This window comes from Tetrao urogallus (assembly GCF_951394365.1).
Source record: "Tetrao urogallus genome assembly, chromosome: 4".
NCBI lineage: Eukaryota > Metazoa > Chordata > Aves > Galliformes > Phasianidae > Tetrao > Tetrao urogallus.
Window position 1 is genome coordinate 47,162,896 of NC_136817.1, and position 72,089 is coordinate 47,234,984.

At 35.5% G+C, this 72,089-nt stretch overlaps 1 protein-coding gene across 1 annotated transcript; it reads left to right on the forward strand.

Moving 5' to 3' along the window:
- Window positions 1-7,384: 7,384 nt before the first annotated feature.
- On the forward strand, window positions 7,385-57,742 carry GABRA2 (gamma-aminobutyric acid type A receptor subunit alpha2; the record flags this gene model as incomplete). Its single annotated transcript, XM_079534856.1, has 9 exons — window positions 7,385-7,455; window positions 9,953-10,068; window positions 31,969-32,036; window positions 38,941-39,161; window positions 41,972-42,054; window positions 45,095-45,238; window positions 46,045-46,197; window positions 53,570-53,772; window positions 57,434-57,742. 9 exons carry the CDS (start codon window positions 7,385-7,387, stop codon window positions 57,740-57,742), a joined length of 1,368 nt encoding a protein of 455 aa, XP_079390982.1.
- Window positions 57,743-72,089: the final 14,347 nt, after the last annotated feature.

A 72,089-nucleotide genomic window follows, 5' to 3' on the forward strand; every position in this document is an offset into this window, starting at 1 on the left:
CCAGAACTTGCCAGCAGCCACTCAGCTGTTCTCTCCTGTCTGCTACCCAGATGCTCACAAGTGACAATGCTGTGTTAACACAACCTAATTATCTGCCATGTGCAACTATTTATACGTTCTTGCTGCATTAGAAAGATATGATGGCAGCTTCCCTTTCCTAAAAAAATCCCTTTGCACTTGCTGGCATTTTTGACTCAATGTTGAGGAAAATAATATTAAAATGTAGCCTTTGTTTCTCTCCATTTAGGGCATGAACTTGCATGTATTAAAGAAAACATGCTTTGGATTCCCTTAGTGAGTCATCTCTATTTCACTGGTGATTCACTTCTTGAAAAGAGAGGAACAAAAATCTGGCTGGCTGACACCAAGTGCCATCTATTTATCTTTCTGTTTGTTTATTTTAGCCCAGGGCACTTTCAAAGCATGCAACTGCAGGAAAGCTGCTGGGCTGAGGGCTGGTGAAGCTGCTTTTTTCTAGAGTTGTACCTGTGCAGTATGGAACTGAGATAAAATGGTGAATCCTTATTCACACGAAGCTCTCTTCCACTGAAGCATAAAAGGAGTGTGTGTGTGAGGGGGGGAAGGGAAGATCCATTCTGCCAGCTTGGGTGCATGCTAAAAGCATTTTGGATTTGTGCATTACTGGGTACTTGAACCTCGTCCCACAGGGATTACTGAGAACCCAACCAATCACCCCTCAAACGTTGGGGTGAGTCTCAGTCACCTAGGGAGATTCCTCATCTCTTCATCTGTTGGAGCAATGAGTGGCACTCTAGGAAACTACAGTACATTAACAGGTATTGAAATCAAGCAGTTTGTTCATGCAGCTGCCTTTATTAACATTTAATTTTCATCCTAAGTAATGTTATCTGCAGCATACAAAAAAGCTAAATTTTTATTTTATTTGCATAAAAATACTATAATGGCAATTAGTTAACCCAGATATTTTATAAATAGCTCAATGTTTTTGCAGGTTTTGAGCAAGCTGTCACAAGCTACAGCAACATCCACAAGAAATTGTGGTTTATGGCTTTTTTTTTTTCTTTAACAAACATGGGGCACAGCATTTTTTCTTCTTCCTGAATCCTCTCTAAATCTTACCACCTAAACTCCACAAACTGAGAAACTACATTTGTATAGTATGGAGCAATATTTTCTGTTGTTGAATCTGGGCAATACATTTCATGTTAGAGTTGTCTTAGGATTATTTATTGTTAGTGATAGAAAAACACCTTCATCAGTGTTTTAGCTAACATTAGTCACAGACAGGAGGAAATTCTTTGAAGTTCTTGGAGGCAGAATCACTTTTTAAATGCAGGGTTCTTTTTTACCACCCAAGATAAGGTAACCTCGGATCACTGACAAATGAAAATAGGACCAATTATTGGGCTGCTAAATGAATTCTGGCCATTTTTTTATGTGCCAGAGAAATTAGGGCAAGGGCTGTATTCTTTATCGGGATTCCAAAAAAGCATCTTTTTATTTTTTCTTATTAAAAACTTCAATTCCATCTCAGTAGTTATAAGAAGAATATGACTGGGGTTTCATTTATTTATTACTTTTAGTTTTTCTGCTTAAGATCTTGTATTATTGTGGGGGAGAAAAAGGCGTGCAGATGCATGTCCTCTTGCAGTTTGTCAGAGAACTTGAGATTTAGTCAAATCCATTGGTCACTGATAAAGTCATGCTTGTATGTATTGAGCAGCACTTAGGATGCTCAGTTTTAGTCAGTGAAGAGGGGTTATGATGATACCTTTGCAAAACACAAACAGCCACTGAAGAATGATTCCTGATATTTCCAGACTGAGAAGTCACCACATGGAGATTATGTGCCAACAAAATGTGGTAGAGATCTAGTGTCTCCCCTTTCTTTCTATGTCTAGAAAAAATATCAATCACAGCTGTTCCTGTGTCTGTAAAATTCTCTGTAGATCAATTTAATTGTAGCAATAGAAGAGTATTTCCTTTGAGCTTCAAAATATTTTTAAGAAAGATGAAGTGCTAAATAGTCCTGTATGGTCATGCTGGTTTTTAAAAACATTAAGTATTTCTGTGTCATTAGTAAACAAGTTTACTTCCCCAAGATGGACACGAGGAACATGAAACATCATGAATTTGCTTTATTTTATATGAAAAACACCTTTGGAGTCCAGTGAACATTTGAGTGAAGAAGTGAAAAATAAAATAGCACAACTAAAGTAGTATAGTACAAATAATGCAAATGTAAAGACATTTAGGAAATAATTTGAAATATATTTGCATTTTCTGCATTCTATGTTGGCTACCCAGAGTTAAGCTTGCATTTTGCTGTTAAGTCACTTCTTTCAGCCAGCTGTGATATGTGAGGTCCCCAAAGATGTAAAAAAATCAGGAATTTGTAGTTGAAGAAAACTATAATACCTTATAGAAACAGACCTCACCATCCACTCACTCAGACTAAGAGTTATGAGACAATTTATACATCAGAATGTTTCAGTCCCAGTGGGTGCATGTGTTGCCTTGCACTCTGCTGCTTGCTTTATGTCTGTCCTGTCAAGGAAGATCTACTCTAAATAGATGAATTGGGTCTTACTTCTGATAGATGGCAAAGACTCTCTGCGCATTTCTGTGTATTTGAAGACTGAAAATTCTGATGTGGATTTTAAGGTACATATTTAGGGGATATATAGTCCTGGAAAGGAAAAAACAAAACATGTATTGATATGCAAGATGAGAGTTAGGGAAAGCTCAGCAAAATTTCCTGGTCTTATAAACTCCTCAGTACACTTTTCCAAGTAATTTAAGGCAGTTGAACTACAGCTGACACTGACCATTTCCTTTGGCTCTTCCAACAGTACACTAGCTGAAGTCTGTATGATAGTTAAGGCTTCAGAATGAGCTCAATAGCTTTTCCCAGTCTTGTACTGGCACATGTAAGAAGAATACCTTAAACATTAAAAGTTGTTCAGGTACGAAAGGGGGTACCATACAGAGCTGTAAGAGCTTGCTTTCTTCCTTGCTTGTTATATCAACATATATTTCTGAATGATTTCATCTTCTCTGAGGGTTTGTGGCTCTATCTTGCAGAAAGGCAGTGACTGAAGAGGTTTCAGATACCTGGATCATCTTTTCCTGCAGAAATCTTACCAACATCAATTCAATGAGGCATAATGTGGAGCTGCTCCTGGAAGGAAGGGAAAGAAGGGAAAGAAGGGAAGCCTTTTTTTGCTTTGATTGGCATCCATGTAGCTGTGTGGTGGACAAATGTATATGGACTGAGTTGTTCAAAAACTAATTCCCCATTTTGATTTTATATTTTGTCATTATTCACATAAAATTAAATAACATGTCTAAATTGCTAAGACGTATATTGGTTACATATGTCAAGCACTTGAAATTATACAGGATTGCTTTGCTACTTAAATTTATATAAATACATATTTAAGAAGGCTATAGAAAACAATCTTTCCAGTTATGGATATCTAATTGATGGATGTGTATTATTGCTTCTTGGGGATTAAAGCATTTGCATAAAGCATACTTCATACGAAAAAATTGGTTGCTATATCGCACAAAAATTTTTGATGTGTCACTTCAGGTTTCAGATATGTGTCTCACTTTTATTGTATCTCAAGGGTTGTTATTTTATCCTTACAGGTAAGACTGTTGCTGGCCTAGATCTAAGGGTGAAGATTATCCTTGTTCAACCAACACAAAAACACTTATGTGATGATTACCTCAATCTACCATAAATTTTATCTGGAGCTGGTTATACTGCTTAACAGACTCCTGTTAAGCTCTGCTTGGCATTACTTGATTTTGTCCGTACTAGAAGATGTTTACTGCCACCTTCCTAACAGCTACAAAAGTGAGGTACTATTTTTGTGAAATTCATTCTGCCCAAAGGATAGAGTAACTGTGTCATCTAAATGATTCTTTCAAGCAAAACATGTGAGGAAATATTCAAGTTAGCACTTTGCAATCCAGAAAATGACTAGCCTGGGCTTCACCTCCCTTCTGTTTCTACTAGCTCCGAGCTGGAAGAAGTGGTTATGAAATGTCACATACCTGCCTGCTATTCAATTTGTCCTCACAGGGGAAGTCTTTCCAACCTCATGGAGGTATTGTGGAACACAGTTTATCAGCATATGCAGTTTTGAAATCCTTGGTGAGAGAGAATAATGGGATTATAAGATGCTATTTTAAGATATTTTTGAACATCAAGATAGGGATTAAATTCTAGTTTTATGTTTCAGCAAATAAAGTAGAAAGAATATTTTAGGTAAAAATAATTAACAGTATACAAATAATTAAAAATTTAAAGTGAACTCTGACAATGAATTTGTAGGCTACTGGAAGACAGTAGGTCTGATTCAGGTCTATTTAGGCCAGTGGTACTACTCTGAGCCTCCCTGGGTATTTGTATCTTGGCTCAGAGGCATCTCACCAATGCTGGGGATGTGCTGGTTGCTGCATATGAATCAGAAAAACTGAAATCCAGTATTGAGGTGATAGCTTTTAATACCACTCAAGAAGCAATAAAGAAAATTCCCCTGTTGACTGTGGACCTGAGGGGGCTCAAGTGTACCATTTCTGACCTGTAAGTTCTAACATACCTGGTGGTTGTGAAACCCAAGCTGGGCATGCATGTAATCCAACAAAGTGCTAAAACCCAGCAGTACTGCTATTTTTCTTCTCAAATACTTCCTAGTTCATAAGCATTGTGGGTTATAAGCATGTGGGGTTATCATGAAGGTCTTTCTCTCTGGCAGTGATTGTGTTGCCTCTGATATTTGCTGCCTCAACTATCTGCACCTGTGCTCAACTTCACTGCTATTGGGGAAGCCCCATTGGTCTGCCCAAATTGTCTGAGAACAGGAATGAGCAGTTGTTTCCAATTTGCTGATACTTTTAAGGTATGCAGTTTACCTGGAGTGCAACTTCAATGCATGAAGCTATGTTTAAATCTCAAGTAGTATCACTGTAAATAACTGTGGTTAGTGTCTAAACAATAGTACATGATTCTGAAGAAGGTTTTGAGCACAGCCTCTCTATAAATACATATCTTAACCCATGTGGCTTTTGAAGAGTAATAATATGCTATTGCAGCTACAAGAAGACACTGCTTTCCTCAATAAAGGTGTTTTGTTGTTGTTGTTGTTGTTGTTGTGCATAACACATACAAAAACTAGAATCTAATTTCTGTATTATTGTTAATTAAAGTGACTTTTGAAAAGGAATGCCATGAATACCTATGGAAAAATAAATCTGCCGTTATTATATATTTCAAATTGGAATAGATCAGAAAGTCCCTTCACTTCTAATAATGTTTTTTTATGCATATTGACATTTGTGAAGTCACTCTATCTGAGGGAAAGTAATTAATGATATAGCAAGGGCTGACATTGCCTCTTGCATCAGCTTCTAATTCTGCAGAAGGATTGCAGTCAGGTTTTGCTGTTCTTTTTCCCAATATGTGGGGACTTGCAGGCAGACCCAAGGAAATCTTGGGGTTGATTTGATGTTCAGCTGACCAGCTGATGAACATTTGTGAGTAGGAAAGTATTCCTCTATCAGGAAAGTTGAGGCCGTGGTATCTCAGGCACACACAGGGTGATGACTGCTGAATGAGCATTCTTCAGACTGCAACTTTTGCATTTGTGTCCTTATCATTGTCATTCTCCACAGTCTGGGCTGTCACTTTACTCATTATTTAGTAACAAGTAACCTGGCTTGTTCCCTCTCTTGTTCCAGTGAGGTTATGAAAAAGCTCAGAACTGGAAGAAGCAGATCAGTCTGACAGCCCAAGCATTCTCCTTCCCTCTTTTGCCTCACACTCTGTTGTGGAGTCCTTAAGCCACCAGAGGAGAAGGAAAGCAGGGGGATCTTCAGCTGCAATCTGTGCAACAATTAGGAAGCAAGAAATCCAGGGAGAGTAGCAGAGAGCAAGAAAAGGACTCTCCCGATTGTTGTAGCTGATCAGGTCAGATTCTGAATTAAAATACCCTCAAAGCGCAACAGACGGGCTGGGATGCTGACGGAAGAGCTGAGGGCTGCGTGTTCTGCGATTAACAGTTTGAAGGGAGATAGAGATTGGTTTAAAACAAACAAAAAAGGTACAGTGTTACTACTACTGGTGCTGCTTGCTTTCAAGTTAATGCAAAATAAGGGTAGCCTGCACAAAACCCTTTTCTGTGTCAGCACTGCTCTGATCCATTTGCACTGGAAAACCCGCAGTAATGGGGACGGATGCTCGCAGTGCGCCCATAGTGCTCAGACGAGGTCGGCGTCATGTGGACGAGAATCCAACAGAAGTGCTGCTGTCTGAGCTAGAAAGCAGCCGGGATTGTTTCCTTGGCCGCCCGCACCCCCGGCTCGCTGGAACCGACAGACTTTTCTTCTCTCTGCATTTCAATGACTGTGCCAATGGGCAAGCGGGAAAAGGAATATTAATGGTACGGCCTGGGAGAGGCTCCGTACCTACCGCGTAGCAAGAGGAGTGCGGCCCCGTCCTCCTCCGGGGGTGCTTTCCGCCCGCAAGCCCCCCCCACCCCTCCCCCTCAGAGCACTGCCCGTCGGTTTTGGGGAGGGGTTCTGCGTGAAGCCCCCAGCGCGGTGACTTGCATCTTCCCCGGCCCCGGGGGCAGCGCCCACAGCTCCGCATCTCCACTCAACCCCTCCGCACCCGCGCAGCCACCGCGCGCGCTCACGGGCACGCGCCCCGCCCGCCGCCCCTCCCGCCCCGCGCAGCGGCACGCGCGCTGCCCGCCGCCCCCCGCACGCGCGCGCTCCCGCCGCTCCCGCAGCCGCCGCTCCGTCCCGGCCGCCCGGCGCTCGCCGCCGCCCTCCTTCCGCCTGCCCCCTCCCCTCCCCGCCTGCTCCCAGGTAGGGTCCCCAGGGGTCGCCGCCCGCGGCGGGGAGCGAGGGGCCCAGTGGCTCTCTAGCGGACGCGCCGTGGCCCCCAGCGGCCTGCGGTCCCCCCGGCGTGTCCCCCGCTGAGGCTAGCGATGGTGAAACCCCGCGCTCTGAGACACGCATCTCTCTCTCTCTCTCTCTCTTTTTTTTTTTTTTTTTTTTTGGGGGGGGGGGGGGGGAAGGGGTCTTTTTTTTTTTTTTCATTTTTTCCCCCCCTCATCTTGGGGCTTTCAGCTTACGGAAGAGGAAAGCATCTGATGCGTCTGCTCACATGCCACTTCTGATCATCCGTTGCCTCTTTGCACAGAGCACGATCGCCGGGGAAGATGGAGACGCACTAAGTTGCCCGTAGCGCGAAGTGCTGCAGGACCCGCCGCTCCGCTCCGCTCCCCGCGAAGTGACACCGCTCCCGGGTGAAGTTGGAGCGCGGCGGCGGCTGAGCGCAGCTCTGTGTTTCTCTCCGCGGCTGTAGGTGGTGCGGAGCGCGGCGATGAAGAGGCAGCCGGCACCCCGCGGGACGCGCCTGGTGCTTCTCGCCCTGCTGGCGTGGCTGCCCACAAGGTGAGGATGCTCGGCGTGTCTTTCTGTGCAGCTATATACACTGTGGACTCCTAAGGATAGGCTTGCATAAAAGTAGAGTGCGGAGTAACGTAATAAAAGCCCTCTCTTAGCTGTTTGCATGCAATGTTACATAGTTTCCAGAGCTAATGGTGTGGGAAAAGGTGGGCTCTAACGTCTTGTCCTGAAGCAGATTGTGAACCTGTGTTTGATTTCACTGTGCCAAGGAAGAACCGAGTTTTAAGTGCCTCGTTGTAAATTAAGAGCTTAAAGCTTTATTGGAGTTACCCTATCACAGCAATACTGTGCCATGCAGAGCAGTTAAGATGGAGAACAGATGATTCTGAAATCAAATAGCAACTTGTAGTCTCTACAGTAATGGCGATTTTTCTTTCCCTTTTTAATTACTATTATTTTTAGTTCGGGCACGTCTATTTTTTGGTGTCTTTTTTTGGTCAAAATAACAGAATTTCAGATGACACTTAAGCTTTACACCTCTAGGTGGAGGTAGCATACAACTTCACAATCGCTTACAATAAAACAATGCCTTCATTTAATAATCAACTTTTAAATTTTGTTTTAAGTTCCCATTTCTAGAGTGACAACACAACAGAAGATAATTTTAATCAAATAATTAGTTTTGTGTTTCCCACGGTCCCTAAACATACAGCTGATTGTAGTTTATAACTTTGGTTTACTTACTCTGGTTCTCACTGCAGCAGGTCTTGCCCTAGAATGGTACATGTCATAAATAATGCAGTTTCCCTCTGCATTCGGTTTTTTTTCCCTACTTCCTAGAGAACAAAATGAATTCCTAAAACTGTATTTCCTATTTCACTTTGTGCCTAACTATGGTGCAATATTAGTTGAGTCACAGTGGGCCAGATCCTGCAAACCCTACTCAAGTGAGTAATCGCACTGACGTCAGAGAGGCTGCATGCGTAATGAAGGAGTTTATGCCAGAGTAAAGTTTGCAGGATCTGACCCTAATTGGATATAATTGAATGAACCAGTTTTATCATAGCATCCTGACTTCAAAAAACAGTTACCTCTCAAAAATAAGCTTAAAAATGGCAGATGCACAGAACACAGAAATGCAATTTAGAAATGTAACTATCCAGTAATTAGGAATCAACTCACAGAACACTCGTTTTACTGATATTTTGGTATTTGTTTTTTAAGTTATCTGACTGTGGTTACCTGTGTGGTCTGTGTAATGGAAAAACAGACTGCGATGATTTACATTTAAATACTTCCTTCATGCTGTTGAATCAGGGACCAGAATAATGCCATGTTTTTAATCATTTTATACTTTACTTGAAAGAAAGCATCACGTATACCCACTTCTTGTTTAGAGTAGGAAAACGTGCTTGTCTTTATGACATAATTATTCATCCAGAATGCCCTATTCAGTAGCTTATTTAGAGATAACGAATACTCAAAATTTCAGCACAAACAAGTAGATGGCTGCAAAGAGTACAAATGTGGCACTATGCATGTAGCGTATGATCCCCTGCTTCCTTGATTTTAATACTCTGGTTTTAAGTAGGTGAGACAGATGAGCTCAGCTCACGCATTTCACATCCAAGGTACTTAAAATTTGCATGTCTAAGGGTTTCTGCGTGGAGAGTTTCCCTAGTACTTGAACCCTCTTATTTGCGTGCCCAGGTCTGGGAGGACTGCTTTGGGCTGAGCAGCAGGTTCCTGCTGGAACGCCTAGTGTTTTCAATAAATACATGGTCCAGAAAGGCTAGAATATCTATTTGCTGGGAAATTTTGATCCAATTGGTGATTTGTCGATTCTTCATAATGCTTTATTTCTGATTTTTTTTCTATCAAAGTTCTATAAGATTTGCCTGCACCCAGTGGAATATCAGGTAGAGCTTTCTGTATCAAGACAGTATTTTAAAAACAGGAAGGCTATCTGCAGCTATCCTGCAGCTTGCTAGTCAGCATCGTTGTTCCCACCCACCAAACACTGACATCAGAGGACTCCCTGAGCATGATTGCTGGAGTTTTCCCTCGTTAGTTCCTCTGGTCATGTACTTAACATGACCATTGGGTGGAGGCATATCCACAGGATTTATCCGAAGATAGGGTACGCTTAAGTGAAGACAGGATCGAGCTGGAAGGAGACAGTTTTATGTGTGAGAAATGGGGTTATCACTTAGTAGTGTGGAAGCGACATGTTGGGGGGACCTGGGGATCTCAGGCCTTTGTACCTGGCCAGCCAAACGTGTCAGTGGAGCTTGTAGTGGTCCTCCTTGCATTACAGCATTGACTGAAATTAGAGACTACTGAAAAATGACTAGCTGGAAATTTTAAGTGGTATGCTATAGATCGTTATGTTTCTGAATGTGTTATACCTATATCATGCATTTATAGATTTTAATTACACCCTTCAAAAAGGTAAATATTTAAGGCCAGCCTTTAAAAACTGTATGTTGAATGTACATTAAAAGTTACCTAGCATCTTCTAAATTGTAAAATGTCCGTTTAGATCAGTGCTGGCTGACTCCCTGGAAGATGAAGCTAAGAATAACATCACCATCTTTACAAGAATTCTAGACAGACTTCTGGATGGTTATGATAATCGTCTTAGACCTGGATTAGGAGGTAATAAAAACAATTAAAGATTGATTTTGAAAAGCCAGTTTTAATGTTCAGATTTTATGCAGTGATTTTCTTCCTTTAGGATTTCTTTTTCCCCTAACCACTGCTATGTATTTCAATAAATTATTTATAACTCTATATTCACCCATGAATCATTTGAAGTTTGAGGAAGATAACATCTATGAATGGAAAGGAGGCACTTTCATCCATACGTGTTAAGTAAAGAGGAAAAAAATCTGGAGATTTAACATAGTGAAATGGAATGAGAACAGAAATAACATCTGAATCTGTTATTCCAGTCAGGGAATTTTGACTGAGGAAGAAATGCAGGCATGATTCCTGCAGTGTGATGAGTGTATGTTTTAGAAATCTGAATAAGTGTTTGTTGTTTGTTGTTTTTTGGTTTGTTTGTTTTTTTTTTTTTTTTTAACTGTGTGTAAAATTTGCATTTTAGATTTACTCCTTGTCCCAGTAAATCCAGTGGGAATGATGTGTTTTTCACTTCCTTGAAATTAGGGTATGATGGATAATTTGCTTTTTTTCCCAGATACCTTGCACGCATTTGGTCATTTGAAGAAAAAAAGAGGATGTGTTTGGGTGGGGGGGAAGGAATGCTGGAGGACAAAGTTCGCTGTATTGTGCCATGGCTGTCAGTTTGGGTTGGGTTTTTCCTTCCTTCTCCTAAATCTCAGTTAAGCTGTATACCAGCTTGTGTAAGTATGCAAACAAGGAATTTAAATAATTTGTTTGGTCTGGGAAGTGCTGCTGTGCAGAATGATCTACATGGTATGGGGAGGGGTATAATGTTCTGATTTTGATACTATGTTGTCTACTTTTATTATTTATATGTCAATTGTACCCAGTAACAGAAATATTTATGTATCAATAGCAACACTACTGTTATTATTCATAACAGCTTTGATAATGGAAAATTTCATCCTGGAGGCTGTTTCAGCTTGCTAAAACTAATTCTGGTACAAAATTCCTGGGAGCCATTTCTGCTCCCGCTGATTTCAGTAAGATCAGGATCAAAACTAGAGATCTGCTCTGACTTCCGTGGAAATTACACAAACAACTCAACTTGGCCAAATTAGGGGTTAGTTAAAGCTCACAGTTTTTAACACACTTCCATCCTGATCTGTGGCTCTGCTGCTGTTCTGGAGAACCTTGGCTTGCATCTGGCACTGCAACTGGCTGGCAACAGCTTCCTCGTTATATATCTATACCAGAAGTATCTTCTCATTTTCACTTCTGGCCTCTGGTACAGTGGAAGCTTGTGAAATAGTCTACATTCAGGACTTCATAACTTACATAATCTATAAAGTGAGACATACAACTGTAAAGGTATGGGAGTCTGTATAATGATATTTACATGGAGATTCAATTTCTTTGCAGAATACTTGATTTTAAGAACTAGATATGGTATGAACATACAGTGCCTTGCAGCTAATTTATAGAAATATTTAATATAACAAAGTTTGAGTTTCATTTGTGGGGCTTTTAAAATTATAATTTTATTAAGAAAATATTGAAAAATTATTTTACTGTTTACAGAAAATGATATGCCATTTTATGAGAGCAGTTGACAGTTCCTTTGCATCTCATGTATTCATTTGAATATTAAAAATTAGATTGTTGATAGCATGAAATCTAAAAACTACTTTTCTCACATTTTTATTTTATATTTTTTCATCACATCAACTTCAAAATACCTCCCTCTTTTTCTCTGTCAGGCCTCCTAGTTAATTAAAATATGCTTTGGGAGCATAAAAATTAAAGAATTAACATCTGTTTGGTAGTGGCATACACAGCAATCAACCCATGCAGAACATGTGTGAAATGAAACAGCGTAATGCATATTAAACCGTGATGATTCATGATGCATTAATGTTAATCTACAGAAATACTTCAGTTGTGGATTGGTGGACTCTGATAGTTTAAAAGAACACTTGTAAAAATCAGCTCAGATAATCCATGATACTAAATATGCCAAACAATGTTATTGGTAATGCTTAGTAATTATGGAGTAACCTATTTCAGGAATTTTGTAACATTTAATTCCCTTTTCTATATTAATTTGTATTCCAAAAAGAAAAATGAATATTATTATTCCTTTTTTTTTTTTTTTTTTAAAGACTCTGTGTGCTTAGTGAGTACTAATAGTTTCTGAAAGTGCTTTTGCATAGACAACAATATTTTGATCATGCCGTATGTCATTAATTTAATACAACTTAGGTTCAGTTCTGTTCCAGTTGCATTCATATGAGTCTGGAATAATTTAGTTGAAACAGTAGGACATTTACATTGCCATAGCAGCTTCACTGCTAACACTGAGAACACAATGTAGTAAAACAAAACTGTCCATGGCCTGAGATGGATTCTTTTAAAGTCTTTTGTGAAAGTAAGTGTTGTTCACCAGCCCACTTTTACTTGTTGTGAAGGACATTTTCAGACCCGTCTTACAACAAAATTTAGCTCACGATAAAGAATTATTCAGCTCACAAATATTTTTAGTAACAAGTGCTAGCTAGTTATTTTAGCTAATTGCTGACATTAAAATAGAAATGTACAGGCTCTTTGAAAGGCTGTATAAAAACTCAGTAGTTGTTCAAAAATTTGTTCTTGATTATGTTTATAGATGTTTACAGAGGTAGGTTTATAAATGTTTTTAGTGAGGGACTTTGTGTGGGTGTTTACAATAGTATCCTGATGCTTTACTGATACACAGATACACCTCAGAACTGAATTATTTGGTATGCGCAATTAGGGCAGCTTTAACTTTCACTGTTGTTGCAGCACTCTTGTAAAACCAAGTTATGTCTGTTGGAAACTTCCTAACAGCTGGGATTCTTGAGTGATGTATGATCACTGTAGCGATGCAGTAACCTGCAAAATGGGTGTGGGCTGGGAAAAGTAGACACTGCATTATCTCTTGAAGTCAGAGGCATCTCATATTACTGAAGTAATATCCAGATGTACTGCATGGATGTATATATGTGGGGATATTCAAGGGGAGATAAGATTTTCTCTGTACTCATATTATGCTAAGCACTGGATTACATCTGGAGCAGCCTTGACAACCTTGATATTTTTTATATGATCTATTTTACCTGAATATTCCATGTAATTTCTGTAATTTCTCAGATAGAGCTACATTCAAATCATCTGTATGCTCTCTCTTCTTTCCTTTGTCATTTGATCAGCCATGATTAAAGTAAACAGGGCCATAGAATAAGACAGTCCCCTCTTTGAATATTTTAATATGTGCATTAAGTATAGTAGCAATAACACACCTTTTTGTTTAAACTATATCTTTTTGTAAGTATGAAAAGAGGAAGTAAAGGAGAGAGGATGGAAATGTTGATGGGATTTTATACTGTATTGGATACTTCAGTAATCTTACCACACCTAGTCAGATTGGTTTCCTTTCTGACATTTGAATTTGCTCTATTGCAACAGCCATAGAGTTTTTGTTGATTCCCCTCTCCCAAATTATAAAATATGATTGAATACATGAATTAATTAAAAAATAAAATGTTTTAAAGTAATAAAATAGCATTTGGATGATGAAAGAACAGAGAATTGAGCTTTGTAGCTTGGATACATGATTTTCAGTAGCTATCCGATCTCATGCATGCCAAACCTGCCCACGACAAGGACCAAGTGAGGTTTAAGGTCCCTTTCAACCCAAGATGTACTATGATAATACTGACATAGAAAGGAGATACACAAATTTGTACCACTGGAGAATCTTTCCATGAACAAATCAGTTCCATCAACTTCAGGAACAACATTGTTGTAACTAAAATTAATGTTGGTTATAAAAAAATTGAAGAAAATAAGACATTAGGTAGGTGAAGACTAAATGACACTGTGATTCCATTTTGGAGGATCCATCTTAGCTATAAGATGACTTTCAGATGTTAGGATTGCTTTATCAAGAATCTCCATTACATTTCACTTATAAACATACTGAGATCTTTTTCCACATTTTATAAATAAATTGAACAGGAAAAACAAAGAGAACAGAGAAGAACAAAGTGAACACAAAGGTATGATCATCCATTTTTGCAATACTAGATATCTATTATTGCACTGAAGTGTTGTAGCAGTGTAAGAAATGAAACTCACTGATTAAAAGTTGTGTAGTGTGCTCCCTAAATGAACTAAAAGGGGATATTGCTTTTCCCCAAAGCAAGAAAGCTGTGTATATACGTGTGTATAAAAGAGTTGTATGTCTTCAGTTGCCAGGAAACAAGGCCATCATCACACGCTGATAATATGGAACATGCTAAGTTTAGGGCAGTATATTTATATGTTGCTGTGATTCAGAGTGTTTTGAATCGGTTTCAGAAACTTTTGTAACTGCTTTAGCAGTTCTCCAGCTGAAGATTAAAATTTTAGATGTATTTGACAATCTCATTGTGCTTCATGCACATTCAGAGCAGCTTAAAAGAAGCTCTTGGACTCCTGGACTATTTTTACTGCAGAACACTACAGGGAAGCTTTCACTACTGGTTTTAAAGGAAAGCTTTTGCTACTGTTTGTAAAAGAAAACGAGTACTGTTCACTTGCACAGTCTAACTGCTACCTTAGACCTTCTGTGTATGCTTTTCTTTAAGGATTATATGGAATCTGACCATAATGCTTTCAGAGGAGTCCAAGAGAGACTCAAATTTATTTATGTTAGAGTTGCAGGTAACGTATATCAACAAAAAAGATTCCTTTGTAAACAGATGGAAAAACAATAAGGAGGAAGATAAGAAAATTGCGTTTAACTGGTTATCTAGAACATGCAAGCAGTGCTAAAATCCAGGAACAGAACTAACTCAGTAGATGTAAGCATTCTAGGGAATGAATCATTATGGAAGTGGAATGACTGAAAAAAAAAAACTACCAACCCTCAGCCTTACTAAAAAACAAATCAGTGAAAATATTATAGAATGGAGTACTGACTGAGGAACTTTTCTTTAAGGTGAAAGTTGGTGGATAAATCAGCAGTGAAGATGTGAAAAATAAATTTATTACGACTGTGAAAAATATTGTGACTGTAGAAAGTGCTACACAGTGCAACATAGCAAAATGTTATGCTTCACAACGCTTAATAAAAATCTACATACTTTACTGTGATGTCTATATACCTATAAGCGATCTTGTTTAGAGGATCTCCCAGTTAACTAACCATGTGTATTCTGTAATTTTTGTTCCTGGCAGAGTATCAGCACTTGCTTCTAATACTAGGAATTATGCTGATGACACCAAGACTGTATAAATGGTATTAAGAAGGCATGAAAGAATGTGCTATGGTATTTGCAAACTCCTGCGGAGATCATTGTAACTCATTATAAATCAGATAGACAGGATTGTTTAGCTGTTCAGCCAGATTTTATAGGCTAAGACAAACAATACTTTTCTTCAGTGATAGATTCATTTTAGGTTACCAAGGAATTTGTGCAGTCGAGTGGCCTTGCAGATCTCCAAGGTGTTTACTGCTTGCCACTAAGACTTCCTACCATATTGTAGAAATCTTACTGACAGTTTGCTATCCATAATAAGGATTTGTTTTTCACTCAGGTTGACTTGTGTTGGTAGACAAGGAGAAAATAACTGCAATACTAGAGTTCCAAAATTTTTATAACACTTCTGAAATGATACCATGTTTGAAAGGCACCTGAATTGGAATCATCAGTATTGTCTCGATAATTGAACTCTGACACGTTTTCAGGAATGTTTAAGTATATTAGAAATTCATCCAGGAGATGCTTGGTTGATATTAGTGGATTTTCTGTATTTTTTAGTAGTGGATTTGATCTAAATGTAAAGTGAATTTAAAATGTGTAAGTATGTCGCTTACAGTGGAAAAAAAGTTGCTCTATAGCAACAAATAATAAATTTCATAATGAAAAAGTAGTACTATGGTTTGCACTAAAAATGTACTTATAAACAATATCAGGAAATACTTTAATGCTTGTTAAATGAGCAGTCTTGGAGTATTCTGTTTTGTTTATTCTTCATATAGGACACATACAGAAGGTTTTATTTCAAATCTTATATTTTACACCAAAATAGAGTGCTATCTGAAGAAGAAGGATGTCCTTCCTGTCCTTCAGGAAGCTGGTAAGATGGATCTTACAGCTATGTTAAATTTCAGGAAAAATGATAATTAAATTTCACTTTATATCAGTCAACATCATTGTTTTAGTTGTGTTAATTTATGCTCGTGCAACAGTGACCAATCTTTAAGCAAGCCATAACTATTTCTTTCAAGACGAGTTTTTGTCAAAAGTATTGACATTTTATTTTCAATCAAAACAAAGTACATGGGATTAAATAGATATCAGAAGATCTTCAGCTTCCTTGCATAGAATGAATTTAGGTGTTTTTTGTTGGTTTTTTTTTTTTTTTTTTTTTTTTTTTTTAAAACCTAGTTCTTACAGCCTTTAATGGCAAATATCTATTTAATTCTATTTTAGCACCTCAGGAGTAAAAGAAGCCATGAGATGTACTGCTTACTATGTGTTTATAGTCTGCATGATATAACAATCTTCTGCTCCATACTAAGCCTGATTGTGACTTAAAATAATGTAAAAATACTATACTTATGAGTCATAATATAAAATGTTATAAAAAAGAGAAGAAATCTGACTTCTTTTCACCTTAGCTTTAATAAGTAAGCTCATTACTACTAGGCCAAAGGTGGTGATTTTCATCACAGTCCCAGAAATGATGTTTGATCATAGAAGTCTTAAAATCTCCCATCTTTTGAAACACAGAAAAAAAAAAATAGATAAAATATGATCTGGTCAACCTGACCTATCCCCAGAGTTGGCTCTGCTTTGGATCTTCATTTGTCCTTTTCAAACTGAGTTGTTCTAAGATTCTGTGACTTATAGCCATCAAGACATTGAAAGAATGGCTGAAGTTTGCCATCTTAATTGGCAAGTGTGAAAAAACGAATTTTAGAACATGAGTTCTGGAAGACGTAGCTGAATGAAAGTATATGCGTTGATGAGAGACTGAAAATTCGCATGGACAGATGAACACACACTGTTGTACAGCAGTTTATAATTCATAAACCATCTACTGTGGTGAGCAGTTTTGGAGCAAAAATGAAGGCTCAGGAGAAATGCAGAGTACATATGTTTTGATTTCCTCAAATTCAGCAGAAACTGGGGCTTGGCTAACAGTCTTAAAATGGCTGTCCACCTGTTTTCCCACCATCACCATAATCTGGAGTCCTGAGGAGGTTTCAGTATGGGAAAGCATATCTCAAAGGAGAAGCGCTGCATTTCATTGGATCATTTAATATCTAATAAAACCTGACTGGAAAGGTTGATAATGGTGCAAAGGTAACCTTCTGGCTAAATAAAAAAAAAGAAAGGTCCTTCTCTACCCACAAATTGTATGGCCTTCTTTTTGTGTCAGTCCAATTTTGTTAACCTTGTCTAGTGGTCTGTTATAGGTCTATCGCTTTTGGTAGTATTCCTGATTACATATTACTACTTCTGTTTTCCTGAAGAGCCATCATTTCACGACAACTTATAACAACAATCTTCTCAATGCACAAACTAGTTCATCCAATTTCTAGAATTAGTAGCATGTAGAGAGAGAGGTATTTCATCAACATGCAGTAGAATACTCAGATTGCCTATACATTAAGGCTGCAGCTACTTTGTTTTTTGCAGTATCTCTGCATTAATTGTTGGTATCTCATGGTAGCTCATGTTAATGGCTACTGTTAGGTTTTAATAGTAGCTTCAAAGTCTCTAGGAACAAACAGATATGAGAAAGAACATAACACTACTTTTTAACAAGTTAGTATTATTTTAGCACATGACAAGATGAAAAAACGCTGTGAGCAAGGAACAGGGAAAAGGGCAGGATGTCGGGCTAAAAGAGATGGAGAGTGGGGGAGAGAGAGAAAGTAGTGACATTAAATATTGGCCACTTCTAAACAACTGGCAGATTAAGATAGTGGAACGATATTTTTTTCAAATACCCACTGGAAAATTGGAAGTGGAATAAAACAATCAGTTTCACCATTAAACTGTACTCATGTATTTAAATTTCTGACATAAATATTTTTCAGTTATGAGTCATTCGTCTCAAAAACAACTGTACAAGGTATTTCAGATACAGTTTTGGGCTGCTGTACAGTTCAACAGCCTACTAAATTAAAGCATCAACAGAAGATTTTGAATTAATATTATCAAAAGTCTAATATATTTTAATGATAAGAATCAAAACACTTTAATATGTCAAGATTAATCTTTAAATACATTTTTATGTCTGTTCTTTCAGGTTAATGCATGAATTAAATTAATTACAGGCTGAAGCAAGTTTTGTTTATCACTATTATCCTAGTAATAATTTGCTTTATAGTGCAAGATATGTTAGCACTAGTTTTCTGAAATTGTCTGTACATTAGGAAAGCATGATTCCGCTAATCTTCTGAAAGTGGTTTTGCTATTTTAGAAACATTTGTATGATTACTTTGTAGCATATAACTCTTGATTTAAATTCCATAATTCCTTGCCATATGTTGAGAGCTATTTAATAATTAGAGCACTAAACTCAGTGCAAGTAGCATAAATCAATTTCCCTCTTAGCTGAGATTATTATACACATCAAAGGACATGAAACATTTCAGTAAAGTTGAGGAGCTACAGATAGAATGTATTTTCATCTGACATTGTACGTACATTGTACGTACATTCATCTGCCTGTACGTACATGTGTTGTTGTCCTGTGCATGCATTTCTTATTGAATTAGTAGGGATCCTGCATCGAAAGTCCTAATCTGCAATTCACTCAGGAAAAGCATGAATATGCTGTCTGCTTACTCTGTTTTTTTTTTTTTTTTTTTTTTTTTTTTTGTAGAAACTTTGCCTCACAGTCTTATAATGTTATGATAATAGAATTGATTACAATCCAAATTCAGTGCTATCATTTTGTTCAAATATACAGTTCAGTAAGAATCAGTCAAAAACTGATGTATGCTATAAAATGTACATGTTCTTTATACATCTGTAGCAGCTTTTCCCACAGCGATGACACTGCAAATGCATCGGAAAACTCAGATTATTTTGCAGAATGTACAACCGTTATAGGATGAAGTAACTGGGAAGTATAATCTACCACTTAGTGATGGAAAAAATACATGTCTTTATCCCATATATCATGCTGGGTACTTCAATGGGCCACGTAATTTCTAATACTGGTTTGACTTGAAAGAATCATTGACCAATTGATTGATCAAATCTAGGATCAACTTGGTCACTTTGGATGGAGAGGTTTATATAGAAAATATGTTCCAACAGGAAAGTTGACTTCTACATGCACTGCTTTTTGTCAGTGTATGGGAACTGCTGAATCAGGGTCTGAACCTCTGAACCTCTAACCTGAGGTTAGCAATGAGTGAGCCCTGAGAGCACAGGTGAAGGCAATTCACTTGCGCTTCTGGAAGGGGTGAAGCCTGGCTCCACCTCTCCTAGACCTGTTAATAGCTGACTACAGTAGGGAAGGATCTCTTTTGGTGATCCTCTTGGACTCTTAGCAAGCCCAGGATAAGGGTAAGCTTTCCATCCATTCTTCTTTGGTGTGATAACCTGTTTAGTCTCACTTTCCTGTATATTTCCTAATTACAACATCTGTATATTCATGGATTATACAGTCAGATTATTTTTCCTTGATGTGTACAGAGTTGATTGCATTTGGCATCTTTCCTGTGAATGTAGTTTCCTTGATTTACCCATTTGTATTTATCATGTCTTTTGTTTTAATTTTGAAAATTATACCTTCTTGATCCCTTAAATACCTGACTGGTGGAAAAACAATGTGTTGTGACTGGAAAATTGTACTGTAATTAGGAATACCTCATCTCCTTGTTAGTCTCCATTTCTTCATTTTAATTCTCTCATCTAAGGGGATAATTGTCTACCAGCACATTCCCCAATTTTTCTTTTTTGCATCCATTTTGAATCGTTCTGAGATAACAGATTCTTCTGCCAGGAGATTGGGATCCATTTTTGTTAACCCTTTAGTCTGAGTCATTCAGCACATCAGAGAGCAAAAAGAGAGAGTCTGTGTTTGCCTTTGAGAATTTAGAGGTAGGCTGAGTAGAAAATTCCTGCCCTGAATACATCAGCTAAATTGTCTAGATATTTCTTTCTGACTGACAGTATAATGTTTACTGTAGATGCCTTTTTATTCTTAGTATTTGAAGTCACTTAAATTTTTCCATAGTTTATAGGCTCATTGAATGAGGAATAAAATTCCTTTGGATGAGAAGAGGCTGGGGAACAAACATAGTCAGGAATATATAATTAAGCAGAAACAGAAGTTTCAGTCTTAGATTAAGTGCTGTGTTTGTAAAAACCCTTCTGTCATCCTGAAGGCACGCTGTGGCATTTCACTGTAGGTCCTTATCAGTGTCCACAATGTTAACTGAGTAAAAAACAATTAACTACAAGATCTTTAAACGTGAACTTGTTTGTACATTGCCACCTTCAGTTTCTGAACAGCAGTTTTCCTCCAGGAAAAATTAATAAATAAAGATGAGAGGGTGAAATATAAATGCCTGAGATAAGGCAGTGAATTCATTCCAAATAATATCTTTCAGTCTGTGGGGTGTTACATGCTATCATAGAGTTCTTTGCTCTTTTTACCAGGTATTTTGTCTTCAGCTGATCAGAAGAAAAATGAATAGATAATCTCTTTTGCTACTGCATAGCATAACTAAACTTAAACTAACCTACTGTTTTAAGATAAAATAATAAAAAACATATCCGTGTGTGTAAGCCTGAATAGGTTTATAAAGTTTCATGGACAGCTAGAGGGAGATTCTTTTGTCACAGCAACCATAAAAGACAAATTTGAGGCTGCTTAATACATTGTATTGTGGGAGCATATTTTAGAGGACGTTCTGGGGAATGCTGATATCTGTAAAGCAACTTGGAGACATTCAAGTGAGTCAGCTATTGTAGTTTTGTGGTGTGCATTACATGATCTTCTAGTAGGAACACTTTTATTGTTAACTGGGTAGCAAAAGAGCAACTGACAATTCTGTAACATGTTGAAGTGGGTTTTAAAAAAGATTTAAAAAAGAATGTGTTGTTATTTTTAGTTCACTTGTGGGTTATTTGTTTAATTAAACTACTAATATGAATCTCTGTTGGATCAAAGCATGAACTCATTGCTTCTCCTGTTTAGAAAAAAGCTTAATATCCATGGTCATCCCATGAATTTTTTTGCTAAACCAAATATGTTAAAAGTTTTTTTTTTTTTTTTTTTTTTAAAAAAAAAAAACAAAAAAAAAAAACAGACATCTTGCATCAGCACTCAGACTGATTACTGCTGTCTCTCAAAGACCATATCTCTCTTCTTCCTTTCTCTGTGTATCAGCAATTGCAGGGATCAAGAAAGTGTAAAGAATGTTTCTCAGTTCTCACGAAACCTGTCTGCTTCGACGTGTTAACATACAAATTGCATTCAGCTGACTTGAGAAAGTTCACACTAATTTTTTTGAGAATGTTAGAGTAGACTAGGTAAATATTAATCTCCTGTGTTTTATTGTTATTTCAGATATCTTAAAATAGGAAATAAGATCCCTTAAAATAGGATCTGCTGAGTAGATCATAGATGGGTTAGAGTGGTGTCTATTATTTTTGACTGCATGCAACAGTCTTCTGAAATGGTATTATAACAGAGTCCTTTCTTCTCTTGCTCTCTGATGTTGTGCAGAAAGTTTCATACACTAGAGAGAATGGAAAGAGAAGGCAGTAATGGCTCCCAGTCTCCTGACAGAAGTGGTCTGAAGAATGCTATTTCAAGACAGCTAAGAATGGAAAAGAAAGAGCAATATTATCTATTAAAAATATGTTCAAAGCTCCTGCAGCAAGGAGATGCACTAAGAGTGCCTACTAGTATACAGCTGCATTTAAAAAAAAGGCAGAACCATTTTCTACCATTGATTCTTGTCATGCTTGAATGCAAAGCACAAATCTAGCAAATGAAAAAAGAACTGTAGATCTATTTTTAATGACTGTACAATTTATAACCATGTACTACTGGATCTGAAAGGATCTTCATTTTCAGTGCTTTCTTAAGTCTGTTGATCCCCATAGGAGCATGTGAATTTCATGCCTTGTTCCGATAGCAGCAAGCCTTGGGAAGATGCTGATTACTGGTGACAATGAGTGCTTACCACCAGAACATAGGACTTTTCTTCTCAGATTTTATCCCAATATCTTTTATCTCCGTGGTTCCAGCTCTTTTTTTTTTTTTTTTTTTTTTGTGGCTGACTACAGAGGTAGTTATTCTCCAGAGACTCCACCTGAAGCATGCAATCATCATAGGAAGACTTTTTTTAGCTGTCAGTGAGCTGTGACACGCCACTCACGTGTTAATTAAATAACTAAAAGCATGATAAACACTTGAATGTTTCAGCTTAGAAAAAATTACGTGGTCCAAAGGGTGCAGTCTTGTACATATTGTGTGTGTTACCACAGTTTTTTGGTGACTCTCTAGTGTGTTGCTATGAGTTTTGCAGCCATCTCACAACTTCTGCTACACATGGGACCTCTTTCAGGGAATTATAAAAATCTACTTTCACTGAAAGATGAAGGAGAGCTGCCTCTTATAATTAATGCTTTTACTGTGAAGCTGACAAGTTAACAGCATAAACCAAAGCGATTCCTGAAATCTAACCTGTGGAAAATCTATATTGAGTGACCTCGTTTAGAAAAACAATTGGGCCTGTATACAATATGGTTTAATGTTGATGTTTTATGTCTCATTTGAATTCTGTGTAGCTTTGATTTGCAATTAACTAGCAGCTAAAATCAAGTGAGTCAGGTCAGGAGTTGCTGTACAGTAAAGTTGTACCTTAAAAAGTCCAGACTCAGCCACTTCATGAAAGAGAGAAATTTGAGAGATTCTGCTGTTTTAAAATAATATTAATTTTATGAGTAGATGTGATTTGGAGTACAGAAGGGGCTGGCAGTGTGAGTATGTCAAATGTGGTGATTTGGAAATGCTGTGACTTGGAATATAGCAGATTAAACCTGAAATCATCCTGAAAGTATTTGACAGGATGTCCACAACTTTAACTATCAAGGGCACCAAATTGAAACACTTTAAGAAGAGGGGGAAGAAAAATCTGAATATAAATTTCTAAAATCTGAAATAATTAACAAATTTGTTCTGCCTTACCTATGTGTTACAGTATCCTTTCTAATAAGACAAACTTCTATTGAAATGTTTTTATAGAAATAATAACTTTGCAATCCCTGCTTCTGAGACAACATATATTCAACCTGGTCCAAATCATTACTGCTTCAGTTCGTCAAAGTGTGTTCCCTTCCATTTCTGTTCTTGACCTTTTTATCTTTCTCTATCTCATTCTTCACACAGTGTTGAGGTTTCATTTTCTTTGTCATGTTCATCCAGTTGATCTAAACAATGCAGTTGTCCCATTTATTACTCAACTTGGTTATTATTTCAGCCTTGAGAAGAGAAGACTGAGAGGGGACCTGATCCAGGTCTATAAATATCTAAGGTGTGGGGGGCAGAATGGTGAGGCCAGACTGTTTTCAGTGGTGAGTGGAGACAGGACAAGGGGAAATGGCCGGAAACTGCAGCATAGGAAGTTCCGCACAAACATGCGCAAGAACTTCTTTACAGTGAGGGTGACGGAGCACTGGAACAGGCTGCCCAGGGAGGTGGTGGAGTCTCCTTCTCTGGAGATGTTCAAGACCTGCCTGGATGCCTACCTGTGCGACCTGGTGTAGGGAACCTGCTTTGGCAGGGGGGTTGGACTCAATGATCTCTGGAGGTCCCTTCCAACCCCTACAATTCTGTGATTCTGTGATTATATGCAATCTCTTTGCAGCCTAGTAGAAGCTGTACTGTCTAAAGGGATGCAGCTTAATGCTGATGTTTCATCTTTCATATGAATGCTATGTACTTCTGATTTCCTGCCAAATGTCTTGTCTATTAGCTAAGTTCTTTTTACTTTTGTACTTCAGTCTTTCAAGTAGCCTATCTCAGTAAGACCACATTTACTCCAGCCAAACTTCACTATATTTTCACTTTCATGTTTCTGTTGAACTTTATTACTCAAATTAAAAATGCCTCATACTTGTTTTCTTAGAGCACTTTTTTTTAATTAAAATGGAACAAATGGAAATTTAATGGATTTTGAGGAAGTCTGGGTTTATGAGAATAGATTTCCTATAATCCATATGTTTAGGTTGCTCTTCCTTTACTTCTTATCCCTATTTTTATATTGTTTCTCCCTTTGTAACATAGTCAAGACTACAGTTTACAATTACCCAACTGTCTTATTTTTATACATACGAATCCTTCAAGTTATAATAATGTCTTTACAATGAACCTGTGAATTGTAGGAATACTGTTTAAAAGATGAAGAAAAAATCCAGAAATACGTCTAGGCAATTAATTGCTATTTTAATCACTTGGCAATTCATACCTCTAGGACTGAAAAAAAAATATTGCTTGAGGTGCCAAAAGACTGTGAAATTCAGCAATAATGGCATTTGTTTTTGTGCTTCTGAATTGCTTTGAACTGTCTCTTGTGTTTAAGTACCAGCAGAATTCAAGCTAGAGATTAATTGTCCTGATATGATATGAGCTGCACCAGTCACAGTGGCTTTCTTGTCAGGAATGCATAGCATTTTTGCTTAAATATTATTTATTCTCTACTTGATTTGGAAAATTTATCTGAATCTATGTCTCCTGATTTCCAACTAGACACAGGACTTTTAGTCATTCTGAGAGAGTTGCCTTTTCCACTGGGGATGTTTTAGTTTCTATTAAGCATCTATGTACGTATCAGTGTGGACTGAGACCTGTATTTTGTACTACTAGACTGTAGAACCATTCACAGTCTTCTCCAACTTGTCCCATACAGACTTATATTCAGCAGTGTCTAGTCTTTATGGTGTCATGTCTCCTTTGTGGAACGTGGGGAAAGATAAGTGTGTTGATAAACCTTGGAAATTGTTTGGACGTATCCTTAACAATCTGCAGAGAGAGCTCATAAAGCTAGTAAAGTAAGTGGGTTCTATCCAGCTAAGCATTTAATATCGCTAAACACAGGCATGCAGCAGAAGCTATTTCTTGCTCACACAGGGAAAGCATCTAAGTCTGGGCTGGAAAATATTATGTTTCCATGCTTTCTTTTCACAGTGTTTTTTCCCCTCCTCTTGCTATTCCTGCTCTCCTGAAACATGAGTTCTAAGATGAGCTGATAGCCTGATATGGTGATAACCTGTAAGAGTGATAGCACCTCTTGTCAAGTGCATGATTTAAATTAGATGCATGAACTCGGGTTACTGTGTATCTGGCGTGACCACAAAGGTGAAATTTCTAAGATAGGACGTGTTCTCTCAGCCTTTGGGAGGAATTGTTCTGCTTTGTATAAATAATCAGATATTGAGCAGAGACTTCGATTTATGTCTGCCACATCCCGTGAGTACTGCTAAGCTGTGGAATCACTCTCTTGTTTGTTTTCTAGCTTTATCTCTGTCTCTTTGGCCTAGTAAATCTGTAATTTTGTATAGTTTAAGGAATTCACTGGGACTTGGTTGAAAGACAGTTATTTAAGCTGCTTGGCAGTATCAGGATATTTTTGCCTTAAGGTGGTAATATAAGCAGCCAGGGAGTTTTAGGTACTGTCAGTGCTAGACTGGACTTTGGGACTAAGTGAGATTCAAACAAACTTAAGTCCAGAATTTAGTCATTATGATTTGGACCACAGAGGGACATTCGGGTTAACTTTTATTGTTTTCAGTGGAACTTGTAGCTTAAACAGCTTTGAAAAACTTGTCCAATATGCTTAAAGAGATAAACAGGTGCCTAAGTTATGTCTTCAATCCTATCCACAAGTGACTTTCTAAAATTTGAGTTAGAATCCTATAATGTTAAAACTTAATACTGTAGAGGAAGTTAAAACTTTGCCTCAAATATTGTTTTAGATCTAAGTTTTCTATTCATAGAAGTTTTTGTTTTGATAGGTAGAAACAGTGCTCATGTAACTTACACTGGTATCTTACAGATAGGACAAATTTGAAAAGTTACCTGACTGTGGAGATAATAGCTCATTATATGAATTGCAGATATGCCTTCTTTTCATTCTGTGTGCATTTTATGAGTAACTTATATGTACCTGTTATAATAGTAGCTCTTAGAGGTATTGTTCAGTCTTGCTGGTAAGCACTGTTAATTATGAGATTTGAAAGAGAAGTTTATTTCAGGTTAAGAAATTGTCTTTCCAGTAAATCAAGGATAGAGTGAGGATCTTGGAAGTGGTCTTATCAAGGAGAGAAGTGAAGTTGCTCCTTTTACAAAATCTACTTCAGTTTTCAAATTGCAGCTGTATTTATGTATGTCTGTGCAGCTTTGAAACTGTAATTTAACATTGGATAATGAATGGAGATGCTGAGTAGTGGGATAGAAAAAACTGCCATAGAAATACCCCTCCCCCCCCCCAAGAAAAAAAACTCAGAAAAACCACCCACAAAAACAAGAACTGGCAGAACAGTGTTTTAAAATATCTACATTCCAGAGGAATTTGCTGCTGCTTTCATGGCTTTGTGTTGCATGACCTTCTCTGACCCCCTTATTCTCTGCCAGCCAGAGAGTGACTTCAGCTGTCAACAGACGCACTAAAGAGCTTGTCAGATAACGGCAGTTCATTGAGTTCAAGCAGAGTTTGATGAATTAAGACTCTATCTGTTTCACCTGTACAATTCCTGATTTGTATTATGAATGACAATTTAAAAGCCTTTGGGCAACACTGCCAACCATGTCCTTGGAGACCATATTACAATGTCAGAACAATGTCAATTCTAGTTAAATATTTTTAATAGCAAAATAATTAAAGTAATATCAACCTTTTGGCAGCATTTCCACAAAAACTCAGAAATCCTCAGTTAAGGTTCCCATAGCACTCCAACTTGACCTCATTTTTTTTTTTTTTTTGTCGACGTAATTAAAGAACTGTTTCATTTCACATGCTGTAGCAGCCCTTCAATTACAGTCTTTCAGTGTTCTCCTGGGTATTACTTATTCTAAATTTAAAATAATGTTTTAAAGAGAGAAATGTTTTCATGCTATGCATTAGAACTGCATATGCGCATTATAAAAGATGAGTCCCACCAAGAAGTACTTTTGATAATTTTTGATTACTACGAGGAGTTTGGCTTTTATTTTAGCTGTCCAAACCTTGGACTTAAGGTTTTAGTTCTACTGACTAAAAGTTTGAATACATAAAAAATTCCAGCTGAATCTACTAGCCTGCTTTCCTGTGAAGATAAACTCTACGTATTAATAGATAATGCAATTTCTTGCAAAGGAACACTGGGACCTTGCTGATGATTCAGTTTGAAGGCTTCAAGATGAACGCACTCTGTTTATTTTAAACATATTTTGATCCTGTGGAAAATTATTTTGGTGTCTAAGAGAAGACAAATGAGAAAAGCACAGATTATTCCCAAATGTGAGAAATATTTAGAAAACTTGTTTCAAGATAAGTAATTCTGTCTTTAGAGTTCTTCAGGAATGGGAAAGCTGAGGTCTATCTAATCCTAAATAACTACCCCCCATCGCACTGTTTATCTGTGATGAAAGCAAGCTGAGAGGGAACACTGGGAAGAAAGCAGGAAAGTTTTGAAAATTGCCTGGTAAGTGGTGCTCCAAAGGAACTAATTCATAACAGATTTGCCTCTGTGGAAATTTCTAATTTTCAGAAATCAGAAAATGCTGATGAGGAAACTTTTCATATGACTTTTCTGACTATCTCCTTATAACCATGGCAAATTTGGTGCCAGGTGGTCTACTTCAGTTCATCTGCTGAGTAACAAATCATTCCATGAGAAAGGGTATCCCAACAGATGGAGATCTGGCAAAGTGGAGTGGACAAAGGTACTGATACCAACGCCAGCTAAGCTCTGAACTCTTATAATTTTTGACAAGTCAATGATGCTAGTGTTTTCCAGTGTGGATATTTAATGTGGAACGACTGACTTCAGATTTGGTAAAATCCTCTATGTTGTATTATTTCTGCATTGCTTAATCTTCCTGCTTCGATTTCCAAAGTGTATATAGAAAATGCAGAGAATAGAATTACCATCTTCAGAGAGAGGTTATGATAATTAAATATTTATAAAATACTAAATGTCATTCAAACACACAAACCTACTAGCTAAATGGAGACAAGGATCTATAAATCTGTAGGTTGGTGTATTTAATACTTCTCTTATTCTTTCATTTTTTTCAATATTGGTAGCATGACAGATCAAGTAAGTAAAGAGAATCAGCCAAAACCAGTTATTGAGAACCATCTGAAACAGCTTGCTTATTTTTGGCTTTTATCTTCTGAGAAACTGGCCTAAACTAAGCTATATTTCTCTTTCAACAGTTATAACTGCTAAAGGTAAAAACATCAGTACTGTAGCCAAGCTATATTTTCTGAATTTCAGAGCACTCCATGTGACAAAAGTATCTGTATGTCTTATTCTGTGCTTGATAGTTTTTTCCTTAATGAAAAAATGAGATATGAAAACTCTGTTCTTACCCAATCCTGTTCCTTGTTCTTTGTTTAGCCTTCAAAGGAAACAATTCAGAGTAACTTAAGAGATCACAAGTATAAATGAGTTATCCACCCCTTCTTCCGAAAAAAGTTTGTCTTCAAAAGCTGGGCTGTTTTTCAAAAGCACTAAGGTTCCATCGATTTACAAGCTCTTGGAAACCAAGCTTTTACTGATGTGTTAACGTATCGATTAAAGAAAAAAATTATTGTGAACAGACCTTGTCCTTAATTTTTCTCGCAAAAATAAACTTGTTCACAAATGCATGTTGCATTGAATGATTGTTAGCTTAGTACATTCCTTTGACTTTTGTAGAAATAATCTTGATCCAGAACTGTTTGATCACTAGGGACTGTGATGACTTTAATGGTTCTTAACAGAATATGAGTTATAAAAAGCCTGTAGCTGTGTTGCCTACTGGATGAATTCTCAACCTTAAGTCCTTTTGAAACTGTGCTTTCTTTCTGGGAATTATTTTCAGTAAGTTATTGATGTGACAAATGGTATGCTTTAGTACAGACTTCATTTTTTTTCCAAAGTGAAATCTAGAATATCTGTTGTGGAAAAGGATTCACTTTTTTCTTCAAAGAGAATGATTATGAAACAATGAGCTTGTGTTTATAATTCAAATGAATCTATTGTAACAGTAAGGAAACTAACAATGAAGAAACAAGGCTCAGATTGCTAATATTAACAGATCATAAATGGAGTTATTCATTAATAGTTATACTTCTGCTTATTCCATCTTTAAGAAACAGTTTCCTTGTATGTGGAAGATATGAATAGAAACATGAAATATGCAAAATCTGAAGAGAGAGAAAAGGAAGAAGAAATAAAAATCAGCCAGTTCTTTTCTGTTCTTTAGTCCTTTCTTTTCTTGTGCCTTCCTTTGTTCTGTTTTCTTTATATCCTTTGTTTTCCATCTTCCCACCTGTTCTAATTTTTCAGCTTCTCTTGCCCCTGACAAAAGGTGGCCTGGTGAAGTACCTGCAGTTAGGATAAATACTCACTTCAGGGGAGAACATTTGGTTGCTAGAACTTACTGCTGTCACCACTACCTGGAGCTATGCTGACTTAAGGCAGTTATTGGGGACAGAAAAAACGGCTATGATTAATTTGCATTAATTCTAATTTATGAGGCTATCATGGATGAATTTGCCCCAGTTCTTTTTATATGCATTGAAGTGCTTATCTTAATTATGATAACTCCAAATGAAGTTCTTATAACCAAGAATCTCTGGATAATGTCTCCTCTTTCCCCTAATCCATTTCTCTTCCACTCTCCCAGTCATACGTCCTCGAATCCAAAGATAGTTAAGATCCCTGATTTAAAGTGGTTAATGCATACCAACAAGAGGAGTCTGCAGGCTGTTGTAATAGCAATTCAACAACTGCAGTCAATTTGTTTGTTCTTAACTCTGTTGTCTTTGCCTAATTCTGATGGGAGGATCGATCCAGAAGTGTTTAGAAGTAATGTGTGTTATGTGTGAGAATATGGAATGTTGGTGTTTTATTGTTTTTTAATTAAAACTTAAAATGCAGGGCCAACATGAAGATCCTATGTCCTTTAATATACTATATACCAATTGTAAAGACATAATATGCCAGATGCAAGCAACAACATCTTGCATTAGAGCAGGATTGCGAGAGGACCATGCTTCCAGCCATAACTCTTTTTCAGGGAGGGAGGCAGATTCAGGTTTGCCAAGTGCGTTTAAAGCCTTTGGTAAAGTTCCTTACTACTTTATGAGAGTAATTGAATTTAATCTTGGTTATTTACTGCTGGGATACTTGATTGTTGATGATATATTTGTAACATAAGTGTTTTTCGTGGAACTGTAATTAGGATAGTGTTGTCATTACAGTACAGGCCAAATTTCACAGCTAGTGTCTGCAGCACTGGTTTACCCCCTGAAGAGTAGTTTATCTTGTCACTTTTCTATTTTGTCTGCCTGTGCCAAGCAACCATTTGGAGAGAATGATCCTTTTTCTGGAGACTGTCCCACTGGCATCATATGGTCACTAGTCTTCTGAACTATACCTGTGGTTTTGCTATTATATTTCAGATATTTTCCTTATCCTTGTTGAATATTAAAAACTGTGCAGACCCAGCACTTCCTGTTGTTCATTGACTTTAAATTATTTTTTAAGTTTTTTGGAGTAGAAATCAACTCAGTTTCTGTATGGATGCCATGTATGGGATTACTGAGGTCTCTGTCACACAAGTAGGCATCTTGCAGGTGTGCAGGAGAATTGTGCATTTTGAACTTTCAGAGTGTGTGAATTATACGCAGTAAGAGTCAGTCTTTATTTATATGCTTAAAAAGCAGAAGGGATCCTGCAAGATAGGTTATTTGGGGAAGGAAAAGAAAAAATAGCAAGATCAGATAATAGGCAGCTACATTGTTTTTAGGAATGGGAAATTCTCATTTGCGAATTTGTCAAAGTCCAAATGAATTCAAATATTCCTTATCCAACTAGTAACTGGCTTTAAGGCAGAGAATTTCTTGTCTTGACCCTCTTGAATACAGACAGTAGCTGGCAATGGCTGTGAGAAACTTCCTGCAAGTGTGTGCTGTCCCTCTTAGTGAATACCATTCAATTTTGAGTCTAATTGAAAACTGAAGACAGAAAGCTCAGCAATTATTTTTTCCCTGCAGTACAATATTTAATATTTTGATTTCATGGCTGTCTGGCTCCAATGACTGGGAAGCACACTTATTTATTTATAGTATTTAGAGCATCATAACAATGTCTCAGGAGCATAATGTATCAAGGGAAATAATAATTATGTTAAAACATACCAGTTAAACATGTACCCAATTAAAATGTAGGACACTGCTGAGTTTTACACTTTAGCTTTGAAGAGACTGTTCAGGATGAAGAAAACAACTTTGAATCAGAAAGACTTTAATATGAATGATATGCAACGAGAGAGATAATACCTTTGCAACAAAGGCGCTTTGTGTTTAGAACTGTACTACCTTCTTAAGTCCAAGACAGTGTAGTTACTTTTGCTGCTAGAAAAATGGGAAATGTGTGTGGTTTCTGATAATTTATATTTCAATTTAATTGAAATATACTGCTCTGGTGTATGAATTCTTCTCTTATAACCTCTTTGTAACTGCAGTATAACTTCATGGGGTAGAGACCCCCAGTATTTGTCACAAGATACTGGCTAAAAGAAGAAAATAAGGACAGAAACTTTCTCAAAATGTCTGAAAATTTTGTATAGAGAGTTTGAATTACTATAGATTAAAAGTGTTTGAATTGTTTTTTCTTTTTATATCAGATAGTATTACTGAAGTCTTCACCAACATATATGTCACCAGTTTTGGACCTGTTTCAGACACAGACATGGTGAGTTTCTGAATCTTTTGTATCCGTGGTAAAAGTAAATATACTATAAAATTGCTTTCAAACTTATATTTGACTTTCACTAATTGTGGGCAAATTGGGAATAATTTTTCTGAAGCCCAGAAGTGCCAGATTCCAGAAGTTCTAAAGTTGAAACTTGGTTTATAGGCCTTATATGATACATTGTTATTAACTATTTAGTTTTGGATCAATGAATTTTCTAATTGGTTGTACTTTGGTTCATGTTCTGGGACAATCTCGATGCAGTTGAAATAAATTCCTCTTGGATGAAACTAAACTGCACACTTACTGCATGACCCGACTGAAGATAGTTTGTAATAAGTTTTCTCAAAATAATGCTTGAAAGTTGGCTCATCAGCTCAGTTTTACAGATCTGATCTGCAACATTAGTAACCTAGTGATATGAAAAAATCAACCAAAACAGTGGAATTCATATAAATTTAGTTATCAGTGTTTCACTTCATGAATCCAGAATTTAAGCAGAAATTTGTGATGACAATACATGCGAATACCAGGCCAGATAAACTTGTGTTCCTGAACTCAACAGCCTCAAACCAAGTGTGTATTATTTTTTGTTGAGTATTTAGGCTTTTCATAGTCATTTAGGTCTAGCAGTGTCAGCAGGGCCAATGAAATGAAGTTTATGAAATTATAAAGGAATAAACTGTCAAAATATTTCTCTGGATCAAAATTTCTCGTGAAAACAGCAATAGAGAAAAAGCTCTGAGGCAAGGGGTTTGTTGTAACTCACTGCAAGTCATAGATTAGGAGAATGCGTTGCACTAGTGAGGAAGATCTTCATGAATATAACACCTCTCATAGGAAAGAAGGGAGGGACAGTGTTAACAGAAAGTTCACTTATCTGCTCTTGCCTTTCTTGTTGATAGGTAAGTAAAAGCAGTTTAATATCTACTACTAAAAGTTTCAGGGTTAGTTTAACTTGTTAAGTTGATAATTATTAAACCACTTTGAAATGTGTGGGCAGTCAAGTTTTGAAATAATAACTTCCAAACTATTACATACTGTCAGATGTGAAGGTAATGTTGGATGTTGGTACAATGATTACTCTTTCATTTAAATATTGCTTTACTGAATTGATAATGTTAACTACTATAGAGAACATTTATAGATATTTTTCTTCTGTAAATGTTGGGAATGCTATTTTAATTTTTAAGGCTTCCTCCTAAATTGTTCAATGGAAAAATAAGTAGGATTTCATTCAAATTATCTGTATTTTTCCAGTCCATAAAGTAGTTAAGTCTAGATAAATTTGACCTCTGACTGTTTTTAGACTAGCTGATCTTGTGGTTGATAAATTCAGGAGGTAAAGTCTGAAGCTGAGATTATTCAGCAAATGCGTTTAGAGGTTTGGAAAAAAAAAAAAAAAGGAAAAAAAGATCCTCATCATGGGTTAACATGTTGTCTAAAGGGGAAAAAAATATGCTACATTCTGTTCTCCCCAAGCTACTCAGCTGCCAAATCTGTTGAGTCTTGGCCAGGACTCTTTTGCAAACTGCGCTTCAAATGAGCTGCTACAGCTAAAATATGGTTGTAACTACAATAACTGTATTAGAAAAATGCTATCGTATATTAATTACAGTATGTAATGTTGAAGAAAATTTCAATATACATCAGGAATTTTTGACTTCATTTTGAGGGCTAAAGGGAATTAAGGAAGGCAAAGAAATTAATCACGATTTAGCAAGTTTAATTTTCACTGTTCTGTTGTCTTGAGCTGTTATTTCTCTAAAATATTTCAGAATTATGATGCTGTGTCTTATAGGCTTCCAACCAGATCAGTGATATAAATTTACTTTGACATTAGCCTGAGAGAAGGAAAGCTGCATTATATAAAAACACACACAAAAAAATAAACATATAAAAAACAAAGCTTCTCTGAATTTTCTAAGAGTTATAAGGTTAAATTATGATTGAAGTGGCTAACTAAAGCATCTGCAATTAAATTAAAATCTTTCATTTTTGAAAATTCTGAACTGAAGGGTAATTTTAGTTGGAATATGGTTTTCAGGATGACAAAATGTTAATAATTTAAGCAATTAAAACTAATAGTTTCTCTTTTTTTCCCCAAACTTAGTAAATAATTTTAGATCCAATCTGGTAGATTGGCATAGCTTTATAGTTATGACTTTAGCACTGTCATCATATAACTTCTACAGCTTTTTCTTAGAATTACTTTCCTTCCAGACTCATCTCAAATTTTAGCTTCTAAAATTTCCAGTATAGCCATACAAGTGCTGATCTCTTTGAGAGAATAAAATATAAATTAAAATGTTTGCTCCTCAAACCGTACTTGCTGTATGAGAGCATAGAGCCACTGAGAGCCTTTATGTGAGATTTGCAGAATGCTGTGTAAACTTTTTTAAAGTACTGTCTCACAGCAGCCTTTCTAATTGTCACTGGGAACTGTCTTTCCTACTTCTATGGTACACAGTTAGTAGATGACAGGACCTAAGTCAGTTTTGTCTGAATGTTAAAATTAACAGGCTTTCTTACAGTACTATGTTTCAGTTTTTAACCTCAGCTTTTTGTTGTACTAGGAAAGCTTTGTTTATTGCGGTTATGTCTGTATTTTTCCCTTTTTCATAGAATCATAGAATATCCTAAGTTGGAAGGGACCCACAAAGATCATTAAGTATTTCTACACAATTTTTTTTTTTCCTAAATGTCTTGCTGATAGACATCTAGTTTTTCACTTTATAATTTTTGTTCAGTTTTCACTCCATTCAAAGAGATGGTTCTATTGAGTACAAAATGTAGTGTTGTCAGCTTGCAATTAAACTTTCAGTGAATGTTTTTTGCTTCTCAATTATAGTCAGCTCATAAATTTTAATGAAGGCTGAAGATCAAAGCCAGAGATGACCAAGTTTGTTATAACATTTCACTACTATTGAGGACAGTACTTCAGAGAGGCGGTTGAACTCCAGACCACATTTTCCTGATTTCCTTATTCTGTTTTGTTTTTCAGATCTTTTTTTTCTATAGAACCTGAAGTTTTAGCTGTTTCTAAGTGAAATATTTTCCCAAAGGTTTAAAAAAAAATATTGAAATCATTTTTACTGTAGATACTTTAGTTCAGTATCAGAAGAAAAAAAAAAAAAAGACTAAACGAAAGGCCAAAACAGGAAATACCTTTGGTTTTCAATGCTATCAAGAGCCTCTAAGTTGTCTTTTAATTAATCAGCAAATGGATAGCTCTATTCCTTTTTATTATAGACAAAGACTGTGGCCTTTGCAAGTTAAAACCATAGGTAATTTTGAGGAGAATATCTCACATGATGGCTTGCATAATTTCTACCTTTTTTTTTTTCCAATTGGGAAAGACTGTTTTCTTGTGCAGTATTCTGTTGAATAGACCAGTATTGGAGATTTATTTGTCTGATACTGTGCCCAGCTAGTGATATTAGATCCTAGTGTAACTCCAGTTTGAATTTCTGCCCCTGGCACCAGGCATTCATTGTGTTTCAGGGTTGCCCTTTCTCCATATCTGAACAGCAAAAATAGAGTAATATGAAATCTTTGTATTTTCAGTACTGCGAATAATAAGTTGCAGACTTCAAGTTATCTCAATCTGTATCTTTCCCATTAGTCTTATCCCTCCGCACTGCTTATTTTATACTCAGAGTTTGTTCTGTATCAGGTCTATGGAAATTGAGAGCAAGCTGTTCAGAGAAGCATGTTTTCATAAATGGATTTGAATAGGAAGACATTATCTTTCCTCAATGTTATGATTTAAACTGGTCAAAAGTTTTTGTTTTTGTTTTTTTTTTTTTCACAGAATTTCTAATACTTCATTTAGTTTAAATGCTTAGACAAAAAAGACTGTAGTTGGCCGAAGGAGCAGAAATCAAAGGCATGAAATGAGTTCTTCAAATTGAGGAAGATCATGCTACAATTCCCTAGAAATATGACACTATAAATAGTATTAAAGGTTGTATATATCTGGCAGACAGTATTTAAACTTATTTAAAAATGAATATAGGTATCTTTGAAATGCAATGTCAGTTAGGATATCACTTATGTTTTTAACAGGGCTGTTATGGGTTAAAAAGAAAAAGAACTACCAAAAAACCATGCAGTTTCAAATGTTGCCCAATGCAGCATTTACCAAAAAGAGATACATAAGTGGGACAGGAAAGGGTTAGAAAACCTTTAAGTATGTATCTTTTGGTAAATATTGATATTTATATTGATTAGATTCAAAATATTTACAAGTTTTGTTGTTTTTCTCTTTTTTTTTTTTTTTTTTTTTTTTTTTTGCGTGGTAATTATTATAGAGGTATTCATGAGATAAGTAGAACAGAATAGGGATCAATCAATATAGCACTAGGATGCAAAATATATGTGTTTTGTTTTTTGTAATCATAGTGTAAATGGACAGGGACCATTTAATTTCATTTCATTGCCTTGGTTTTTCTTCCTATTTGCAACTTTCTTTACAAAATGCATTGAGATCTATAGAAAGAAAAATGAGATTTTATTGCTGATGTTTTTGATGATTCACACAAAACATTGGATAACTCTTTTTCCATCTTCTCAGAACAACACAGGTTCTGTCAAATAATGTTTTCCACCATGGATAAGAAGAAAAATTCTCAGAGAGCAGAATTACCTGTAGATGAGTTAGGATTTATAACTGGAATCTTCCAAGGCCACAGAACATGTTTTCTCCTATTTGTTCTGCTTTCTAAGCTATGGCTATACATTAGATGTGCTTTCTTGAAATGTTGCTGTTTTGATTTAGTGGCATTTCATGTCTGCTTTTTTATCTTTGAGTAATTCTTTTTATATATGATGGAAGACAGTGAGGAAGTGTAACCTTTGAAATTCTTTATTGGAGACATTATAAAAATTTATATTCTAAACATTTATGTGCAGGGGCTATTTTTCAAAGGATCTTTTAGGACTTATTACTCAATTCTCTTGAATTTTAGTGGAATATCAAAGCTTTGCTCCCTCAGGCTCTTCTTTCCTCTTCTGTATACCTCCAACATCAATCTTCTCATGCATAGCAATGATTTCACTGGTAAAGCCTCTCAGATAGATATGATAAGGAAGATTTTAGGGCAATTTTTTTTTACTTGAAATAACAGATTTCTAGCCAGATTCCACATATTGTCTGTTGCTTCAAGTATGCAGTTTCTGCTGCTCCTTATCCTCCAAGATTTCAGATGATTAGTAACTTTCCTTGATATATAATTGAACTGTTAGATTATTTGGAATCTGTAAATGGGATTTCAGGTCACAGGATAGTTAGCAAATAAAACAACAAATTAGCAAATAGTACAGGACAACTAAATGTGGTATACAGTGGAGAAGGAAATTATTTGTCATGAAGTAGTGCCTGTTTACATATATGTTTACTAGAATACTAGTGTAGACAACAACTGCCATTTATGTTAATACAAAGAAATTATTTTTGGTGTATTGTGGTGTTAGGTTTGTTTAATATCTGAGTAACAATTTGAATTAGAAAAATGCAAAATTGTATTACAGTAATGGAAGGCCTCTAGATATAGATATAAATTGAGTTTTTTCAGGTGACTTTATAAGCATCCCATTATATCATTCTCAAAGGATCTTTCCATGAACCTAATACAGTTTTTTTTAACTACAATTACTTTCTCTCCTTCCCTTGCTATGATCTTTCAGATAGCTGAACTTTCTTTCCTTTATTCCATGTGCTTTTCTTAGATTCTGTCCCTGTCTTGGAAAAAGTCCTCGTAGTTTCTGGGCTCACAGAGGAAAAGATGAGAAAAGCTTTTGCTTCTTGCTCTCTGCTTAGCACTTATTTGCAAAACAATATGATTGATTGAGAAAGAACTTAAGCTTTGTTAATCAACACGCAAGGGAGACAGAAACGGTGGTATGAACTTGATAAGTTCCTTGAAAACACTTCTGCTTTGAAGTAACTTGAAAATTTGATATTGATGAAAATTTGTCAGAACTTGTGACTCATTGCAGTGGTACAGGCTGTTGGAATATAATCATGTTTTGAAAATGTGTCCATTTTGCACTTGTCCAATAAAATAGAAATTGTTCCAAAGTGACACTTGCCAGAACCCAAAACACAGTTAAACTTCAACAAAGCTTAAGATCTTTGAATTCCAATTTATATGCTGTGCTGACACTAGCAAACAAAGCCATTTACAGTTCAAATTTAAAGTTTGTGAACCTATATCATCAGTGTGGTGTCTTTTGCTCTTTTCTTTAGAAGAGCAAGAAAAAACAGCAAATGGAATACCTAAGTACAATCATTTGATCCGGGTCACCAGTCTGTTTTGCTTGCATTCTTTTCTCTTTCCTTCTCAAGATTAGGCACTAGAGTTAAGCAGACAGAGTGTAGGCCACCTGTAATTCATTTGCTCCTTATGTGTACTTTTGCTAATAAAATGTACACATTTACAGACCTTGCTTCTCTTTTTGGAACACTGTTCTTTATATCAATCTATCGGCATATATTGTGCCATACATTAATAACCTTGCTTTTCTTCCTTTCAGTTTTTGGTATTTTCCATGCACTTAAAATGCTCCATCACTCTCCTGCAGGTGCATCTGCTGCATGAACATCATATTCTCCTATTTTTTATTTCTTATTTTAAATTAATTTAATTGAAATTACCTTTGTCATGTGTGGTATATGTTTCACGTACAGAAATCTAAGTACTGAAAAGGTTTGACACAGCCATCAAATTTTGTGATATTTACTCTGCCTTGACAAAATTTTGCTGAAGGAATTTTACAACCAGTGTTTCTCTGACTTGTTTCTCAAATGCAGATTAATTTTTCATAGTAAAAAAAAAAAAAAACAAAAACAAAAACAAAAAAAAAAAAAAAAAACAAACCACACATCTTTATTCCATTATAGGAATACACAATAGATGTCTTCTTCCGTCAGAGATGGAAAGATGAGCGGTTAAAATTTAAGGGCCCAATGAATATTCTTCGATTGAACAATTTAATGGCCAGCAAAATCTGGACCCCAGATACGTTTTTTCACAACGGGAAGAAGTCGGTTGCTCATAACATGACAATGCCTAACAAGCTTCTACGAATCCAAGATGATGGAACTCTTTTGTACACCATGAGGTATGTATTTTTATTTTTTCTCTGCTCATGCTATTTCTTGATGCAATTTTTCCAGTTATCAATTATGTAAGGTTCCAGGAAGATTCTTATTTCTTTTAGTTTGTAACCCAACACCAAAACACCAAGAGAACTTCTTCTCTGATTCTGTTACAAATCTATTCAAATAGATCAGTGTTTTCTATGTGTTCCTCAGTTCTCATGAACACGTAACATATTAAAAGATACAGACAATCTGCATAAAACACTTTAAAGCCTATAGATTTTTTTTTTTTTTTTGGGAATTGTTTTAGAACTGCTAAGGATACTCAAGCGTTTATGCTCTGTCTCAGAACAATTAGACTAGCGTATAACTTCGGTCTGTTGCAGCACACAACAATAGACTGCTTGAATCATTAGGCAGATTTATTACTGAGATCACTGGAAACAAGAAAATAAATCATAATCACAGAATGTCTTAGGATGGAAGGAACCTCAAAGGTCACCTTGCTCCAGCCCTCCTGCCGTGGATTGGGTTGCCAAACACTAGATCAGGCTGCCCCATACCTCCATCCAACCTGGCTTCGAAAACTTCCAGGGAGGGGACATTTAACATCTCTGAGCAGCCTGTACGGGTATCTTATCACTTTCTCAGTAAATAATGTCTTCCTAGCCTGCATCCTAAATCTCCTCACTTTTAGTTTAAATCTCGTTCTTTTAAAGTTCTTCCTTGTCCTATCACTATCCAACCATGGAGAAAGTTGATACTATGCTTTCCAATAAACTCTCTTCAGGTACTGGAAGTCCCCAGTGAGGTCAAACTGAAGCAAGAAGGCTTCGTAAAACAGGCTAAACAGGCCAGGCAGTCTTTAGTAGATCCTGACCACCAGACATCCTTAATTGGTCTTATCCTGAATTTTAATCCACAAGCTCTCAATATAGTCATGGCTCTTTTTCAGAGACATATCTTTGGAATCTATCCACTCCTTAACACAAAAAACAACTCCTCATCCCCAGTTGCCCTGCCTAGATCTTCTGAAATATTGCAGCCCATTTTTAAAAAAATTTTTTTAATTGTAACTTGATGCATTGCAACTGATTTTTATCTATTCTGTTGTATATTTTAGTGTATTTTAAAACTCATAATTAAAGCCTGTAATTATAGTATTCCAGTTGTGAGATTTGTCCTGCCAGGTTTCTGTGGTATCAGTTAGGTCATAGTTTTCTAACTGCTCCATGGTTTCCATTTCTTTCTGCTTATTTCCTATGCTTGCACATTGGTGCAGAGGTATTCTGGCTGGATTATTGGCCTCATTATCTTCATGGATAAACCCTACCAAATTCCTGTGGGGAAAAATCTGAGGATTTCCAGTCACTTCCTAAAGTGACATTAAAAAAAAAAAAAAAAAATTAAAAGAAAAGTGAATTTGTCTCTTCCCTATCACTCTGCATTGTGTCCTTAAATTCTTCCTAACAAGAACTATGCAGAAAATGTACTTTACACTTCAATAACTATTTTTTAATATATCTAATGACAGGATTTTATTTAAAGTTTTCATTTTTGCTTCTGGAAATGACTAGCAGTTGGCTGGTAAAATATAGTACATTTGGTCAGAAAAATAATTTATAAGTGTTATAAATGGTATATATGTATAGGCATAACCAATAAGCCCTTGTACTGAATGTTGAAGGGTAGGCTGCTAATCATATTATATGGTATTCAAGAAGTAAACTGTGACTTCCATTTATACAATTGATCTCAAATATTTCCAATTGTTTCTCTATGAAATGACTAAAATTCACTTCCTTCAGAATATACTCTAGTTACATTCTATGAAAGTAAACAACAGTGTTTGAAACCATTCTTCTCTTTAATAACAAGAAAGTAGATCAAGCCAAATAGAATCACTGAACACTTTCTATTTGTTTTAATTCCATGATGGAAAAACTGGAAAATCTGATTGGGAATACAATGACCGTGAACCATTGGGAGTGCAGGAAAATGTAGTTAATATTTGAGGATGGATGGATGGATGGATGAAGAGCAACATAAAGAGCAGGGAAAATTTCAACCCAAAGGGAACCTACAAGATAGGAAGGAGAAGCAGAGTTTTGATTAATTAAAGCTGAGTTAACTCACTGAGCTAAAAATAGTGGAAAATAAAAATGTCAAAACTTGTTTGAGATGTTTGAAATTGTTTTACTGTATTAATCCACGTATTTAATACAATGTTACTGGGAGTTTATCGCCAGATAAGCAAACGTAACATCTTGTAACAACAGATGAGCACTGTTAGCATGTTGTCATGCCTATAAACAAACACAAATGCTAATTACAAGTAACAGAGGATGAATAGCAACAGTTTTTTAAAACAGTACACTTTTTTCCCCCTACAATTTCACATTCAGACTCTTAAAAAAGGATAAAAGAAATGTGGCACACAGTCTTTTGCTAAGTCAACTGCATTTTATGTGGTTTTGTAATGAGATTTTCAGAGCCATATAATCACATATGTACCTCAGAATATTATGAGAAGAAAATGACAGTTCTTAAAAACCTTCAGTTACATAATTTATATTTTTATTTAAATGTCCCGTCCTCATAGTTTTGAGGTTGGCTCTTTTAATTTTTTGATGTAGTGTGTCAGTGCTTTCCAAAGGAACACATAAAAGGGAGGAAGCAAGAGCTGATCTAAATTTTAATTAGTTTAATATAACATTTCAGTTTCATCTCCTAAGTATGTATGTATATATATGAACTGTTCATTTTTGTGGAATTGATTTTCTTGTCCTGCTAACTGACTTAAATGCATAGTGATCTTTTTGCTTTTTAGGCTTACAGTCCAAGCCGAATGTCCAATGCACTTGGAAGACTTCCCTATGGATGCTCATTCATGCCCACTGAAATTTGGCAGCTGTAAGTGTATAACCAGAATTATGGTCTTTGATTAGTGAAAACCTAATATTGCTCAACCTTCATTTTAGTTAAAAATAAGTTGTTAAAGGGAGGTTTAAAACACAAGGTTGTGCTTTTTTTTTTTTAAATAAAATTGTAACTTGACACCTTGCAATTGTTTTTATCTATGCTATTATGTCTTTTAGTGTATTTTAAAACTTTCTTGGTACAATTTAACAGTAAATACTGTGCACCTAATTCAGCACTGTGCTGATCTGCTTTTATTCCAGAATACTAACCATACTGATGAATACAAGCCTAGGTGCCCATAAACTGTGTAGAATGTACATATTGTATTAATAAAGAGCAAGTAAAGACTTGGAAGAGTGTCTTCATATATTGAAATGTTTTCTTCCTCATTTTTAATCGTGTTTTCTTTTTCATTCTTTAGTTAAGGCAAAAACATATGGCTTCTTTTGATTTAAAAAAAAAAAAAATCATTCATTATCATATTGGCTAGTTAGATAGGTGGACTTTGATCTCAATATTGTTATTTTAACAGCAATATAAACTCATTCACCTGTATTAGCAATCCTTCTTCCTTGTGAATTAGGATTGCGCTGTATGTATTTCCTGTTTTTTCATTGCAATTATTATTTTTTTTTTCTGCAGTGTATATTTTGTTTCAGGCCCAGGAAATGGCATCCTTTTTTAAAGGAAACTATGTAATACCAATACATTCTGGCTCTTTTAATTTTTACTGTAGCCACCACAGGTTGCGAAACAGGTGATAGGCCACCATTAAGAAGATATTCACAAAATGAATGCTGTCAGAGCACTGTGCACATTCTTTCCATAGCACTGGTGTGTACCATTTCCGTAGAGTTTGGAGGGGAAAAAAAAAAAAGCAAATTTAATCAAGTCTATGTTTCTGATTATGCTGCCTCTCTAAAGGGAGGCCTTAACTGTTGAGATAAACGATAGAAAACTAATAATAGTTTTGCCATGGAGCCTTTTTCCCACTAAATATTTTATTACATTTATAGTACATAATGCAACTTAACTAAATAACACAAGAAATGTTAGCCAAAACCAGCTACTGATGAGTAATACTTATATATATGTGCACAGTAAGATGCATGTATGAGGGAGAAAAAGACTCAATGTAGCCTCAAAACAACTGATATAAAACAATCATAGAATCATAGAATCACCAAGGTTGGAAAAGACCTAAGAGATCATCCAGTCCAACTGTTCACCTATTCCCAATAGCTCCCACTAAACCATGTCCCTCAGCACAACATCCAGCAAATTAAAAAAAAAAAAAAAAAACCTATAATAATGAAACTGATACTTAGGCTATTCAGTTACTTCATAGCATGACTTGATCTGCACTGCTAAGGTAAAAAAACCTTCTGAATAGGTATATTGGACTTTGTGTGAGATTTGCTTTTTGTTTTCCTTTTCTATTTGTTTTCACTACTAATTTGTTCTTTGTTCTCTTCCTGTGGTTTCTGCATTTCCAGTAAAAAGCAGGTTTAAAAGTGTAACTGTGAGAAAAGTGATTTTAGGGAAGCTGTCTTTTCTCTTTGTAGTCACTTGTGCTCCAGCCAGTTGGCACACAGTGAAGGCTTATTTCTGTTCATTTTGAAAGGCTTATCACTCACTTCTTTAACTAGAACTCATTTCTAGGCTTTCATTTTTCATCTTTCATTCTGGGACTGAATTTAAATGATAAATAGTGGTTAAAGAAATAAGCCAAAATCCTGAGGATTTGGTTTAGCTGAAGCAAGTCTGCCAATGGTATATGTTTGTCATATCTCCTCATGTATGCTGCTAATCTTACACTGCTAAGAGGATCATCAGCCTGCAAGATTGTCTCAGTTTCTTTCTTGTGCTCAAGAGAAAAGCTGAGCTGGATGTACTGAAGAAGCTGTAGCTTAATAAATTGCCATTCTTCATCTTTATCAAAAAGTCTAACCAACAGTGGAGAGCATAGGGGCAAATTGGAAGTTGGCAAGGTTAATGATTTGCATTAAAGTAGAGGGCTTCTTGTGGGAATATGGGTAGTTCGAAGGGAAGTATTAAACATCTCTGCGTGCTGCCTGCCTGCTGTGTTAGTCCTACAGTTTATGGCAAGTTGAATGAATAAGCATCTTTCAAGGCCCGCAGGGATTTCTCAAGTGAAAATGTTTACAGTCCAGCAAAAATGTTGCTTTTTTTTTATTTTTACCTCACTGCAGATATGGATAAGGTTTCAAATATACTTGTCTCAGTCAATCAAATGAGCACACAATTTCTTCCATTAGTGTTTTACTCTTTTCCTTTCATACTCTATTTGTTTATGAGGGTATTAGATTGGAAAAACTTGTGAGATATATTCATTATTTTTTTTTTTTTACTTGTTGAAGAGACATTAATGCTATCATACAGTGCTGATTTGCTTCCTTTTTAGTTTATTTTGACTGACTAGGATTAAATGTATGTTTTCTGATGAATGTAATGAGGAAGCAGATTGTTTAATGTCATTATGCCCCAAAGACAGATCTAAGAGGTTAAGGCACTGACCTTCTGCAGGTATTTTAAGAGCATTGTCACAGAACCTGTTTCCCCATACTCAGGTATGAATTACAAAACATTTGTGATACACTACCAAAGGGAGAATAGGGAAATAGAAGGTGAGAACAGTATAGAAATGAATTTTAAAAAAGACTGTGTACTCTAAATGTTAAAAATCACTGTTCTTTTCACCTGATCTGACTTTTTGTGACTTTTAGGATTCATACATAGTGGATCTGTGACAGTATGGAAGAATTATTGTTTGCAATTTATACAAATAAATCATGATTAATAAACACACAAATGCATGCTCTGATCCCATGCAGCCATAAGCATTTACCCTAGTAAAGTTATTTAGAATATACAGGTGTTTTTGCTAGATATTTTAGTTCTCTGAAGTTTCCTTTTGAAAGGTAATTAAGTAGCTCTTCGAAGTAGATGAATTTGGATGTAACTTGTTTGGTTAAAATAACTGATAAAATATCATATCTTATTTCCACAGATGCATACACAACATCAGAAGTGACGTATATTTGGACTTATAATGCTTCAGATTCTGTACAGGTGGCACCAGATGGTTCAAGATTGAATCAGTATGATCTTTTGGGCCAAACAATTGGAAAAGAGACAGTTAAATCAAGTACAGGTTAGTAAAAAAAAAAAAAAAAAAAAAAAAAAAAAAAAAAAAAAAAAGTTTTAAGAAAAAGCACTCACTTCGCTGTAATGAGTGTAGGCTTATAGTAATGGTAAGCTACTGAAAAAAGTTATTAGCCATAGTTTATTACATATAACTCAAAGCAGTGAGTTTTTTCAAGTCAAAAAGTAGCAAATAATAATAGAAGTGAACTGCTCCCCAGTGACATTTTTTTTTAATACTCAGTCTTGAATACTAACAATTGTAATCCAAGGCTTGGATGGTTGTTTAATTTCATATGGTAAATAATGCTTTTTGTCTACTAAATGGTAAAGTATTCTATTTTCAACCATTTTTTATCTGTCAGCATGTTTTTTTCTTAAAAACATTTATAATAATATAATATTTAATAAGATATATATTTAATAATAGTTGGATTATTCTACTTGGCTCTAAACTATGATCCTACATATGTCAGGCGATGATTCTATGACTGTAGGCAGAGTTCTTAGGGTGCTTTGTGTGAATGCAGAGGGTTGCTTATATTAAGAAGCCTGCAGCACTGAAATTCTTGTCAAGACATAGAACAGTTCATGTAAGTTCCTGAAAACTGATCTTTTGTGGATCTTAGTAGGAATAAGATGTAATTTTACCCAAATTTAAATCTTCTTGTATACTGTGGGATGCCTCCTACTACACAGTACATTTTGTTCAATTTAATTACAGTACATTTGGTTCACATAAATGTGCCAAACTTTATTTTACTATAGAATCTGACTTTCTGAAGACTATAAACTTTTTTTTTTGTGGCACATTAGGTGAATATACAGTAATGACGGCTCATTTTCACTTGAAGAGAAAAATTGGTTATTTTGTCATTCAGACGTACCTCCCATGTATCATGACTGTCATTCTCTCTCAAGTCTCATTCTGGCTGAACAGAGAATCTGTACCGGCCAGGACAGTTTTTGGTGAGTACATTGAGTGGCATGTGTTATTTGCAATAGCTGAAGCTGTTAGGAAGCGTTTTTGAAGTGTGCTTGGTAGAGCCCTTTTTTTGTTTAATTTACTTTGCAGAACGTGGCATTATTTTTAGTTGAAATAACTTTCAGCAGCATCTTACAGAACTCTAGGGAATACCAAATCTTTCAGAAATCAGCGCAAGTGAGAACTGCTCCTATATTCTTTCCTCTCTTCTGTGAAAATATTTTCCATTAAATAGAATGTAATTGTGAAATTCCCATTTAAAATTTAATTTACATTGTTTTCTGAAATGTCTTTCTTCCACTGATATTACTCAATCATTTTGACACATAATAAATATGTACATTTCTAAGTATGCTTGTAAATTAAGCAAATTAAGGACCTGAATTATTTGAATGCATTAAAACTTGCAAACTGCAGTTCTTCAAAGTAAATCTTTTTCTGTGAGCCTAGTAAATCTTTCTCGCTTATTCAAACTGGAATGTACCTTAGGATAGTGAATAGCTTTAGTAGTGAAGTATGATAGCATTTTTCATAAATTAAGATTTTGTTCTTTTCCTTAGTAAAACAAAGCAACAAATGTCTTTTTAAATACATACAACTTAGAATTCTTCTAATCTGTTTGATTTTTAAAGAATAAGATAAAAGTGCAACAAAAATAATGCCTATTTGGAATCAGCTATCAAAGATACTGTATAAAATCTTATGGTTAATCATTAGTAAACACCACACAATCTTCAAAAAATACGCCAAATTCAAATAAGTCATGCACAATGAAGCACTCACAGTCTCTCTTGGTAGAGGAAATGCCACAAAACATATCATGAAAATTGCAGGTTTGAATATGAACCTTATTGAAGTCAGATGAAACGAGTCAGCAGTTTTAGATGCACTAGAATTCTACCATGTTTTCCTAGTCATTTAACAGACAGTTACAATATTTTTTTCTTCAAATTCTTCTGTCAATTTGTACACTTCTGTTTATCAAAACACACTTTTTTAATGAATTTTTCCATACACTTTCCTTGTACAATGGCAAATACTATACCTCCATCCTTGTCCTTTTCTGTACCATTTCCTATACGTTTAGGACACTGTAGCTGGTTTGTCTATAAACAGCTTCCATCTTCTTTCCCTAAAATATAGTGTTATAGTATCACCAGCAACAAGTCACTAAGATAATTTTCCTGCAGCCTTACCTCCCTTCCTGCATATATCTTTCTTGTTCTGTATTTTTTATTTAACTTGTATTTGGGGTAAAGAAATAATATCTGCATAACAGCCTGCAAATTTAATTGGATCAGACTTAAGTGTATTCTGGATAATGAACAATATGTACTAATGAACAATGTGATGTAATCATTTTGCCTGTATCAGGATGTCTTGGAAAAACTGAGTGGAATGTCCACAAGAGCAGAACCAGGCCACCCATGACTTAAAATCCAAAATATATTGACTAAGCACAATGGGTATAGGGAGCAGATAGCAATTTCTATCCTAGTATTTTATTTCTGTCAAACATGCATACACCTCAGCGCTAGTTATGGTCTCATTCCCCACCTGAGACCAGCCTGGACTGGCACTTTAAACCCTGGATGCTTGCACTGAGCATCTGATGAGTCTGGTCTCTGCCTGATGGAGCAGCAGTTGTATCACATGCTTAGCCTTCTGCACAGGGTTGGATGTCGCTGCAAGAGCTATTTTCTAATTTTTTTACATTTCAAATGAGATTGTCAGTGTAAGCTGCTAATGGTTGCTCTAATCATGTAGCCCCAGGCGAATCTCCCAGTCTTTCTCCATACCTACTGGCAGCAGTTGTCACAGGGATTTCTATTGCCCTCTTGTCTCCAGCCTAAATATGTTACAAAAATGTGAAGTTATCCACACTTGTATAACAAAGTTCCTCTGTTGCTTCTTAAAGCTTTCTGGTTCATTGAATTAATCCTGACAGAGCTGCACGGATTCATTCAGGGTGTTGTTTGTTTGGGTGTTGCTTTCAGCTAGACACTACCCAGTAATACAGAAATCCTGCTAAGATAGTAAAATCAGGTGCTTCCAGCATGAAGTGTAAACTTGCAAGAGAGCTTACTATACATTTGTACTGATCATATTTAATATTTTTATATTAAGTGGTTTCTTACAAGATACTCATCTTCGCATTGTATAGTGATTATAAAGATATTAAAAATATGATTAAGATGAAAGCATTAGTTTTGATAAAGCATTTATAAGAATGGATGAGATTTTTTTCAAGTGTCTTAAGAGTTACCAAGTCCTGGGAAAGATTAAATGTTTGAGTACTGTTCTTTCAAAGAAATGTAACCTCTAGTTATTCAAAGCTCCACGTATCACTTGGTATTTTATGTTTGAGAGAAGATACTATTCTTTCTATTTTCTCTTGTGATGTACTTTCAAGCTGTAGTTTAACATTATGGACTTGATATAATGAGTATTCTTTTATAGTTGAGCTCCTTAATCCCTTTCCTTTATGGCATCTATTTAATATATTTGACCTAAGCTGTCCAAAAAGAACAGTGGCTTAATGCTCTATTGTTTCATCTTTAAATTATTGGAAGAAAAAGAATTTATCACTGTTAAGTAAATAAGTATTGAATGTGTTTTCTCTAACAGACAAACTTGAAAAGTATTTGTGTTTTTAATGAAAGGGAATAAGCCTGGTTTATAATTTCTTCATTTAGTGCAAGATTACTATCTATTTCATTTAGTAATGTTTTTATTGTTCTGCATTTATTATCAACAATATTAGCAAAGCAAATCTTGCACAGGTTATTGAATTTTCACTTCATTTTCAATGGGTCATAACATTTAAAAACATCACATGTATTTGAATTGCAAGGTTCGAGGCAAGCCACAGAAAAATAAGAAATCATCTTTCTTAGAACAGTAGGTATTGTTTTAACTCCTTCAGGGTAGGAATGAGGATATTAGAATAGATGCAGTAAGATGTGTATTCTATGATCCCCAAAGCGAGCAAGGCAAGAACTGAAATAACAGCTGTGTTATTTTGTTAGTACACTTCCAATATGCAGTGTTCTAAACTCAAACTTTATTCTCATTTTATTCTTATGCTACAACCCTTTCCCTGTTTGTTCTTGGTTTAACTTTTCTGAATCTATATCAATATACATTTTGAAACAAAAAGCTATTTAGACCTTAAATAGACAGGCTTTTTGATTCTGCAAATACAGAAATAGGATCCTTACACAAGTTCAGGTTGCTTATGTGGTTATTTTTACAAGAGAATTGAATGAGGTAGACCCTGCCTTTTGAACAGTTCTGTATATACATGTATCTTTGTCCTATTTTCTTAAAAAAAAGAAGCCTCAACTATCTTTCTTTCAGAGGCCACAGTTTATCTTGTCTCCTTAGAGATAAACTTCCACTCAGAACTTGCATCCTATAGCTGCTTAGTAGGGGAGTTCTGTTAACATAGACATAACACTCAAGTGATATTCAATGGGAAGCACATATGATAAGCAGTAGCACTTGGTTAGAGACAGAGCTGGCTGCCAACAAACTAATGCTTTCCCAGCTCAGTGCTATCCCAAGACTGTAGCTTGTGTGTTAATGGAAGCATAATCATATGAGACTTGTGTGGGAGCTGGAGTAGACTACTCTTGCAATTCAGCTTTGGGAATTGGCTTGTAGGTTGTTGGTTGTTTTGTATTGTATTCTCATGTAATGCATATGCACATAAACAGTATGGTGTGTAGTCAAATTACTCTAATATCACACTATTTCCAGAGCTTATCTGATTTTGTTTAGTGTCCCAACCTTTTAAACTGTAGTAAAATTCATTAGTAGTTATTTCCATAAAAGAGAGATCAGACATTACTTTCTCTTGTATTTATTAACCTATTCAGTTTTTTTTTTTACCAGGTTAAGTGATCTAATTAACCTTAAAAAAAAAAAAAAAATCAATCTTTTTTTGTTATATATAACAAGTGTGATAAAAGATGAAGTTGTGAAAAGAGCAGCATATTCTAAGATCTGAAACACAATTTAAGGATTTTGTGCAGATTATTTGAAAAGCTGAAGTACTTATTTTGTTACAGAATGTCCTTCTTGTGATTTGTAGGATTCATTTTCAAAGGAGATATTTACATTCCAATACAGTACAGATAGGATATAATTTAGACAACTAAGTCTGTTCAAATTAGAAAAAGAATTTGTTACACGAGGAGTAGAATTAGGATCTGAAAGAACCTGTCCTTGCTAAGGAATAGGCTGAATTTGCACACATACATCAGCATGAGCCTAGTCGTCATCACTGAATTTAACTTCATTATGTATGTGCCAGGTCCTTCAATTTCACTGTGTTTTCAGTTAGGTATATTTTGGGTTTCCTTTTTCAGTCATTGTCTGGCTGTTACCTATACTGTTTAGCAACAGACATTGTTTGCTGAAAGGAAGCTGCCTAGTTTTAAACAATTCTTGAATAATATCTGTGCATTCTGGCATCCAGAATATGTCAAAGCCAGTATTTTTCACAGATGCAAATTTAATGTCAGTGAGAGATGTTCAATTTTACAGTCCTGTAGATGTATATCTTGTATTCAGTGAGCAGATGCGGTTTCAAAAGCTCCACTGTAAATCCTAGGCAATCAGATAGCTCCATTCTTAGCTTGAATGGATAAATCTGAAGTGCTAAAAGATTTTTTTTTTTTTAGCATTCATAGGCATATACCTTCGTGTTACTACAACTTTCCTTCTCAACAGTATATTTGCCATCAAGTACAGAATGATTGATCTTATTAAGAGAAGAGAAATGTTATCAAAATGATCTATTAAAGGTTTCATTTCTTGACCTTTTTTAAAAGCAAACTGATGAGTATTTTTGCATCTTATAAGATAGTGCTTGCCCCTGTTTTTCTGACACAGTGCCATCATATGATGGCAGTGTGGACGAGAGGAATTATAGAAGATAGTTCTTGACCTGTACATAAAGTGTAGTCTTTCTTCATCATAGTGAGGTAAGATTCCGTCACTACATAGCCTTTGAAATTATTTAGACTGTTCAGAGTAATATATGATTTAGTGAAGGAGATTGTTTCCCTCTAATATTTTGACTGCCTCTTATTGTAGGGAGAATGCTTTATATTAAAACTTTAGTTCGTAAGTGTTATTGCTAAGCAGCGATAGGGAAAAGGTTATTTTCATTTATTCCTTTTTCTTAAAGATGGCTTGAAGTTACTGTTGTTTCAAGTTACCTAGTATGCAAAATCATCTGTTGTTTGACTGAAGAATAGGAAATGAAAATTGCTGGAGTTGTCTAAGATCAGAGTATCGCAAACTAAACTTTCCATATATTTTTTTCCCATTCAATTCAGGTTAAATGAATGTGACAGCTTGAATTTATAGAATGAAGGAATAAATTAAAATACATTGGCAGCTGTCTGACAATACACTGAAACACAGTCACAAAGTTGCTTGGCTTGTTGAACTTTGCAGAGAAATTGTCAGCTGGTAGCAAGATGCAAGATGTAAATTCATGTTGTTTTAATTGAGACTAGAAAAGGTCAACAGTTAATCTTAAATAAGATTTCTGAAGAAGACAATGGATCTTCAAGAAGCTTAGTTTATTCTAAAATGTAGGTCTTAAACAGGAGACTACCTTATCAACTGCATATATTTGCATATGGATAAGGTCATTGTATTTCTGAGAAACAATCACTTCACTGATACTTCTGTGTAATTAAAATTATTTCTCTCTAGCTCAAGACCTGTGTTAAAATTTGCATGTCATAATTTTGAATAGATAGACTACATTTTCCCTGAAGTGCAGAAAATAATTAAGCCATATGTTGTGTGTCAAAGGAGAAAAAATTCTTCACAAAACACATTGTCTACCCATTTCCATACAACAAAATGTGCTTCCTTGTCATTGTACAGGCTTTAGATAACAACAGCACAACTGACTCCAGGCTAAATCCCCTTCTTTAATATGTGCAGGCCAAAAAATAGCAATTAATGAACTATGTCTGCTTAAATTTGTGGATACTGAGTGAATCAGCAGATGTTTCTGTGCCTTGTCTTCCTTTTGGAATTATGACCTCTGGAAGCACTTCTTGAGAGAGCAGCACAGGTTGAGTCCACTTAGCTTTGCTCTGTCATCCTCTGTAACAATCACAGAGGTAAAAATTCTTCACAGAAATGATAGAAATTGCAACTCCTGAAAAGGTCTGAGTAGGTGTAGCTGCTGCTTCTCTTCCCTCTTCCATGGAGGTTAAAGTGTTTATCTTCTAGCAGAAGAAAAGTCTCATCTAGGTTGATCCTGCATAACCTAGGTAAAAGATTGCTAACAGCAGAGGATCTGACTTAGGGAGTGTGACTTTTCTGTAGGGATTCCTGTGACAACAATATTATGAGTTTGCAGTTGTTGAAGCTGTTACTAATTTCACTGCTGTGGAAGCTACTTAGCCTGTCAATCAAGTACAAGTTTGCTGATGTATGCTAAGTATTTCACTTTGTCTTGCTTTTTTTTTTCTGGAAACATAAGTAATGGTGTGCCACAAAGGGAATAGTTTAGTTTGTCTAAGTGTGATTCAGCCTTGGGTGTAAGAACTGATTTGCCTAAGGAATGAAGATTTCATTTCTGGCTGTGAGTTTCTTCGTGCTAAAATATTCAGAATAACGGTCTAATCTTTCCTTCAGAAGTATCCCTTTTCTGATTTTTTTTTTTCTTGTAGAATTTCTGGCGTCCTGCTGGGTTCTCATTAAGCATTGTAAAGTGTTTTTAACAACTGTTACAATGAAGAAGAACGCTCGTGGATCAAGTCTTATTTTCTCACGTATCATATACAGTTGTAAAAATCTCTTAAAATCAGTATTTTTTTCTAGGAAAAAAACCTTGTCTGAAAATCTGAATGAAAAGTTAACCTCTTTAGGTCTTCAACTGTGTCGTTGGTTGATTGGTAAGAAATTGAATTGAAAACATATATATTTAATTATCTCTACTAAAAAGAGTGTCAGATTTTATATACTGTTGGAAAGATGAATGCCAGACTTGTAGCCATTGCAGTAAAAACAGGTATTTGATAGGCAGCTGTATAAAACTTTTCTTATTAAAATACCTAAGAAAAAAAGGTTTAAAAGAGTATCTGTAAATAAAGAGATCTGTAAACACAGTTTTAAATTAAATTTAAACACTGACTTTTAAATAATGATCTTGGACTTAAATTCTTCAAAAGAACTCCAGACACTGCCTTTAATACGACGCCACCTTAGATAAGCAAATTTCCACTTTGTTTTGTTTTGTATTTTAACATTCAAAATCCAAGTAAAATTGTTGGTGGTTTTTTTTTTTTTTTTTTTTTTTTTTTTTTTATCTCCTTACAGGAGTTACTACTGTGTTGACAATGACAACACTGAGCATCAGTGCTCGAAATTCACTCCCCAAAGTAGCATATGCAACAGCTATGGATTGGTTTATCGCTGTTTGTTATGCATTTGTATTCTCTGCACTAATTGAATTTGCAACTGTAAATTATTTCACAAAACGAGGATGGGCCTGGGATGGAAAAAGTGTAGTGAATGATAAGGTAAGTCCTAAAGAAATAGCCCTATTTCTAATCAAGAGTAGTAAACAACTATAATACTTTTTTTTAAGTTGGCTATTACTAGAAAACATGTGATCTTTAAATCATAAGAAAAGACATTGATAGGTGAGGGAAAATAAAGGATGAATAAGGTAGGACTGAGAATACTATTTAGAACTTCTAGAAGTAATTTTCTTCATCATATTGGAGCTTAACTAGCACCTTTATCTTTGAATCACTTTGAAACATAAATCATACATAGATTCTGAGAAGTTGCTAACCAAAAATATCCGGTCCTACTGTACAATCAGATCATTCACTAATCGTTGCGTTTGAGGTGAGTAGTGTCATTAGTGACATGAAAAAAAGTTTTATCTGGGCTTCCTGAATATATGCAATATACATGTATGTATACATGTGTATGTATCTGCATCATTTTCATGCCATAGTTATCAATTGGTCATTTCTTTAATCCATATCATTTAATATGTGAGGAAAAGCTATATAAGAATTTTTCTTTCTCAAAATGAGGCTACTTCAATTTTTAGCAGTGTTTAATATATTTTCTTCCCCATTATCAGCTTATAATAGCTTATTCTTGTGACAGTAACCTTTTCATAATGTTTCTGAGGAAAGTGGAGGAAGTTCACAGCAGTTAACAAGAAAGCCTGGTGAGGTGACAGGATTATTATCCTGTAGCTTGTGACCACACTGTGTCACAAGGTCCTAAGCCATCTAGCTGTACACAATACAAAACAGAATGAATTTCATTAAATGACTGGCCCTTGTCTGGATTGCCTGCTAATTTCTTTCAGGGCAAGTCTTAAATGCATGCTTTAAACCAGAGTAAAGGAAATCATCAAACAAACAAACCCTAGGAACTCTATATTCTTTGCTTATATTTATTTAATTTTATAAATATTTTGTAAAATCTGATGGTGTTGTGAAGCATCTGGGTGAAAGCTTGTTCACTTTGAGACAAGCTTCCCTGCACTGTACCAAACACTGTCTGCTAAGAATCTAAATTCAACACACAAGGCTTGCTCTGAAAGTGGTGCCTCCTATATTATTATTATGGCCCATGACATTAAAGGACCATGTTGGCAGAATGGCAGTGGGTTCAATTCTTCCCATCAATATCCTGTTAAGTTTTCTTGCCATGTGAAAGTGGCAGCAGTGGGGCAGCCTAACAAAATGATGTCTGACATGGAAGTATGCATGAAGCAAAGTTATGTCACTGAATTCCTCCTTATGTTAAAAAATGGCACCCACTGACATTCATGGACACTTGCTAAATGTTTATGGAGATCAAACAATGTGAGTTTAGTGAGGTGGTGGGTGATGCATTTCAGCAGTGGCAACAGCAACAGTGAGTCATCTCCACTGGTTCAGATTTGTATGAGTGCAGCACAAAAGTTTTTGTTCATTGCAGGTGAAAATGCATAGTTAATGGTGGTTACTATGTTGAAAAACACTGTTCTGTAGCTGAGAATTTGCTGAAACAGTCCTGTTGTGCTCTTTGTATCTATTGTGGTTTCCATAGATATAAATAGGAACATTACTTTCAGAGCAACCTATTTATTTTGTATTCCTTATTTTTTCAGGAAATAGGTTATGGGAGTATAATTTTATTCCACAGAAAATGCAAGAGTGTTATTGTGATCTCTATTAATTGTGACTACTATCTCTGCTTTTAGAGATGTGATGCAACCTTCAGCAATATATGAACCTTAGTAGCATATTAAAGTCCAGAAGAACTCCTAGGAAGCAACATTTTATGATTAAGAAAATAGTCTATTCCTATTTTATGTAGTAAGAGAAAGTGTTTGGACAAGGCAGTGAAAAGTTTTTTATTTGGATGTGCAAGCCAGGGGTCTCAAACTATATTTGAGCTGCAAGATAAATTATAACTGTAGGTTGTTGGGTTGTGTTTTTTTTTTTGTTTTTTTTTTGTTTTTTTTTGTGAAAACTTAAGCCTCAATTTTTCCTTTTATACCTTGGAACAACTTTCAAGAATTGGCTTTGAAGGTGCATGCAGAAAATCAAAGTATGGCTAGCCTCCTATGCATAGAAGGAATAAGACATGTTTTGTGTGCCTACCTGCTTTGCGTACTCACTGTTGAAAAAGTAATCTTATGCTCCGGTATCTCTGCTATGCTGAAATGTGCTGCAGATCTTTTAACCTTCAACAGTGTAAACCAGTTTGGAGACTTTAGCTGACTTTGAGATGCATACTTTATTGTTATGCTTCACAAAGAAGTTGACTTGATAGAGCATTTTATTATTACTGTTATCAACATAGTATATCAGCAAAAATAAAAGGAGATATTTATGCTATATCAAGAACATAAAGTCGAAACTGAGAATCATTAAACCATAAAAGTATTTTCTTTGGAGGCAGTTACACTCTATCATCTTTTATTTAAGAAGCATCTATGTGATCATTTTTGTCTTTGAACTATGACTTTATATCACATTAAGCCTGAAAAATCTTTACTAGTGAGCAAAACTCCTGTTGAAGGCAACAGGATTTTTGTCCTATTACAAATTTAAGATTTAGCCCATACCTGCACTAAGTATAGCTAATGTTGTTTGGTGTCAATAATCCAGATTTAGTTATCTCATACATGTTTTTTTTTTTTTTTTTTTTTTTTTTTTTTAATATTGGGAGACATGTTTCTGTTTTTTTGTTTTTTGTTTTTTTTTTATTGGGAGCTATCTAATTTATTTAATGACTCCTCAGATAAAACTCTTTCTCCAGTCATTCAGAAAATTTAATCCATATGATATTAGTTGACAACTTTATTATTATTTAATCCAGTTGATTTGAAGAAGAGAAGAATATTAGAGGAAGATATTATGTATATTAATTTTCCTTGTCAGTAAGGATCAGAAAAGCAGCTGAATACACCTACACATAAAAACTATTAATAACATCTAATTTATCTAGAAGATTGGAAGTTTTTCAGAATTCTGAAATTTATCCCCAATGTTATATGAACATTAACTTTTAATTTAAACAGCTGTTCTACAAAATTTTGATCACTTCACTATAAAGAGTGCACAGAATCACAAACATGCCTTAATTTTCTGGTATTGATAGTAAGGTGGATGTGACAACATGTAGAAATTTTAAGCAGACATAACTTCTTGCTTGCTGAATAAAATTAACTGGTAATACTCCTAAATTTGTGTCAAATTTATAGTTTATGACTTTAGTGTCACAGAAAAAAATGTTAAAGCAGACTGTTCTGATTGATTAAATAATTTTGTCCTATCCCAATCCCTAATGCTACTGAAGGAAAAGCAATTCTTTTGACAAAGAGTACTCTTACTTGTATCCTGAAATTAGGATATACTAATTTTTTGCTTCTCAAATGATAGCAGTACAGGTGAAGTTTAATTTACTGATGGTTTCTTTTGAATGCATGAAGAACAATACATAATAGCTTAAAAATGTAGACTGTTACTGAAATTATTGGGGGTGACATATTATATCTTCTTTTCGGGTAGGATATGTTTTTCTTTAAATTTGAATTTACCACTGTTATACCTGACATTTATTTTAATATACTTATTGTTTGTTTTGCATTTGCGATTTTTATTATGTTGTCTGATATGGCAAATACACATTAACTATTTAACTTCATGCTGTCTCTAATAGAAAAAAGAAAAAGCATCTGTCATTAAGAAAAACAATGCCTATGCAGTGGCTGTTGCAAACTATGCTCCAAATATTACCAAGGACTCAGTTCTACCAACCATCTCCAAGAGCGCTACAACTGCAGAACCCAACAAGGCAAAACCAGAAGCGAAGCCACAGGAAGCAAAGAAGACATTCAACAGTGTTAGTAAAATTGACAGAATGTCTAGAATAGTGTTTCCAGTCTTATTTGGTACTTTCAATTTAGTGTACTGGGCTACCTATTTAAACAGAGAGCCTGTCTTACTTGGCTTTGCACCATCAACCTAAAACCTGAATTGCACTAAGGACTTAAAACATCATTCTAATCAGATAGGTTGTCCTCTATGTACAGTACGACTAATAACTGCTAATATGTGAACCATTATGTACAGAGTGTATATAGATGTCTTATCTGTGTATCTCCAAAGGAGGGACACAGTGTTAATTCATGGGTTTGTAAACAGATAGCACCCATGGCAAAAATAGCCAACTCTTTAAAAGTTATACCCAGGGGAGCTCTGTTAAACTAGGATTCAAATATACAGAATTATATTCTCTCCGTACAAAGAAATAAAGATATGATCCTACATAATTATTTAGGAACAGTATTTTTTTAATTTAAAGTTAAAATATTTTTCTATAAATAACTAATTCTACTTTAATGAAATGAATTGTCATTTAAAAATGATTTTTTTAAGAGTGTAATTGTTTCATACAATAGCAGTACCCATGTACATAAGAGTACGGAGGTCATACAGTTCTGTTCACAATAATTCTGGATACTAGATAGGCTGAGGAGGTAGTAAAGGCTACTATATTGCAAAAGCCACAAGTTTCTTACTTCTGTCCTGTTTGAAGTTGTTAATAAACTACTACAGTTAATTTCACAGAAAAGCGTTGAGCAGATTTCTAATATTAATCAACTTTCACTCTTTACTGTTTTCTTGATTTGACGTTGTTGAGCCAGACAACCTGGTTTAGCAAAGTTGGATTTTTCTGTTTCTTCATTTTTCTGCTTCTTGACTTTATTCTTAGTCAGATTATTGTCAGGTTCATAAAAGCACTCAGATTTTTCAAGGTTAAGTATATCAGTAACATAATACATTCTTTTCCTTGCTCAGTGTTATTAAAAAATCTGCCATTAAAGGATTTGCCTGCATTTTTCCCAGGAAGCAATGTTTTCGCAGGAAACAAGAATTCATGATTTAAGTTCAGGAAACTGTCCATATGAATAAAATTTACTGCTGCTTTTGTAAATTGCAAATTTACATTTCGCTGACATAAATTTACAACAACTTTGTATACTAGAAATGGTTTTGCTAAGATTTGAATGTTATTTTTCTAATAAAAGGTCATGCATCATCAGTAGGTATCACCTGTATTTCATATATATGAATATAACAGAATTGGATCTGCCATTTGCAATTTTATATGAACATTTAATACTGATCAGTAAATTGTTTTTCATCTGAGCCTTTGCAAAGATTCTTTATGCCCCTAAAGGCCTGGTAAATCATGACGTAAGTAGTAATTGTGTACTCCATTTAGAATTTAGTATATGTAGCCAATCAAAAATATTTTGATTCACACATACATTAGCAGTTATTAGTTGACCGTTAGAAAAAGATACACCTTTATGATGATGTCTTCTAGTAGACATATGTAGTCGTATAGTGTCATTTATTGCAGTTTTGTACAGTACTTGAGTATAGTGCATAAAATAGGTATGTTCAGAGTTTAATAAAGTTGTAAAAATATTTCTAAAATCAAATAAAAGAGTATCTTAAGACATGGAAATGTGCTAAAAACAACAAAAAGAAACACTGCTTTTATTTGTTGTTTTATTTTCTTGCATTTTCTTTGCTTTTAATGTGATTCTGTTTTGTACTTTGTGTGACTGTATAGATGCCAAGGTCACAAATGCATTTTATGAATAGAATGAATAGTTAAGAGAGTTAACATCAGCAAAATAAAGAAGTCAGCAAAATAAAGGGAGAATTATGGACAAGGTGTGTACCCCTTTAAGTCCCTCTGATTAAACTTTCAGATTAAGCCTTTTTCATCAACAGTAGTTAAAGAGCACTTTACTCATAAAATTAAAATAAAAATATCCTTATTTTCATATATCTATATATAAATGTAGATCTTCCATGTAATATGGAGATGTGTGCAATAGTGTGATTACAAGCATAAGGCTGGAAGGCAAGCAATAAAAGAGGTTTCTTTCATGATATAGCTATACATTTTTAAAATGTTTTATTTGTAATTATTAATTATCCCTTTATTTTCACATTGTCCGGGTATGAATAAATATATAAATATGTACATATGTACAAATAATTGTAAATATTAGAACTGTAGAAAATCCCCTTCACTTTTAACTCTGTTTTTGGCAAAGGGCTCTGACTGTATAGTTTAATGGAGGCCCATGCTTAACTGCTCTTGGACTTGAGTAGCTTGACCTCTGTAGCTGAGGTCTTTCTGTGACCTAGTGAGAGTTCTTACCTTCAGTTCATGCAGCAAGATGTAAGGACTCTCTGAACCTCACTGACTGGGCTTTGAGAAAGAGAAGTTTGTGTTTCACCCTTCACAGTGTTCAAATAATCTGCATTTCTCTGTGGATGATACCATGTAGTCAAAACTCTCCCCACTGCGAACATGCCTGTACTCAGTCACATGTTGGGTTACCTAATAAGGAAGGATTTTGGAAGGATTTTGCGTTCTTAGAACAGATACCCTCAAATGCTTTTACCTGTACAAGTCCTTTTTTTTTTTTCCTGATAAATAACATCTGTGTAATTTTCAGCTGCATGCAAAAAGCATTTCTTCAGTTTGCACAAGAAGCCTGGTGCTGTCTCATATCAGCCAGCTCTGCTACCACTGTTTCTATTTGGTGCAATTGTTTCTTCATTCACTGACCGTTTTCTCTCTGTCTTATATCTAGAGACAATCAAGTAAAAGAAGAGGCATTTATCATATACTGAAAATACTTTTATCACACACTAATATAGAAAAATAGGCTGACTATATAAATTCACTCAGTTAACCATGTTAAATAGCCACATGCAGTTCCTGTGGGCTTCAGCATGGTTTTAGAGTGTGTACACTACATAAAAGGTTCATTTTCACATTTAGTTTAGTTGGTTTGCATTCAAGCAATATCATGTGGGAGAAGAGTCTGCTTTATTATTTCACTACTGAATTATTGAAAATAAGTAAATTGATTACACATAAATTGCAATCTTGTAAGACTAACAGCCAGCTAAGTGAATGTAGGCATCATGCAGGGAACAGTGAATTTAGGCCTTCTTTCCATTTAATGGTATAACTTCTGTGTATGTGAATTTAAAGCTTGTTTCAGAAATGTATGTGCCAAACCCATGAAATCTTCTTTTATTTCAAATAAGACTTGCTGATATTAAATACTTAGAGGGCATGAGTGAATAAATGCAGGTCACTAGTACCCGAGACTTGCACATGGAATCTACCTGTGAAATTCTGATTAACATGCTAGTTTAATTTATTTTTCCTGTTATTCTTGGATCAGAGTGTCATATCATTTTTTTTTTTTATGTAACTTAAGGAACAAATAGATAAATGAAATGATACAATATTGCAGTAAACATGGATTGGAATTATCTTAAATCTGAACAAGGTTAATAGAATAAATTTCCGGTGTAGTACTGGAATGTAATTCTGGATGCATGCGGTCAGTAATTTAACAGTAATTTATATGTCAGCATGAAGAATATAGAGATCAGCGGGGTTTATCAGCCAGGGTTGTCTGCTGGAGGCTTCCTAACAGATTGCTTTTAAAACAGGAGCTTCCAGAATTTTTGATCATGTTGTAGCCAATGAAGTTAACTTTACTTTCTATATCTGGGCAAATCAACTCTTAACTGCTGCATTACTGAATATCTTAAAAAGGTGTTACAGTAGGTGCTGTGAGATAGGAGCTTTAGTTTGGGAGACTATTCATACCACTGAATATTATGCTAAATTAAGGAGCTGGTCTGCCTTTATAGTCATGGGAGAGAGAATAAAAGAGCTTCAATAGTCACCAGACAGGAACGTTACCAAATCACCTTCTCTTCCCTGTGGTTATAGATAACAGGGGGTGGTGAGACTTTAAAGTGGGCTGACTTTTACCAGTGTGAAAGCAACCAGCAGCAGCTGGAGGAAGGTATGGATATATTGAGGAGGAAAGGGTTAAAGAGAAGAAAATGGCAGTGTTACTGTGTCTGTGGATTGTAAGATGATTGGTGAAGAAATTATTGAAGAAGGTAATGTATATTTTTATTCAGGTTCAGTTCTCAGCTTTCATTGCTACATGTGAATTAAGAGAAAGTAACTTTTAGAGCATAAAATTGAAATACTTCACGTATAATTCTGCTGAACTTGAGGGAAATGATTTGTGCCTTTGAAATGGAGAGGCTTCTACTGACTACTTGAAAAACATGCAAAATCTTGTGTGTTTTCTGCAATTTCTGAGAACTAAGGCAGAAGGAGGAAAGAAGCTTCTGGAGTAAAGTAGAAATTTGTTAATACCAGGCTTTATTTGCTTAAGCGGTGTGACTCACTTATGCACAGATAGCCAATATTTATTCTCCACACTTCTCATTCCTATTCTGAAAAGTCAGTAGGGCATAAGTTCTTGTTTTTGCTTTTTATAAAACAAATAAAATTTATACTTCTGTCCATTCCTGGTAGATTTAAATGAAATGGAACTTCAGTATTGACATGAACAGGTCAGCTCATTACGTGGAAACACAGAATGATAAAGTAAGTAGGGAAATACAGTGAGTTTTGAAACAGAGTAAGATAACATTCAAAAAATGAACCACAAAAGTTAAATGGTTTCATTAAAACAAAAATCAAAACAAAACAAGAGCAGAGTGTGATAAAAATGCAATTGTCTGAACAAATCTAAATAGAATCTCTGAAAGTGGTAAAATTTATCTTGAAACATTAAAATAAGAAAAAAAAAAAAAAGGCGTGTCACACTACAGCCTCCAATAAAGTGGGTGGTTTTTTAGAAAGTAGATTTTCGGGATTCCTACCACCCCTTCAAAATGACAATATATCTTTAGCTAGAATGCTGTCAATTTGCAGTATAACCTTAAGCATCCCTTTAACATTTCCTTCTTTTATATTTTTTTCTAGTCCTGGGATCCTTCCTTACTTCATTTCTGTAGGTAACCCGAACTCCCTACCAACCAGAACTTTTAATTCTGCTATTATAAATTCTAATATTAGTTCCAGCCTTCTGAAAATCCATGTCATCTTCACTTTAGAACTTCAGTAGTTAAATTCAAGTTAAAGTCTCAAAAGTTTTTTCATTGAATGGCATACGTATAGAAAAGGTTGTTTTCCTCTACTCCATTTAATTTTCCTTCTTCTAGATTTAGATCTCTCTAGGTGAATTCTTGTACTCAGTAAGACCTAATCAGGTCTTACTGGGGGAGGCTAAGCTTTGAGGGCTTGATCTCTTTGAATGAGATCAGGGCAAAACTTGGGCTGAATTTAAAGGAAACTGATTAGGATTCCAAGCATATTCCTTTATATCACTGCAGTCGCTAAGTTGTTTTTCCAGAAGGCCAATACGCCTTGGAGTACACTTGGGCCCTTGTTTGGATAGAGAGTTCTTTAACCCAAGAAAAATTTTAGAGGAACCAACCATACTAAAATATGAGAATTGATGTCAGTTTTAGCCATGGCACATTTTAATGCCTTTTAAGAGCATTTTGAAAGTGCTGTGAGTTAGAAGTGGGTGCTAACGCTCTCAAAAATGAATTTGGAGGATGTTTTAAAATATGCAAGATTATGTACACTCCTCCTCCAGTGTTGGTGTCTACATAAATATATATGAATATATTTATATTGTTGTATTATTTAAAAGTTATATTCTGTTTTCAAATTTAAAATCCTTATATAAGAATTCTTCACTTGATCAAGTTGCCTGGAGCATGTGTTTATGCATTCAAGATGTTTAATGATTGCTCTGAGTACTTGCATTCATCTGATGCACAAAGAGGTAAGATTCAACAAGTTGAAGTGTATTTCTTTTCTAGTGTTTCATCCATCTATTTATTCTGTTGGGGATGGAGAGTATGGAACAAGAGATAGCTCTGATCAACTGCTTTTGATATTCTTTAGTAGATATTCATTTTTTTGCTGAATTTATCAGTTTATAGGCTAATATAGCTTAGCATTAGCATGGAATGCAATCTTGTACTTTACATCTATTCGAATACACACATACAATATTCACTGTCTGTATAAACTGTTAAAAAATGAGTTCATAAGCATTCCTTTACCCTCTACCTTCCAGCATAGTCACTTTATTAGGAAAACTTTAAAAGCACTTTAATTTTAATGAAAGTGATTAGAATAAATCTTGATTAAAGTAAAATAATAAAAATATTGTGGAGTCTGATTCAGACGTTAACAATTTCTCAGCTGGACTGTGGTCAGAAAAAAGTTTATATATTGAATAACAAATTTATTTTAGTGAGTCACTTAGATGTGAAAATGTATGGGAGTATGAAAATACGTGTTTCCAGTGTATTAACAAGAGATAACAGAAAAAGGAAGAATGGAGCCAATAATTCTAAAGAAAACTGAACACCAAATATACAAATAAGAAACTGCATGATAAATGTAAGTATTCTTAACCTTGAACATCAATGTCATATAAAAACTTCTGGGTGAAAGATCACTTATTTAGTAGGTTTCATAGTTACAAATAATTAAAGACGATGATAATATTCTGTAATTTGTGACCTTGTTTTAACTGGAAAAACTTGTTACTTTTCTAAAATGTAAAAGAAATAACTGGATTTATGTTTGAATGTGTCACTTTGCTTGCTATTGAAGAATATTTATTAATCACATGCAAAATATTGCTTAACATTATCTTTTTGTACTTCCTATTAAAGTTAATTTAAATATAGCACACTTTGTATTTTTGTTTTTAATGCCTTGATGGCACACAAACATTTAATTCTTCTCATGGCTTTTCTCTCAGGATTTGTATGGGGGTTTTCTTGTTTGTTTTTTTTTGTTTTGTTTGCTTTTAAACAACCCATTACAGCCTCTGCAAAGGTGCTTTTTTATTACAGATAAAATTTCCCAGGGAAAGAAAACAGTAGTCTGGAAGTAATAAGCTCCTTGGCTTCATTAGCATTTAACAGGCTTTTCTATTTATAAAATGAGAATGTCCTCATGTATTCACATTACACGTAACAATGTTTCATGATTTCAAAACCTTATAAAATCTAATGCTGTAGGGTACACAATGAATACCAGCTGATGAGGAATGTAAGAAACGTCCTTACACAGAACTTAGTTCATCAATGGGACTAGATAGGGGGTAATCAAGCTTACCAAGAAACAGCTTAGTTTGTCAGCTACCACAGGCTATTAGTAGCCTGTTGCTCTGCTCTAATGGGAGATTGCCATATATGTTTCACTCAAAATCTATACCTTCCTTTTTATTCTTTTTTAAAAAGCAGCATACGCATAGCTCAATATAGACTATATATATACGTTCATGAATATAAATAGTATATACGTAGAAAATTAAAAGATATGTGCAGTTATCTTGTTGCATATTTTAAGATCTTCTGTGACAGCAGGGTGTTCTGCTGTGTTTTTAAATCTTCTGCATTCCAAGTCTTTCAGTAAAATGGGTAAGTATTTCAGGATAGTCTGAATCCTTTTCCTGAACAGCTGCAGTATCAGATGACAGGCGCATAAATGGTCTTCATGGAAGATGGAAGTGACTTGGCTGATAAGCAGGGATGGGGGACTCTCCTGTATCAGGGCTGGAGTTATGCAGTGATCTCATGGAATACCTGGGAATGCTAGATCAGTGTGTGAGCAATCTACACTGAAAATACATAAATGTAGTAGTTTTAGTATCTTACACTGGAAAGAATCTCTGCAGGTTATCCTGTAAAATTTCCTGCAGGAAATGCAGCTACTCCATATAAGGTTTTATGAGACCTCATTCATTCGTTTGTTGAGTATCTCCAAGGATAGAGATCCCACAACATCTCTGGGTCTATGTTCCTCTGTCACCACCCTCATATCAACAAAAAAACAAACAGACAAACCGAAAAAACCCACGTTTATTCTTTTTTTTTTTTTTTTTAATTTCCCAGGTTGCAATTTGTATGAGTTGCCACTCATTCTATCACTTTGGACTTCTGAGACAAGTGTCTATATGTATATAGCCCAAGCTATAGCCATACATTGCATTGTGACTTAGTACAGTACCCTCCGCGTGTGTCTGATGGATGGTCAATCAAAGTGATTGAGTGGAAGAGACTTCCTACCACATATTCCTGCATAGTCACACTAGATGATTTTACACTTGCTTTAGGACAGTCACTTTTCATGTACTAAGGTGCTAAGAAATGCACATTATATCAGGTGAGGAAAAATCTCCCTTTTATGCTCTGACTTCCTTTCATGAGGTAGAGGTTATAACTATCTTTTTTAATTTCAAATGCATGTAGGTACTTGATTATGGAGACTGCATTCCTAATACAGCCCGTGGAAGATAAAAAGATACCACTTCATGGTGGCTGGTGAGTGGGAAATTTACCAACAAGCACATGCAATCATGCAATTGTAGGTGTCTGTCAGATAATATAGTCTACTTCTAACTGTCTTCTCAGTCTGCTAGATTTGAAAGGAGAAACAAAATGTAAAGAGTAAACAAATGTCGATAAAAGTAACTGGTCTTTCAGATCAAAATATTATTTGCAGCATGTCTTTAACTGTATTTGCACTGGGATGCATACTCTATCTGTTGATAGGTGCATGCTGAGTGAGGGCATTGCCTTTTTGTTAATGGACTAGCTTTCTGCTAGATTGCTTTGGGATTGCTCAAAAGTGGTTTTGTTTGTTTCTGAAGTGGGTTCCTTTCAACATGTTGGTTGGTTAGTTTGGTGCTGCACTTTGCATAGGTTGCAAAGAACCTTTTGTAGAGATTGAAGTAGAAGTGCAAGACTGTGGAGAGACAATACATAATTCTCCATCATTTCTCAGCCACATAACAGCCATTCACAGGGGTTACTTCTCCAAGTAGAGTACCACTCAGTCATGGGCATGGCCAATAAAATCACCAGATGCTTGCGGGAGGGCAGGCATTTCTCTGCTGGGTCAGCTAGTGACTCCAGTATGTTCTCACTCCTAAATGGTATATTAGTTCACTATATTCTTATACTTATTCAATTTTACTGATAAACTGAGTTTATTATTCTTTGCTTCCTTCCATCCATGTGTTCTGGTGTCTGGATAACACCAGAACTGCTGTCTGGTTTCCTAAACTTCCTGAGAATAGCCTTTATGATCTCAGTGAGTTTCAGTCCTTGCTCAACACTGTCAAAAACAAATTTCAAGGAAAAGTCTGTGAGCAGGACACACACAACGTATATTAGGCAATACACAGGGCAATGTGTGAGGCTCATACTTGATCACTTCTTAGGCTGGCATTTCTTCCAGTGCTCCAAAGCTGGAGTCGTGCTGAGAGTTTTGCTGATCCCAGGAAACATCAGATTCACAATAGGGTGAAGCCAAAAAAAGGCCGATAAAACACACTGGTAGATGGGTCTCTCTGCCATTTCTGCCCTGCTCCCTGCTTTTCCATAGATCTGTAAAGCCCTTTGTGTCTGCAAAGAAAGGGACCGATCTCAGTTGCATGACTAGTGCATTTCTTATGTATCTATTCATGGCATTTTCTTATTAAGAGATTTACTGATTTATTAGGACGTTACAGATAACACCTCCTGGAGCCACAGGATGAATTTGACTTCCTCTTCATTTCTTCCCCTGCAGAGACGATACCATAACATAAAGCAAGGCAACATCCTAATGCCGAGATAAAAATAAGGATGAAGTTATTGGTGAGGATATGTTTGGTTCTGCTTGTCTATTCGTACATTTCCTTCTTTGTGGTTGCAAAAATGTATGGAGACAAAATATGCTTGGAGGGCAAAATATACTTGTAATACTTTCTTATTAGCAGCTGCCCAAAATAGCTGTTGTTCCACTGGAAGATGTTTTTCTTTAGTTAGATTTTTTTATTCCCTGAACATTTTATAGAAATAAAAGAGTATTTTAATGTTCTGATTAAATGCTGAGAGATAAATAGCCATGAAGAAAGCTGTCTATTACACAGGTTATAATTTTTTCAGAAAATTTTTATACCAAAAATCAGATTCTGATGAGTAAGGATTTTTTAAACAGTATGGCTTATGTACATATGAAAGGTAAACAGGGGGCCTGAGAAGGTTTGCAGACTGCAAATCATGTGGGAGAAGTGTTTAACTAGACATAGTGTTTAAAATATTTTGAAGAGTTGTCCTTTTTATTTGTAGTGGATAGGAGCAATAGTGAAAGTGACGGATGAATATCCATAGCATTTTAAATACTGAAGGCAACTCTGCCTTAAATTTCCTTGCAGATATTTTGAGACTGTATAAATCACTAAGAGGAAGGAATTTGATGTCTTTTCTACTTTCCAATAACTAGCATACATGTATATATATTTTTTAATATAGTACCTCCGTGGCAAATGAAAATATATGTCTGAGTTTGAAGATAACTGGTTTGTGCTGAACAACTTGTTTAAGTGCTGCTCTCCAATATTCATTGTTAATATTTCAAGACAGTCAGAACTGGCAATGAAATTCTCCTCAGTTTGTCCTTGCATGTTGCTGTTCAATGTTTTTAATGAAACGCACTTTCCTTCAAGATCCCTTTCTCTTCTTCCTTTCTATTACAGCCACCTCACACCAGTCTATCGTTTGCAGTAATGACAGTGATTTTAAACAAGAGTTTGAAGTAAAACCATACTTCATACTGCATTACAGTTAGAGTTCAACTGCTTTAACTGACTGTGGGCTGTGCACAGCAATGTTTCTGTTTTTTAAAAACAAGTTCTGACAGAATCAATACACTAAAACAAGTGCCTAGGGATGAGCCAGTGGCCAGGTGGTACTGGGAATATCAAAGACCAAACACATCCTGTCAAGCTGACATTTACCAAAGGTGAGCATTTTTCATGCTTCTCATCAAGAGACACCTTAAAACAAAATAGGGAGAAAAAAACGAAGCAATGCAGGAGGTTTCTGTAATGCCTTGATGAGAACTTCCTCAAACAGGTGATGGAGTGGCCAGAGAGGGAAGATGTACTGCTGGACTTGTTTATTTTGGTTTCATTAAGTCTCTTGACACTGTCTCCTAAAGCATCATCATAGACAAACTGGTGAATTATGGGCCAGGTGGACTGAAAGCTGACTGAACTGCTGGGCTCAGAGAGCTGTGATCAGTAGCTCTATGTCCAGTTGGAGGCAAATCGCTAGGGGTTGATACTGAGGCCAATACTGTATACAATCTTGAAAAATGACTTGTTTGAAGGGACAGAGTGCCCTCAATAAATTCTTAGACAATACAGAACCAGAGGGAGTGGCTGATACACCTGAGGGCTGTGTTGATGTTTAAGGGGAATCTCGACATGTTGAAGATTTAGGAATTCTGAAATCTGAAAGGTCAGTAAAACTGGAACAGATAAGCACGGAAAAGGTGCAGGGGGTACCTTATAAAAGTAGATAGGCATCTGATGGGAGGAAGTACAGTAGATCAAGCTAGATTGTTCTCAGTGATATCCAGTGAAAGGGCTAGTGGAAGAAATTGAAATACAGATTATTCTGCTTATACATAGAAAATCCCTGTTTGATACTACTACTATTTGATACATATTTGATCTATTTGATCAAATTTGTCGAATCGATAATCAATGTCGAATCGATTGTCAAATCGATTTGATACTATTTGATACTATTTGATACATACTACTGTATGTAGTTTGATACTACTACCTATTTGATACATACTACTGTATGAGTGACTAAGCAGCGACTGGCACATGTTGCCCTGAGAGGTTATGAATATCTCCTCAGAAACACTGGGAACTCGATTGGGCATGACTGTGAGCAGCCTGTGCTGGCTGTGCCTGTATGGAGAAGGAGGGTTGAGACAGGTCAATTTCAGAAGTTCTGTTCACCTTCAGTCTGTGCAAAAACTGTCAAAGATAATGCTAGAAAGAAAGCTGAATTTGTAAGCCTTAATTATCTTTTGAAAGAGCCAACCAAATCACTTTGTCTCTTATGGCACAAAATTAAACAAGCTCTAGGTTCAGTCTTATTTCCTCTTCTCAGTGCATTTTTAACTTTCCCAGCTTTCTGCCTTGGAATTTGCCAACTGCAAATTCTGTGTTAAATTTGAGCTATACAAGTCCACAAAATGAGTGATTTCCAGCACTGCAGATCTTTTCTCCTGGCCAGAGGAAATAACTTCAGCCTCGCAGATCATGCATCTCCACTGAAGGCTGTTTTCTGCGGTGAATATTGGGACCAACAATGGTATTCCTCATAACACATGGCTGCAAATGTATATGTTCTTCCCTTCTTCACTTTCAAAATCTGTAGGAATTGCAAGCAGGTTTTCTTCAGATCCCACTACAAACACAATTATATAATGAAAGAGTGAATAAGCTGGAAGTCACAGTGATAACTCAGGAAGTAGATTGACTTGAATATAAATCTATTGCAAAAAGAAAGGAATACCTGCCTTTTTAAAAGCCACACTGAGAGCTTAATTCACTATATTCCTGAGGATATATAGAGCCTTACAACTAAGTCTGAGGCAGCATAAGACTCGTCTTGCTTTCTGTCACCCTCTGAGTGACCTAGCCAATCTGAAACAATCAGGATTTTCTTGTTGGAAATTTTATCATAATAAATAAATGAATAAATATATTTATATATTGTCACATATAAATGGTAAGCTAAAAATAGCATTGATTAAAATAAACAAAACAAATGAACAAACTAAATTAAAACTAAATTTAGAAAATAAAAAGCACCACACAGTTAAAAGTAGGAAGGTGTATTGACTATATACAAATGCATAAATTCCCATCTTTGAATTCTAAAGCACTGAATAACATTGCTGTACACATCAGAGGAAATATATTTGTGTAAGGGAATAAACATAGATTGTTACACTCCAGAGAGTGATTTACTTTCTCCTTTAGGACGTGAGGAACCTGACATGAAGGGAGTGCTGACTGTGAATGAAGGGAAAGGATTCAGCACAGCTTGAGCTAACATGCACCTTTCCATTTTGCTAAACCTGATCAAATTACAAGTCTTTCACATCTCTTTGGTTAGTGCCTGCTTTCGGATCACACATGCCATTGAAAGCAAAAGTATATAATGTCAATTGGCAGAAAACCAAGAATTTAATATACTTTGCCACACTGTAATTCAGTATTGATCCATGTGTGTTTTCTCAAAGCAATACTCATATTTTATAAATATGATGCAGCTTAAATTTTGTTACTCAGGTTTACACTTTTATGCACGTCATGAGTACAATGTCATGGCAAAACGAATTGCAACAACCAAAAACCTGGTGCACCCAAAAAATTTATAAGTTATACTTGATTTTAATGCACCATGCATTATTAGAGAAATTCTCTGCTTAAGAAACAGGCCAAAGACGTTGCTTAATGTAAAGTATATTTGTATTATAACTTGTGAATGTCTAAAACTATTGCTTGGATCACATTTACGAAAATCTAGAGTAGAACAACTAATGCTGATTGAACCAAATAGTTATATCAGTAAGGAAGTTTCCTAATCTGGCTTGATATAATATTACATAATGTTAAAATATTAGTACAATTACAAATCTAGGCTGACATGTATCCCTCTCAGGCTGTGCTTTCATGTTATATACAAGATGATACCAAACCAAGAGAACGGCAGAAACTTTGCCTTTGCCTCACCTCACTTATAAGCTATGCATTATAATGCCTGGTGATAAAATGGTGGTGAGTTGGGAAGTGATCTGGCCTAAAATCAATTTGTGAAAATAAATGCTGATTTTATTTATTTATACATTTATTTAGGCTGGATTAGCTCTTTGATTTGGCCAGTTGAGCTACAATAGAGGGCAAGCGTTGGCCAAAATGAAGCAAGGGAAATGAGCAACCAAAGTTGAGGTAAGGGCTTAGTACCCATATCTTCCAGCTTTCCTTGCTCTATTGCAGTTGGAATTCTTGAATCAAATCCTTGCTTGATTCCTGTATGTTGTGAAGTTCCCTTTGTCTCCAGCAGTTGACCCCCACCACATTACTAGCGAATTCTTTTGTCTGTAGTTTAGCCTTTTGACAAGTATTTTAAACGCATATAATAGTTTTCACAGGAGGCACCTCTTCTGTCTGTCAGCAGTTTCTTTATTGACCCAAGTTTTCCTCATATTCACCAGTACGCTTCTAGAGTCTGTCAGTAGGTAGCCAGAAAAGCAGTCTGCTCTCTATTACCATAACCCATACAGAGATGAGGAAATTCTCTCTCCCAGATTTGCCCAGATCCTAGGACAGTGTGGGTGGGACGTTACTCATTCAAGAGCTGCATCAAGGACTACAACTTTTCCAGCATTAGGGGTATGCAGCAGAACAATATCATTGGGGTGGCTAGGATTTTTTTTTTTTTTACTAATTCTGTAGAAAATTTTTCCTCCATTAAAAGAATTTAGGAAATATTACCTGGATGTC